General features: G+C 36.8%; 1 protein-coding gene across 1 annotated transcript; it reads left to right on the forward strand.

Annotated features, from left to right (window-relative positions):
- Positions 1–22,259: 22,259 nt before the first annotated feature.
- Slc38a4 (solute carrier family 38 member 4) lies at positions 22,260–51,311 on the forward strand. The gene is made up of 15 exons (XM_027949981.2): positions 22,260–22,381; positions 26,368–26,458; positions 26,964–27,079; positions 29,540–29,613; positions 30,054–30,146; positions 35,521–35,602; positions 35,693–35,775; positions 35,885–35,943; positions 37,117–37,392; positions 37,523–37,602; positions 38,823–38,923; positions 40,940–41,064; positions 46,508–46,652; positions 47,494–47,591; positions 51,210–51,311. Exons 1-15 carry the CDS (start codon positions 22,260–22,262, stop codon positions 51,309–51,311), a joined length of 1,647 nt encoding a protein of 548 aa, XP_027805782.2.
- Positions 51,312–72,089: the final 20,778 nt, after the last annotated feature.

The following is a 72,089-nucleotide window of genomic DNA, read 5'->3' on the forward strand; positions in this document are numbered from 1 at the left end:
GACCATGTCTGCATTTCTCTTATAAATATATAGATATATATTTTCAGAGCTTTCTAGACCTGGAATGTTAACTCCTTAACTGGTTAACAAGGCAACAAGTGCTAATGCCCAAGATGGTGACATTTTAAGGGGCCTACTAAATGGAGCCAGTTTGCCATAGATCTGTCAACATTACAAATATCAAAAGTTTGGGAACCATTCTTTTGCCAGAAGGCTTAGGAATTAAAGTTGCCATTTAGTTTTTGGCCAGGGAAATGGAATAAAATTTTTGAATTGGAATTTAGTAATTTCATATTTTATCACTATTCTGAATCAAAAATAATCTATTGCTAGTAAATGTCCATAAAAATATTAAGTACCTAGGTTCTTTTATGTGGTTTACTTATTTAAAAGTATGCAGCCAGAAATAACAAATACTTATTTACGTTTTATTTATATCCCAGGTGTGTAGCTTTTTGCCTGCATTATCTTATGTACCAGCTACTGACCCTCTGGCCACTTAGAATCCTTGAAAAGTCATTTTGTCCCCAAATCTACTTAACTGAGACATGTTATCTGATGTGTATTTTGTAGTTAATTATTCTCAAATAATATTAGTGATCATAACATAGAATAAATAAATGTGATTATGTGAGGTAATGAAAAGCCTTGAAAGAAAATCGTTTTTTAAACATGTTAGCTTTACTCTTGGTAAGCATTTTAGATTTAATTCATGTGGCACAAAGCCATAGTATCGTAGCTATTTCTGTACACTGAAATGAATGAAATCCTTCATTTCTGTATTTCAAAGGATGAGTCAAACTGGATCTAATAAAGGATGTGACACCATAATCTTCCAGACTTCAACTCAAATTCTAAGCAGTCTTATCCAGATTAACCTCATGTTAATGGAAAGTAGCATATATGTAAGACTTCCCTGTATCAAAGCTAAAAGATGCCCATCAATTATGTGCTTGGTCAAGAAGCTGCCTTAGAGAGAACCATTATTGATTCATGTAAGCTAACTTATCCATGCACCCATTCATATTGATTAAAAAGTTCTTACATTTGATTCAGCTGACTGTGAATGACACCAAACCAGTGTGGCCAGCCAATTTGGGAATGAGTACTGACATGTTCAGCAATTTCGAATCTTAGAGTATAAGCAAAATGTAGGTCACTTACTTTGGCATTTGGAAAATGTGCATTGGTACATCTTTGAGTCTTCTGATCTGTCAATCTCACCAAAAAGAACAATAACCCAAAGCAAGATCAAACCAACCCCCCTAAAATCTACCCACACATTTGCATGTTTAAACACTGACTAAAGGACAGATTTAGGGGTAAATTGTACCATGGTGCTGTTCAGCTTCACAGGTTGGTTAATATTAAGCAAACACATATTGCAAACTGTGTCTTATTACAAGGTTGTTTTCTGAGATTCCATGAGTCAGGGTCAAAAATCTGTCCTTTTCTAGCTGGCAGCAGTGCTAATCGATAAATTTAACAAGAGAAATAATGGTCTAATAAACAGTAATAATACACTTCCAAGCAAAAAGTGTTGAAACTAATTTAATTATCTAATCAATTTTGTGAATATCACATCACTCTTATAAAAAATATCAATACAAATTTATAATGCCTAATACCTAGTATCTCCTTTAATCCTCACAGTAACCTTGCATATGTTTTTTTATTAGATCCAGTTTTAAAAGAGAAAACTAGGTTCCAGAATATTCCCACTCTGATTTAATCTCCTTCTTCAACAGAGGTTTATGAAGTAGGCACCACATGAGACATTGACATTAGAGGCAATTCTTTAGATATAATCTTCTCTATGTTCCAGACACTCCGCTGAATGCTGTATAAATATTAACTTAGTTAATCCTCATAAGAGCAGTGTGAGGTAAGCATTATTATTATTTCCTTTCTGTAGATATGGAAACTGAGGCAAACAGAAAAGTCAAACAAGAAAAGGCAAACAACTCATCCCAAAGTCAGGAAGTTAATAAGTGACTGAAATCGGATTTAAGTCTAGGCAGACAAACTCCTGAATCTATACTGTTTGACTCATGTGTGGTAAATAAGACACAGTGTCTGCTTTTGAAGACTTGAAAGTCTAGAAGGACAGATATAAACAAATACATTTCAGTCTGGTCTGTAGGAGGCAGAAACAGGAAAAAGGAACAAAGGATTAACTCGACCTTTTTTAAACTCTCAGCAGATTGGCAGCAGAGTGGAGGTCAGATCTGAATCCTTGAATTTGGACTCCAGAGGCATGTGCTCTGCATTTCATTGGGTGCCCCATATTTGATAATGAGTTTGAAATGACAGTGAGAAAACAATAATGCATTTACAGGACCATCACATGGGAGCCAGAGGATAAAAACTGAGCTTCTTTGAACAGGGGAAAAAAAAAAAAAGTACTATACCTCCTAGTAGGTAAGAATAAAAACATAGATGTCTAGATCTCTCTTCATACATGGAACATAATTATATGTAAATATTGCCAGAATTCTTGTGTATGTCAGCTTGACTATAAAGCTCCCTAATTACTCTAAGGTTTATGGTCAGTTGGAATGAAATACAACCAGAAATCAGCAAGCAGAAAGCAAGCCTCAAGGCATGAAGACCCTGATAAGCCCTGTTAGGGAGCATCATAGATATATGCTGATTGAATAATTGGTTGATTAATGGCTGAAGACAGGAAAGGAAAATAAAAAAGGGCTAAAGGCTATTCATTCCACTCTTCATCTTTTAGTGAAAATTTTGATGAGGAGAATTAAATTGAAAAATTAAAATTGGAATTTCCTGTGAACATAGAATTTTTATGTCCAACAACTTTTCCTAGTGGATAACCCACTTTAAGATTTCTTTGGCCACTGTGTAAGTAGAGTTACCATTTATTTACATTGTTAAGTTTGTTTAGTCCAAACAGTGGAGAAGGAATTCCATGAGAAGAAAGAAATTTGATCCTTTGGAAGTGCTGTTTTATTTATAGTGTATTTTAGAGCTATAGATTTTTCTCTCTTTTTTTTTTTTTCATTAATAAAATAGGGCTTGGCACAAAGAAGGTCTGCCAAAAAATAAGTGTGCGACTTTCATTTCTACTTGCCAGGGTCCTATTGTCGCCCTAGGAATAATCTACAATTTTTATATGAGGAAATGAAGTTTACTGACTTCTTGATAGTACAGTTGGTAGTTGATGGAGTCAGAATTGACTCAGGTACCTTTTGAATTGAAGCCCCAATCCCATGCTAAGTACTGGCATTATAAAAGAATTTCTTCAGCTTTAGGGATCTTTACCATGTCCAAAGACTTCTCCTGCCAGTTGGGAGGGGGTAGGTACAGTTTCAAGACAAAGGCAGTGCAACTTCTCTGTCTTCTTCAGGAAAAGCTAATACTAAAAGCCTTAAGCAAACTCCAAAGGAAATACCATCAACTTTTGAAAACACTTTTGAGAGAAAAAAACACAAGTTAAATTGCTTGAGTCACTATGATTATTTTCTGTGCATCTAAAAATCAGACCACTCATCCTAAAAAAAACACAGATCCTTCGCCCACTTGTTACCCTGTCACACTAAACTGCACCTTATAAAGAAGATTTAGAAAATATAAATGCTTGCAAAGAAGGACATGTGTGTCACTGGAAAATCGTTCATATAATTTGTTTAAGCATCAACCTCAGGTGAATTTTAAAATTAGAAAAAATGTAAATATTTTTAAAAATTTAAATATGTTCTTACTTGAAAAATAATTTCCAAATATCTTGGAAGGAGTAGATAATGAAGATATCCATAGTTAAATATTTAATCCCTATAAGACCTGTGATTAGCTCCTTTTTAATATACAATATTTTGCTTTATGATTACTTCATGATGGTATGAAAGTGATATATATATATTCAGTAGAAACCATACCTGGATTTTTATCTTTTCCCAGGCTAGCAGTATGTGGTGTGATATTCTTAACAATGTCTAACTGTAGGCTAAACTGAGTGAGCACATTCCAAATAGGCAAGGCTAGCTTATAATGTTTGGTAGGTTAAGCATATTAAATGTATTTTCAGTTTATGGTGTGTTAATCAGGTCATGATTGTACCATAAGTCAGGGAGCATCTACCTCATGAACCTGAGTTTTTCTGTTCTTAGCTAATTTATAGTACAATAATCCTTGTGGTCCAAGCACAGAGCAGGGGACCAAGTTCACATAAGCCCTCTTTCCAAGGATGCACAGCAGGGAAAAATTCATGCATGCTATGTAGATGATGTTTACTTTTTACGATAACCTTGATTATCACAATTTCTAACAAAGAACGTGTTCTTGACGTGTCTGAAGTCTTGAGCTCCATGAGGCACTGGTGAGCTGGATTTTTTTGTTCTTATTATGAACTCATTTTAGTTGAACAACAACAATAAAAAAAGACATGGTACCCAAAGCCTCCTGTGACCCCCTAGTGACTGCTCCATTTGAGTCTCCTCATCCCAGGAACACCTGGCAACCAAGAGCCCATCTCACCTCCTTACCTTGCTGGTGCTGTCCTCTCTGCTTGCAGTCTGCTCTCCATCCCATTCCTCCTGAGAACTCCTGTCTACTCTTTCAGCTTGAGCCTAGTGTCACCTCTTCAAACAAGTCTTCCTGCCCCATCAAACTGAGTTGGGAGCCGACTTCTCCTACCCCTTAGATCCCAAGTGCATTTCACGCACCATCTTGTGTCATCATAGCCTAGTTAAGCAACAGATTCATTTGAGAGACAGCAGGAATGGTTCCCCCTCCCCACAGTGTCACTTGTGTTAGCTTCTAGCATAAAGTCAGGCATAGGTGTTCAATATTTTTTATTGAATGAATAAATGAAGCTGTCTGCTTATAATACCATAATAGAAATTGATTATTTCCCATCATTATGAAAAAAAATTGGTCTCCATTTTTCTCAACGGTATTTTGAGACCTCTCGCAGATTGGGAAGAAACAATCCATCTTTCTGGAACAAATTGGACACATATAATTTTTTTTTATCTAGATGCTTTTAGCTCATAAGTGCCCATTCAGAATCAGAGAATTTTTAATGGTTGATTGTTTGCTTGTTAAGTACCCCAGATATTCTCACTAAAAATAGAGGTTTAGCTGATGGCTGGGATTGATTAACAATTGTTGAAAAAACTGAGAGAAGCTTTTTATTTTTGTAGGTTTTGTTCTAATTATCTTTGTTATTTTCTGAAAAACAAAAATATTCTATATTTTTTAAAGATCAGTCAGCACATGTAGATGACAAAAAATAAATATTATCTACCTTTCCTCATTCTGGAAACAACCACTATTAATATTTTGATATATGTTATTTCAAGTATTTTTTCTTTGTATGTATTTTTATATATTATATACATCGTTTTTTAAATAATTTAGGGATCATGTTATTATGAGATTTTGACTCTTACATTTTACAAGTTATAATTTTCCTATGTTCTTATTTTCCTGTGAACCCGTGATTTTCAGTGATTCCTTACTATTCCAAGAAGGCAGCTCTCTCCAAAGGAACTAATAAATCCTTGCATATAAGCAGGAGCATTTGCTTTACCCTTTTACAATTGACCCTGAGCAGAAGGAGCTATTGCATTAATATGACAGGACTCATCAATTAGAATAATTAGAATGTCTTAGAATGTCTCTTGTTGCAACCTTGTAAATAAGTTCTTTTTTTAGAAAGGTGTTGGATGCACACACTTTGAATCAACGTCTTTAATAAAGACTTTCATTCATTCAATATTTATACAGTACCTAGTGTGAACCAGACAGTCTATTATTAATCAAGGTAAACAAAATAGGTTGTTTAAAAACTAATATAAATTGGCTGTCTAGACAAAGTTTGAATCTATCCTCAAATCTAAATATACCATCTGCCTGAATGTCTCCCTTCTGCTGTTGTCCCACTGAATAAGGTCAAGATATTTATTTTTTCTGAGTCAGCTTTGCTATATTTAAAGAAAGACTGGTGTTACCATTTTTATACCCAGCCCTCCAGGAATTTCTCTACTAAATTCTATACTAAAGCAACTGAATTATAATTCTCTACTAAAGCAACCCATAAAGAACAAAAAGCTGATTTAATGGTGCCAGAGCTGGCACTGCCCATTCTTATAGCAAAGAACAATCCCATTGCTCAGTGAGTGTGCTGTGTAGGGCTGCGTTGCACCATGACCCCCACCAGCAGTAGAAGTGAGCCCTGTACAGAAACCCATCTTCTCCTCTATTGAGGAGACATGCATGATTCAGGAAATCCCAAGTTCCCTGAAAAGGAAATTATTTTTTCTCTTTTCACTCAGATTCCTTTGAACAATGCGTTTTGGTGAGTGTGCATTTCTTATTTCAGCATTCTGAATAGGGTACTAAGAAGGCAAACTAGAGTAGGTCTTTGGTCAGTAGGGATGCTGATTCTTTTACAGCATAGTTTGGTGTTACCATCATTTGGGATGGGACCTTCCTTTCAAAAGCCCTACTGAGTGCTCCCAGCCCAGCTCCTCCCTAACAGCCTATTGGGTTACAGCTTCAGGAACTGTTGAGAGTTCAAATTCAAGTCAGATGACATCAGGATTACAAAGTCCAAGCTCTAATGAAGCTACAAAAATCAAAATTCTTTTGGTAAGAAATTTGGTTTTCAAAGGAATAGGATGGTGGGAATACAAAAGAGAGCAGAGGAATTAATATATTGTGACCCAAGAAGAATGCAATTTTTAAAACCACCAATTGTCCTTAATTAGAAAGGCAGTCAACTCAGCCCAGTATTGTATTAATATTGCAATCATTATAAAGAACTGAAATTGACAAGGTGATTTAGCTGTTTAGGAAGTGTCACTGTAATAATCTGTGTGATTATACATCTCTTAGACATGCTATTTTCTTTACTAGGCATTTTAAAGGCTGGGAATCATTCTTTAAAGCAAGCTTTTAAGAACTCTTAATTTAACAGAATATCAATGTATTATTTAAATTGTAATTACCCATAAGTTTCACAGACCTTGTAATCCTTCTTCACCATAATATATCTGTTTAAGCAGAAGTCTGGAATGAACTTGTAATACTTTTCTCTACATCATTTATATGTGGGATTAAGAACTGATGTGGACGAGGCGGGTCTCTTTCAAATAGGAAAGACAGAGACTGTCAATGTAATGGACTATCCCCTAACTCGCCTTTTTTTTTTTTTTTTTTTTAGTCAGCTGAAGTGAAATGCATTTTTCTGTTTAGGTCTATGGCAAAGTCAATACATTTGTCAACTTGCACCAAACTTGTTTGCTGATTTTGCAACACCATAGTTGACTATTCAAACATTTCCCAAATGCTGCATTGTATAACTGTAGAGGTAGTTCAGGTTGGATTGAATAGAGGGTGATGCCATAGACTGAGCAGTTCCTTAGAGTTCATGGGCCATTGAATTTCCCTTTGTTTGGGCTAAAGAAGCTCTTCCGGGCCTCATATTTGGAAGGGTCTCAAATTGTGACTTTTTGAAGGTATCATCAAATGTGGCTATTCATATAGTCATTTCAAATATATATGTGTGAAGATCTTGATGCAGTGATGCAGATGAAAGCATCTCAAGCCCATTCCTGGCTTCTGCCTAAGCAGATATGTTATGGAGAAAAAGGTTAATAAGCTTTATATGTGATTGAGACTTAAATAACGTGTGGAAATTCTAAATATTAAATAGAAACATTTAAAATGTGCTACATGAAATCCCAGCGGCTCAGGAGGCTGAGGCAGGAGGATCACGAGTTCAAAGCCAGACTCAGCAATAGAGAGGAACTAAGCAACTCATTGAGACTCTATCTCTAAATAAAATACAAAATACAGCTGGGGATGTGGCTCAGTGGCTGAGTGACCCTGTGTTCAGTCCCCGGTACAAGCACTACAGGTTAGGAACCCTATTTTAGAATCATTTAAATATATTTGGTGCTCAAAGGCCCAAACTTCTATGAACATTGAGAATTCCAGCTGAAGGGATATTAGAAAATTATTTAATCTCTGCTTGTGATTAATTGTATATGTGTATATTATCTTTGGAGGATAATATTCAACTTTATCTTCTTTAACTTATTTTTATTCTGTAGGTTGAGTTGAGTAGTTACGGAACCATGAAAAAGAAACTCATAATATAGTTCAGCTTTTACCCCCTGCAAGTAGGTAGAGAGGATAATATACCAGTACAGAGTGCTTGATTCATCTTTGTGATAATATGGAACTCTGCTGTTTGAATAATTTAGGAAGACTTCTGTAACATTTCTCTATGGATTTTTACTTTTATTTTTTTAATGAGAACCAACATTTAAAAAGAGATAAGGCAAAGAATTTGGAGTGCCAAAGCCCTGACATCAGAAAAGATCACAAATTCTCTTCAGTTCTCTAAGCTTGGAAATGAAAAGGCACAGGGTAAATCCTATGTTAAAGAGAAACCATAAAAGTGTTTTTAACTGCAGTTCTGTTAGTCTTCCATTTTTTTTAGGAAAGATTTAGTCCATCCGATAAACAGATACCTACAACACTATAAAAACCAGTTGGATTCACATAAGTGTGGTCTGTATTTGAGAGCTGCAGGATGGGGAGAGACGGGAGGTCTATGGACTTAATCTACTTTATTAGATTCTGAGTTCACAAACCTAAGGGCTGAAATGATAAAAAGACAACTCTTCTGGGGAGAACAAAGCATCATAAACACAGTGTAATAAAGAGAAGATAAAAAAAAAAAAACAGAAGCGAGAAAAAGGTAGATAACTTAAAGAACAGGTAAAGTGAGAGCAAAGAAATCAGTGGATACAGTTCAAAATCACTCAAAGTTAGGTCATTTGGTTTCTTAATCATTACTGGTTCTATACCTCTTCTTCCAGTTTGGCTGTAACCAGAGTCTATTTCCATGTATTATTTTGTCCCATGACTAAAATTAGCAATTTGGGTACAATCGAGATGAGAACAAGAGGTTATCTTTCTCTGTACCATTGCAAAATGCCAGGATGGTCTGACTAAGGTTTCTGTTTTGCTTTTAATTGTTGACTAATCTTGATCTAGCTGCAGGTCTCTCTCTGAGGACACTTTTGAAGGTAGAGATTTTAAACAGGATGACCAGAGATTTTAAATATGGGTGAGAAAAAATATAATTCAATGCAAAGGTATGAGCTAAATCAGCTTCTTCAGAGCCATCAGTTTTATACTCTCAATAGATAACATTATACTGGCATGTGCATTCTAGCACCTTCTCTGTATTATTTGAAGATGATAGGCAGAAATCCACGGAAGGGCTGCTAAAATGGTTGTATTAGCACCCATATTCTCTTTCTCTGTGTGAAGAAAAATGAAGATTTTATTGCAAGTTTTTTGTTTCTTATAAAATGATCATATAAAACTCATAGTATGTATTGAGAACTAGTGAAAATGACCAAAAGAAATAGTAATACAAGAAAAAGAGCCAAATTCTGTTAACCCCAATTTAAACTCTATCCATCTGCCTTTCCTTCAGCCATCGTTCTCAGATAGGCGAATGCCACCAAACCCAAACTGTCAGTCAACCTCCTGGTGGTCCTCCTCCACCCATCTTCTCCCCTGCTTCTTTGCCCTGCTAGTTTCATTATTTTCTTCAGAAATTTTTCAAAAGATCTCCATCACTAAAAATCGGATTTGCTGACATAATGCTTGTTTTAGTCGGGATCGTTCGATTCTATTCTTCCATTTTGCTTCAGAAAGTTCCCCTCTGTGGTCAGAATAACTTTCACTGTTGGTCAGAATTTGCTTTTAGAATTTCTGCCTTTTTCATGCACGAAGCTTTTCCTGTCTTCTCTGCTTTCTGGAATCTCACATGAACTTTCAAGGCCCTGTTCAAGGCCCAGGAGATCCCCGAAACCTTCTTGCATGGCCAACCCCAAGAAGGGACTTTTCATCTGCTGGAGTCCGGGAGCACACTGCAGTCATCCTGGCATTAATTATGTCAGAGTCTGGGAAGCCAAGCATCTCTTCATGTGAACACATCGTATTCCTCAGCCCCAGCCCTGGAGTGCAGGCCAAGTCTTGCACACCTGTTCATGGTGGCACTTACTTGAATTTCATTTATGAACAAGTGGTGTCTGTCACCTTGTTGCCCAGAATTGCTTCATTATGCCCTATCACCCTGCTTCTCATTTTGTTTATGTTTTTAAAAGGCTGTACATATTGTGATACTGGAACCACATCGGAGCTTGACTGAATATGTTGCCTTTGCCATGTTTTGAAAATTTTAAAAGAGCATAAATCTATTACCACATTATGTACAATCATATTACAGTATGATTTTGAGAAATATTCAGGGCTTTGGGCTCAGTGAGACAATGCTTGCCTACCATGCATGAGGCCCTAGGTTCCATTCTTAGCACCATTAAAAAAAAAAAAGAAAGGAAAAAAGAAAGAACTATTTAGGGCATTAAATTATGTTTAAGTTTGTACTTTCCTTACCAAAGAAAAGTTATTATGAGGTTTGTCAAGGCCAGACCAGACCAAACATTTCTTCATTAATTTTGGTCACATCTAAACATGTCAAATGATCTAGGGTAAAACAACAAATGAGGATCTTAGTTATTTAGTTCATTTAATTTCTGTGAAATTAGTTTTTCTGTACATAGATTTGATTTTTAAGAAGTATTAGAAAAAATTTTATGATAAGAATTTTGCTAGGTTCAAAAGGAATATAAGATCCTTTATAGAAATCTCTAAGTGTGCTTTTAATTTATAATCAAATATGCTATTTGCTACAATTATTTATTATATATAAAGGTCAGAATTACAAGCAAAATTTTAAGGGAGGAAAAGCTTTTGAAGATTTATGCATTTATTACTTCTTAAATATGAAGATATAAAATAAAATTCACTTATTGGAGTACATCCACTCTTGTTTAGTTGGCCCACTATTAAATGGGATTTTACCAGAATAGAAGTATTTAATTTTCTAAAAATTATTGCTGGTCTTTACTCCATCTCACATTCATAAAGTAATTTTGCAAACAGAGTGAAAACCTAAGTTGGAAAGATCACAACTGGATGATGGAAACAGTAATTTAAAATGGAGTATTATTTAGATTTTCCTGATATTATAATTAGGACTTCTTTTACTATTGCTTTATTCCTGAAACCATAATAATTCTCATCTGACTAAAGACAAAGCTACCAGATGCCTCTTAAAAAGGAGAACATGCTAAAAGACAAGTAAAACCAAGTGTAACATACTAAGTTAATAGATCAAATAGGCCACATTTGAAAGGAAAAAGAGAAATGGGTAACTAGGCATTTTGTTTAATGTTTAATGTATTGCATCAACTTAAGAATTTCTTAATCAGAGAACAATGTCTAGGTTTTTTTTAAATAGAAATAGGAATTGACACAACTGATGTAACCTAGCATTGCTTCTGATTGGTTATCAGATTGTACACTCACTTCCTAAATATTTAAAAGGCAACAAACCCTTAATTTTGGATTGATTTCTAATCTGTTTTTCTCAGCTTACTTTCAGAATAGAGTCTAGCTGACAAATTTTCATAACAGAATAAATTATTTGCTAATACATTTCAGCCCTTCGTTATGTATATGGAGAGCTCTGTGGGTTTTTTAAGTGGAGAAAAATGTACGTTTAGAACTCTTTCAAAACATCAAATAGCCTTTGCTTATTTTGAGGTTGGTAGCAGTGGCTGATAATGGCATATGCTTTCCAATCTCCCACACCTTGGATAGATAACTTGACATCATTTGGAAGTGTATGCCATTCTGTAAAATTTCCTCCAAACAGATCAACAATTCAAGAGAAAATAACTCCTCTACTAGGTAATGAATTTTTTTTTTTGCTTTTGTGATTATGTTATTTCATTAAATAATCGGACCCCATTACTGTGGTTACTGGTTTGACTTGTATTCATAAACCCCCCAAAATCAGCATTTCTAGATTTATCAGCCAACCAATCTATAGCATTTTGTTGAAGAATGACACCCAAGTAAAAATTTCAGAGTATTTTGCTGTATAAAAGCCAGAATTCTAAAAGCAAATAGAAATTGGTGTAACTGATGTTTAATCCAGTTGTACAACAGTAAACTGAGTTTGCTTCTTCTTTTTTTTTTTAAGCTGACGCAAGTTGGGCAGAGGGAGGTGTTGGAGAAAGGTGATGGTGTTGATTGGCCTGTCTCGTTCACTCCCACTGGTCTTTAAATCATTGTCTAGGTCTCCAAAGGTTCATCTCAGTCAACTCTGTTTCAGGGGTCTGCCATTCCAAACAATTCAGGAAAGACTGCACAGGACTGGATAAATAATTAAGGTACAGCTATTTTTACATATAAATGTTTGCAGTGTTAAATAGTGCTTTCTTATTATGTTGATTTTTTATTCATTACAAATTAAAATGTTTGAAAATACTACTTGGGTAACTTTTTTTTTTTCATTTAAAAAAGATCAATCAGTGTCAAACATTGAAATTATTTGCCCAGATCCTGAATGCAGTTTTCTTTTGTAGATAATTTTAGATTTGAGCATAAAATTAGAAATATGGATAAGAAGAAAATGAAACATTATAAAGACAATAGGTTTTGTTTTAGTTATTTATGTCTTCTGGTTGCTCACTGAATGTAATAAAGAGTTTGTCTTAGGATCAAACACAAAGTTGTAGAAGTACAGTTTAATGTTACACCATTAAGGATTTTCCTGTATTTTGAAAACAAAATAAAACAAAAGCAACCTAAAAACATTGAATCAAAAGAAGGAACATCACATGAGTACAGCAGATGTAAATGACTAAAGATTTGGGCTAAAACATAATCGAAGGAAAAAGAAAAAGAGTTATATTCTTACCTTATCTTCTCAATTGGACCATTTAAAAAAGAATTTTTAGAACAAAGTTACTAGAAGAAACTGGGGAATTGTATAGAATATAAACATAGCTTTAGTTTTTGAAGGACTAGAATTGATTACCTAAAAACAGGGCTTGTTTGCTTCAAATTTATTAATCAGAAAGGGAAAATTCCCAGTGGATTTAAGTTTAGTTGTGTCTTAAGCATCTTGCAGAGTATATGATGATGATCTGTATTAAAAGCCCAGACAGTAGCAAAATTGAAAAATATTTGAACTGAAGGAATATATCATACTCATGGACATTGATTGGGCTACACAGAGGTTGTAATATTTGGACAAACTGAAGAAATTTAGGTGTGTTTTCTATAAAAGATTGCTGTTTATTTTACAGTTCAAGAACCTCCTGTTCATATTTATATTTACATCATGTTCTGGGATTTTCTTGATAGAATTTATACGTAGATTCCTAAGAAATACATCGGCAATATTGGAAGTTCTGGAAAAAAATGTACTTTTGATCACTCTCTGGAGTTTTCTTTAACTATGTTATACAATATGTTTTAAAGGTTATGAATCATAATGGCGTAGGGGAGCATGTGAGGAATGGAGGAACTTCAGATAGGGCAAAGGAGAGGGGATGGGGGTAGGAAATATGGCGGAATGAAATGGACTTCATTCCTCTAGGTACATGTATGAAGACACAAATGGTGTGACTCTACTTTGAGTACAACCCGAGAAATGAAAAATTGTGCTCCATTTATGTACTAAGAATCGAAATGCATTCTGCTGTCATGTATAACAAATTAGAATAAATAAATTAATTAATTAATTAATTAAAGAAAAGGTTATGGAAGCAATTATTTTTAATATGAGTTACTTTAAATAAAGTAACAACAATTTTTTTCCAAAAGAAAAACAAGTACCTGTGGGGTGGCCTACTATCTATTATATAGAATATAAATATTTCAGAATTTACTGCATCCAGTTTATTAGCTGTTATGCATTTAAAATGTACAGCATGAAGAGTCACAGTGATAATAACATAGATGCTACATATCCTTGAATATTCTGCAAGCTAACTACTGTTTGGAAAAAATATGATCTCAAATTTATTTCAGAATTAAATGATTAAAAAAATCTATGTCTTCTAAGAACAGATCTGGAAAGCCTGTCTGGGAAAAAAAAGAACATTCAAATATAATGCTTTAATTCTTATATTAGCCAGAAGGTAGTGTTTTAGCTCAGGGAAGAGACCTCAGCATAGGGTTAGTTATTGTGCCTTTTCTAGATCTTTCCAGATGCTATTTCTAAGCTGCATCTCAGTAGGGGAAAGGAATGGAAATGCTAAAATATTAGCACCAGCAATAGGAAATAGTCAAGTAAAGAAGGCCCTATTGTTATTGGCAAGTTTCCTCTCTAAGACATTCCACCTCAGACTGAATGTCTCGTGGAAGCTAATTTCTGTGAGAAACTGTGCCGCAGACTAAAAGGCTACCTTACTGTTGAAGTGTGACTAGAATGCAATTGCTGGGATATTAAACGAACTTAACATAATGGCAATATTAGATAGGCTTAAAAGTTAAAGCCATAGTCATCTATCTGAGGTATAAGTTAGATGTCACTTTAAATTAGTCCCTTGGATGTAAGATACTTGACTTTCCGAAGTTGCATGACCAGCTATCCTCACTTGCTCAATGATAAATGCCATGTGAGGCTGTCTGCTACCTAAACTAGATGTCAGAGTAGACTTGTGAGTTCTGGGTTGGTTTGAGAGATCAGACCAATAGTGATGGTGGGAAGTCTATGCTGATGATGACAGCTCTCTTTCCACCTGGATTTACCAGCAAAATAAATGTTTGCAGTACCTACAAGAAGGTCATAACTTATGCTTCTTGACTCAAGAACAGTTTTGCTTACCTGATTTGGTATCTTTCTTTCAAGTTGAGCCACACATGTAAAATTTGAGAAATTTACTGTTTTGAGAATCTTCCATCCTCAGTGTGTTAGGTAACCACTCACACAACAGGACATTAAAATGTACTAGAATTTGAATGTAAGGAATCAGTTACTTAGGACATTTAGATATTTCCTTTTCTTTTGATATTGTTGTTGTTTTGATTTTTTAGGTAGTCCTAGGGATGGAACCCAGGGCTTCACACCTGCTCAGCAAGTACTGTACCACTGAGCCACATCCCCAGCTCCTAGATTACTCTTAATAAATGTGATAAAAATGGAAGTCTTCTAACCTGATAGTATTCTAAGTACTTTTGCTTCAAGCTTTGATTTTCTAGCTCCACGAATGGGTCAATTGAATCGGCAGTGCTGTTGACCTCTGTATTGGAATATCCAATCGTTTTCTATAAGACCTCTTTGTATCACAGGGAAACTTAATGGGCTGGAAGGCTGAACTACAAAAACTTCTGTCAAATCAAATTTGATCTTTCTTTTAGAAATACTTTGACTATCTTTGAGCAAAAAGCTGTTCTTTTTCCTGGTGAGCAGGAAAACAGTTCCATTTTATCTTGAACTATTAATCCCTACAACTGCCGCAGGAGTGCATGCCTGTATCTATAATGGAGATCACTTCAAAGCATGTTGGTCTTAGTAGAATATGACATCAGGCACCTAGACGCTGGGGGCAGGTAGAGTCTACAGTCCCAGCACTGTTCCACCTTTGTGAAGCTTCCTGCCTAGAGGGAAAGACAATTCTTTGTCAAATAATTACACACATAAAAATGTAGGTACAGAGAGTAATGAGTACTCTGAGGGAAAGGAGAACATGCTACAGTAGCATACGATGAGGATCTAGCTTCGTTATGGGAGTCAAGGAAGGATTCTCTGACCACATGGCCTTTAAAGATGTTTAGGTTGTCTTAGTGAACATCAGGAGACACCCCCATTAAGAATGTGTAGAAGTTCATTCCATGCAGGGAGCCCCGCTGGGTTGAAAGGTCCTGAGGTCGTAATGGGGAAATGAAAGAAGCCCATTGGATTCAGAGAAGGAGAGAAGCTGTGATTCCACCTGGGGCTAGATGGCTGTGCCTGGGTAAGAGAATGTAGAGCCTTACAGGATATTAGGACATTTGACTCAAAAATCCAAGAGAAAATCACCACGGGACTGTTAGGAAGTTATCTGGAATAACGGCAGCCATGGAGGTAGAAGTGGTGGATTTTAAACATATGTTGAAAGAAGGACTGATTGGACTTGGTGATAGGTTGGAAATGAGTAGAGAGGTGACAGACAGCGGATGAGAGGTGTCAATGATGATGGCTAGATTTCTCCAATGGGTGAATGGGCGAATAGAGGCGCCATGTACTCAGACGGGGGAGCAGTGGAAGAATTTAAGCCTATGGAAATTGTATCTTTGAGTCAGTGGTGGCGTTTGTCAACATCATGCTTTTCTACTCTGCTCCTGCAATGATTCACTGTGTAGTTCAATAAGAATTTATCCAGAGGAAAAATAGCAAAGATGTTCCTTATGTATATTATATAGTTTATTCCAAACTCTGTTTGCACTCATAGGCCGAGTTCCTCAGGTGCAGGAATTGTCTTATTCATTTTCTGTAACTTTCATAATTTCTGGCTCATGTTTCATTCTCAATATGGTTTGAACAAATGAATAAATAAATACCATCTGTGAAACACTCCAAAATTGAAATACAATAATGTGAGTAATCATGCAACTAAATTTTAGCATTCACAATGCAGGCTAAATACTTCAAGGTACACCCTTGGTGCTGCAGGCAAAGGATTCAGAATATTTCATTTCTCATAATGTTCTAATGATTTTTAAAAATGTGCTTTGGGCTGCTATTCCCTTAAAACAGGCTAGTAATAGAATGTTCAGAGGCAAAACTACGAGCTATGAAAATGTTTTCTAACTTTTGTGAGAGTTCCCATGACAAGGACCAAAATTAGGACTATGGGCTGAGATCTTAAGCTATATTTCATGGGATGTATCACCTTCAAAAGAGAACCAGAGGAATGTTTCATGTATGGTAAAAATAGCATTAAATTAGGTCTTAATTTTCTTATCTGTGAAGGAGGACCTATTTTGCTTGTGATGTTTATGAAAATTATGAGAACTATAAAGCCCTCTTTTAGAAGTGCCTGAGATAAATTAAGCATATGAAATGCGTTGTCTGTTTGTGTGCAGATGCAATCATCGATAGGATTCTGAGGGGAAAAGAATGTGAATGTATTGAGGGGCTAGTAGATGCCAAACTTTGACATACATTATCTCATTTAGATCCACACAGTGTTACTTTTGTGGGAAACAATAATACCCTCATTTTGCAGAAGATGAAAAGGTCAGAAGTTAAATAACATGGTCAGGATTTATACCCAGCTCTATGTGTCACTATGGCCAGAATTCCTGTTCCCAGTACAAACTTTAATTCTCTTTAGGAGAGATAGCAATACAGAGATGGCAGAGTCTGGCGTCCACTGAGCCTGTGTCTCCATGACTCATCTGGAATAAGAACAAAATTAGCCACTGTGAACAGCATGTGCAAATAGCCTGACATGTTAGAGAACACGGTCCAGTGCATTCCTGAAACTCAAAGAATAGTGTATCTAGAACACTGAGAAGGGAAGTGTATAGCTCAGAGAGGTGGGTGGACTATGTGGAACCTTGCTGGATGTTGTTTGGATGTGTGTCCCCCACAGATTCATATATTGAAGGCTTGGTCCCCAATGCAGCAATGTTCAGAGTTGGGACTTTTGGGAAGTTATTGGATCATGAGTTCTCTGACCTCATTAGTGGATTAATCAGTTGATCACTGAATAGACTATTGGGAGGTAGCAGAGGCTGAGGGAAGTGGGACTTAATAGAAAGAATGGATCCTTAGGAGGGGTCATGCCCTTGGGAATATCATCTTGTCCTTGGTCCCTTCTCTGTTCCTCTGTATCTCTTTCTCTGCATCTCTTCCTCCCTCCCCCCACTTCCTGGATGCCATTAGCTGAACAACATTCCTTTACCACACCTTTCCACCATGGTGTTCTCCCTTGCCTTAAGCCCAAAGCAAGGAAGCCATCCAACCATGGACTGAGACCTCTGTAACTATGAGCTAAAATAAATCTATCCTCCTTCTAAGTTGTGTATATCAGTTATTTTGTTACTGCAATGAAAAGCTAACACACTGGGCTTGTTGAGAGTTTGGGATTTTATTTAAAAATAAAGGAATGTGGGCTGGGGATGTGGCTCAAGCGGTAACGTGCTTACCTGGCATGTGCGGGGCGCTGGGTTTGATCCTCAGCACCACATAAAAAAATAAAATAAAGATGTTGTGTCCACCGAAAACTGAAAAATAAATATTAAAAAATTCTCTCTCTCTCTCTCTCTCTCTCTCTCTCTCTCTCTCTTTTAAAAAAATAAAGGGATGACATTAAAGGGTTTGAAGCAAAGAAATGTTATGAATTATGATGTTGCTGTTTGAAGATCACTTTGGCTTTTGTGTGGAGGATGAATAGGACAGTTAGAGAGGCATCCAGGAGCTCAGTTAGGAGGCTGTTAAAGTACACACTAAGAAATGATGGTAGCTTAGCAAGAGTGATGGTGGAAGAAATGGAAAGGAGACTAACTCGAGAAATACTTCCATTAGCTGTAAAGTGGATCAGACTTTCTTAAGGACTGGATGTTGGGGATAAGGAAGAAAAATTTCAAACAGAAGACTCTTGAACTCTGGCTTAAATAATTGAATAAATAGTGCAGCAGTTTTTGAATAGGAAACACTGAAAGAAGGGAACTATCATAAGGTAGATTTTAGGCACATTGAATTTAAACTGTCTTGAGATATGTAGGTGTCAACTATGCCACTGGACTCAGGGCAGGCGCTTACATCAATAACTCTGTGGTCCTCAAAGACTCCTCAAGTTCCGTCTTCAGCCCAGGCTTTTCCTAAGTCCCTGAATATGAAGCTCTAAGAATAGGAACTCCAATATCTAAGGGCAAAGGATGGATGTCCCAGGCCTAGGAGAGTCAATTTGTCCTTCTCTACCTTTTTATTCTGTTCAGGCCCTCAACCCCTTGGATGATGCCTGTCCACATTACTGCCGGCTGATATTCTTTACCAGGTCTACTGATTCAAAGGCCAATCTCTTCCATAAATACCCTCCCAGACACATTCAGAAATAATGTCTTACCAGCTTTCTGGCTGTCCTTTAGCTGAGCCAAGTTGACACATAAAATTAACCATCAGTGTGTGTTAAGTCTTAGAAGTAGATTGAAAGAAGAGGGCTTAGGATGTAGCCTTGAAGAAATCAAGCAATGAAACCTCAACCAAAATTATACTTCTTAAAAGAACAAGCCCACAAAAACTGTGAAAAATAATAGCAGTGTCATCAATAAACAGATTTTTTTTTAAAGAATTCCCAGAAGCTGGAAATGATTTAAGTTTGGATAGTTTGAGAAATAGGAAAGGAACGAGGATAAGTGTGGTTTTTTTCTGAAGGGAGCTCTGTAGCAGCTCCAAGTTAAGTCAACAAATTCAAAGAGGCATAGATTAGAGGAAAACAGTGATAGGACTCAGCAAGGAACCTCACTTTGGATGTGATGGTCTGTTAGGGCTGCTGGTTTTGCCCATAAAATAAATCTCTGATTGTGTTTATAAAGAAAAGCTGTAAAGAAAAGACTATAGAATTAGCATTAGGGCCTCCATAAAAGACAAAGAGGTCTAACAAGCAGATATAGATACTCCACTCCCTGGATAATATATTTCATCCCCAGAGTAATCTCTCCTAGAGTGGCAGCTGTGCCCAGGAGTGAAGTTCTCACACACACACAAGCCACAAAGGAGCCACTTACAGAGACCTGCAAGGAAGCAGTGAAATGAGCTGATAAAATGTCTGAGAAACCCCAAGCACTAGCTGTCTAAAGTAACCAGTCCACTCCTTCATTCATAACTATGAACAGACAACCAAGGATTATAAGAATTTTAGGTAAACCAGCAGCATGAAAGAGAAGAACAACAACAAGCAAACAGAGTAACTGCCCCAGAAGAAACAAGGAACTTCTGAAAGTTTCCCATCAATATCCTTATAAAAGATTTGGGAAGGGGCCAGGGATGTGGCTCAGTAGTAAAGGGCTTGTCTCACATGCATGAAGCCCTGAGTTTGAACCCTAGTAATACACACACACACACACACCACAAAAAAAAAAGAAGAAGAAGAAGAAAAGAAAAAAAATATTTGAGGAAATGTTGCATCCATAAAACTAAACAAAAGAACAAATTATGAATAAAAATTAAAAACATGATTAAGAAAAATAGTTGCTTGAATAGTTAAGTTGAAAAGTCACATGGATATGGTTGAAGATAAGTTTGTTATTTTGGATGTGACATGGAAGAATTATACTTGAATATAATCAAAACCCCTCTGACTCAGTTTATCAATCCCAGACTGGTAACTAAAAAAAGATAAGGACATTAGCATACTTCTTTCTACCCTCTTTCTACACTTCTAATTATTTTAGTTAATAAATATGTTTACAATGATTCATTTATTATGTAGTCAAATACTCCACTTAGTTCTTCGAGTGATTCTATTTATGCGATCATAATATAAATCTTGATTATTGGTTTTCTGTGTTTAGAAGCAACCTACTGACAAATTATAACAGATGAATTGCTTTACAGCAATCGTGTGTTGTAATTCTCAACATTGTCCTATGGTGAGTAGCAGAAAACCTGGGTCAGAGGGGTTTCAGTGAATTATTTAAATTTAGAACAGCTAACTTTAAATGAAGAAATAAGAACAGAAACAGTTTGGCTGCTGCTGAGAAGTGAGGCTGGTAATGTGTGATAGGTGAGGGAAACCTTCATACTCATTTGATATGAGTTTCTATTTTTTTTCTTTTAACATATGCATGTCTTCATTCTCTCTGGTAGCTTTTAAGCATCTTCTATTGACTTTTAATGTAATGAATTTAGACTGCCTGGTATTAGTGACGAATGATTCCTCCTCCTTGGAATACCTGTGCTGTTTTAAATTCTGAGAATTGCTTCCTCTGGATGATTCTTTACCATTTTATATTTGTTCCATCTCTTTTATTCTTTTCCCACAATATCTCTTAACATCTCCTTCAATATCTTTCTTTCTTTAGCTCCTGTGCTATAATTTGAGTAATTTCCAGAGGTCTATTACTAATGCTTTTTATTCTTAATAATTTAAAAGTCTTTTAAATCACTTTGCTAATTGTAGTTCCTCAAATGTGAATATTATTGTTTCTTGTGCCTGTTGACAATCATATGAGAGAGTTTCCCTGTGTGGACTTCTGTGGCTTGTAGTTTGGGGTTATGAACTCATCCCAAGTGTGAGCTGCCTTCCAGGTGCTCAGTCTGGCACTGCATTAAGGAGGCATTGCTATATGGTTGTTAAATGTTTGTGAGGGGATTTATGGATTTTTGTAAGTTCTAGAGCAACTTTTCTGTTAGTTTCTCTGCTTGGATTTCCTGATCAAACGTGAAATCACATTTCAGAACCACTCCTTTCAACAGTGATCATATTTCTCCCATATAATGGTTCAAGAATGATTGAATGAATTAAATAGTAAACATTTCAGAAGACATTGTATCAACAACATAAAATGGATACATGGCATTTTTTTTTTAAAACGCAAAGCCATTTTCACTTTGAGAAAATGAGGCCCCCAAAAAGTTAAATGACTTGTACTGAGATCCAATGAGCAGAACCTAAAAGCTGTCGTTTTCTGGTTGTTAAAATGCAGTTTAATTTGATATGGATGGTGACTGATGCTGATTCAAAGGTAAACCTGGCTTTCGTTTGTTACTATTCTTAATGTTGGCTTCAGGATACAGATGCCTAGAAAGTGGCTTCCTAACCTTGATCCTATCCTGGGTTGCATGTTAATCAATGTGTAGGTTGTTTTCATTCTTTCACACTCAGTTAAATTCAGGCAGTAATTTTCTTTCTAATTATTGCTAATTGTTGTTAGATCTAATTATTGTTAGATCTTCCTTTGTCAACAGGAAATCATGCAGTCTGCTTCCAAATACCCAAATCTTTGTGATGACTGTTGCCACATCTTACAATTTCTCTTTCTTCCTATGGTGACTAGCAAAGCACCTGTCATGTTCATTATGCATAGGCACTTGTTAAGTATCTACTGGCTTAGCAGCTTTTTGTAAGTTTTCTTCTTCTTCTTTTCTATATGAAGCCAAGGAAACTCTGGGGATATATTTATGTAAAGTTCTTAGGAGTTTACTTCCTTTCCATGTTTGACAGCAAGCACCTTCAAAGTAAGAGATTCATATTTATTATTCTAATTTAAAGAAAATGATAATGATTTATTTTGTGTTCTGTTTGCAGAACACAGCGTTCTGAACATCAACACAAAGTAGAAGAGCCTTAAACTGAAGGGTCAGTATATTATTTACACTGAAGGAGGCGTGCGTGGACAGGAAAGCGCTGACAGGTCAAATGGATCCCATGGAGCTGAGCAATGTCAACATCGAGCCTGATGATGAGAGCAGCAGCGGTGGAGAAAGTACTCAAGACAGCTACACAGGGATGGGCAGTTCAGAAAAGGCAGCAATAAGCAGGTATGGGGTTAAAAATCACCAGCTCCATGCAAAAGCAAGACTGACTTCTGGATGTGGAAAACAAGGGTGTCATTGGGAAGAACTGGATTTATTACAAATTGGAGATCACAATGGCCTGGATGTCAACATACCAATTTCCTGATATAGTAATAAAATGTCAACCCTTTGTGTGACTTCATGTCCTTTTCTCCACTAATAATGTTGCCTATAGTTTGATTATATTAGCCGAGCGTGAACTTCATTTTAGAACTATTGTTTCTCAGAGTCTTCTTCCCTTGCTTGCCCTTGAGTGTTGCTTCATCCCCAGGGTTCGATAGCGATCCTTTTCTAGGTGTCCTCTGAGCAAGCTCATTGTAACCATCATGGGGTCACCCACTCAGATGCCACATTCCCAGCCTGTTATTTCACAACCAAGTTTCAGATCATTATATTTAATGGCCTACTGATACACACTTCTACTGGATGACTAATGTGTCTGAAATACTTCATTCCTAAAGTCAGACTTGTTTAATATCAAATTCCTGTCATTCTCTTCAAAACCTGTTCCTCCTCAAGTTATCCCCATCCTGCTGAAAATCACCATCAACCTTGGAATCAATCAACTCAGGATCCATCGTAGATGCGTACCTTCTCCCAAACCACACATCCAATGGCCGTCTGTATACAGTCATTTTTACCTAACTAATATTTCAAATCACCTTCTTCTGTCTATCCATTCCATTGTCATCTTTAGGCTTTCATCCTCTCTCACTTGTCTGTCAGAGCAGCCCTGCTTTGTCTGTCCATCTGACATTCTGTTCTCTTCTGTCTAGCCCTTCTCACTTCCACAAGAGTAATCTTCTGTAATTGCATATTGGGTTATGTTCCGTCCTTGGATAAAGCTCTCCCATGAATCCACCTTAGCTATTAGATGCAACTGTACACTGCTTGGTATGTGAGGCCCTTCATGATCTGCCCCTGACCGACCTTACCTGTCCTGTTCTTGCCCTCCTCTTATGTACCCGCCTGTCTTCACTCATTCTGTTCCATCTGCTAGAATCCACCCACTTCCCTTTTCTTTCTTGTGATACCTCTCATTCTTCAAGAATCAGCTCAATGTCAGTTCTCCTGGGAAGCCTTCTCCAAATGCCTCTACTCCCCCAGTGATCATTCCTCCTTTGTGCAACCTTCCCTGCAATTAGATAATAATCATATCATTTTCACAGGTTAATGACCTCTGCACTATAGTTATTCAATAAGTAAGTTAATTTCCCACAAAGCATTATATAACACAAGTTGTACATAATTAAAGATGCTCAGAAGGGAATCTTTTGATCAAATCTAAGCCTAAAGTAAAAAATATTATCCTCAAGGTCTTCTTCATTCACATCATCCTAGAAGGGCTTTCAGGAGGAGGCATTCCTAGTAGGTCAATGCAAGGAATTTGAGGGTTGTTGAACTAGAGAGGCCATTGAGATATAAATCAGGGCAATTTGTAAATTGGGTGAGTCTTGTGGTAGATTCTGTGGGATAGGGACTTGACTTTAGAAAAGATCTATCTTCTTTGAGCTTCATTTAAAAGTATACACTAGAAAACCAACATCTACTTTTCTAAGGATTAAATGAGTTCCTGGAATACAAATGATATTCAATAAATGCTTGTGCATTTTCTTTCATGTCATGTCCCTTAGTAAATTGTTCAAAATCTGCAGGCTTTTTTTATTCTGAAAGGAATATACACAAATAAGAACTCAGCAGAGATTGCCTGAGCTGAAGGGGATATTGGAGCAATTCCATTTGGCCTTCAAAGCCCTAATGAAAAGAACCACAATGTTTTTGTTGTGTTTTATACAAGGACCACACACAATGACTTACCTTTAACTCCTGGCTCAAACACAGGTCATCATTTTGCAATTTTATGATCACTTTTAAAAGATAGGTTTTGTTTATGTTTGGTTTGGATTGAACCTTTAAATGTAAAGTTTTGAGAGATTCAACATATTGCATTTATTTGGGATCATTTTACTTATGTTTTCAATACATTATGGGTTTGGTACCAAAAACATTTGACACACTGGGGACATTTCTCATGTATTTTATATAATTTTGGCATGTTCTATGGCTATAACTCATCTCATGCCAAAATAGGAATATGCAAAATGCCTTAAAAGTGATCTGTTTTCTTTTAAATTTTAAATTTTAAAAATTACTCATGGACTAGAAATTCTAGTTTATTGATTAAAGCAAAAAATAGAACATTGAATATTCCTGAGTTTAAATTCCACTTTTAAGTGACACTTGTTTTTATAGTCCTTGGTCCTATTTTATCCTATTATCTCAGTTTCCGGCTAGGAGCCCCCTATAGCAGTTCCTCATAAAGCAAGTATATGAACTACAGACTATTAAAGTAAATCCCAAAAAGATGGTGGAGGGAGTGTGGAAATGGAAGAAGGCAACAGGTTTGAAGGCATTGTGTTTGCTGAGAGAAACATGGGGGAGGAGAACAGCAGGAAATATTCTCAGTCTGTACACTCAGAACTCTCTACCCTTGGAGGCTCCAGGAATAGCACATAACGCTTGGTGGGTTTTGTCTACTGTATCTCTGCACCTTGTCTTGCTCTGTATCCTCAGAGAATGACTCTGTCATTCTCATCCTCACCAGATGATTTTCAGGATTAACTCTTAATTATGAAAGATAATTCGTACTTCTCTCTAATAATAATTCTTTTCCACTTCATTTCTAAGGTTTATTTTAGTAAAGGGTGAAAGATTTATATATTCCGAAGAGAAAAATAGAGCATTATAAGTGTTATTTTCATAAAATACACTCCAATTATTCTATCTTACTCTGTAATGCAAGAAATTCCCCTAAGAATTGCAATCTTATTCATAAAGCATTTTTTTTTTAAGAATTGTGCATAGTTGAATATTTTATGTAAAACAACAAAAAATCCTGTGGTATTTTGGTGGGTAAAAATGCAACACTGGCAGCTGTTTCATTAGCCAAGCCTTTGGAAATGTGGCTGGCCCCCTGTCTATAGCCTCTAAGCTTCTGGCATGTAACTCCAAAAGCTTACCAGTACAGTAAGGAGGTGGCATTAGGAACAAAGTGTGCAGCTTCCAGGCTGTGCCCAAGTAGACCATAATTGCAATGTTCTGTGCCTAGCAACATTTTGGAGTCCCATTTCCCTCCCAACTCCTCTATCAAGTCATTGAACTTTTTTTTTAATTAACAATTTTCTTAGTTTAATCCTTTATCTAATGGTGACTCAGGTACATTTTCAGAGTAATCAGCACACACACACACAAACAACCAAATTAATACATCTAACATATGTATCTATAGATATAAATAAACAGAGCCAGCAAAGAGGAAATGCCAGCTCTAGGGCTCTGTCCAGGCTGTGTGATGTCATGGAAGGCTATGGACTTGAGTCTGGCAGTGGAGGCAGGGCTCCTTCACTTTTCTGAGCCACAGTTCTCTCATCTTTGGAGTAGGATCATGAAAGTTCCTCTCACAGGGATATTTTGGGCATCTAGGAGAAGAGGATTACAGTGCCTAGGCATTTAATGAATAGTTGTTAAAGTAATAAAATCATCTGATTATGGCATGGTGGTAGTTTAGAAAACTCAAAATCATGATCCTGTACCCTTTCTTTGGAAGGGAAATAAGTGGGTGCAAAATCAGTTCCAATTCGTCTCTTCCTTGCGTCGTTAATATGGGAAAGAAGAAATGTGGCAGAAGCAATTTTTCAACTAAAAATAATATTTCCTTCCTTCATGACATCTTCTCTCCCTCCCCAAATCACTTCATAAATGGAGCTCAGTTGCTAGCCTGGAAGAAACACTGGTGTGAAGGAGAAGAAAATAGGTTCTAGGTGTTTTGTCTCCTACATTGATTTTTGCTCTCCTATTTCAGTTACTTAGATCACCCAAAACATAAATATTACTTAGAGTGAGTATTTACATAGATTTTGTTACTTTCTTATTTTCCCTTTTGTGTTTAGTCAATTTGCTAATGAAGATGCTGAAAGCCAGAAGTTCCTGACAAATGGGTTTTTTGGGGAAAAGAAGCTGGCAGATTACGATGATGAACATGTAAGTTGAATCTATGCTTTCAGGAAATAAACAGGTCTGAGGGTGTCTGATGTACCTAGGTCTCTGTGGGAAAACAATGTGACTGAAATTTTCCGAGCCTTGGTCAGCACATTCTCTGTTTATTCAGGCCCTTACTGGAATAAGGACTTGTTTTTCCTGTTCGCCATATGGCTGCATAAATCATTTATGAAATTTATTTGTTTTTTGGAGAAATCATTCTAACCCAAATGTAATCTGCTGTCATACATGTTTTCTCTTTTATATTACACCACCTGTACTTTTTTTCCTTTTTTTTTTTTTTTTACTGAGTTCTATGTTAAAATCAAGCATCACATTCCATTTAAAAGTACATGCTTTTATTGAAGTTGAGTAATAAGATGATTTTATCTTAGTCTTTGTTTTGGTACTGTAATCACCAGGAGAGGTAATGTGAAAATAAGAATGACCCAGGAAAAGATGGGTCCTTTGGCCAACGTTTGCTTATGGTACATTCCTTTCCTTCAAGCATCCTGGAACGACTTCCTTTGGAATGTCCTCATTCAACCTGAGCAACGCCATCATGGGCAGTGGAATCTTGGGCTTGTCCTATGCCATGGCCAACACAGGGATCATACTTTTCATGTAAGTATCTGGATTTGGTGATGAGGTCTGTCCACACCTGCTGCTCTTTCAGTTAACACTCTGAAATGTGATCTTGGTGGGCAGGAAGAATCTTGCTTTTAGATAAAACAGCAGCCTGTGAAGTAACTAGAGCCATCTAATCATAGTACTTGCTCCCCCAACTATATGGTAGACACTAGCATTAGTGGAGACACCGCTGGTGGAGCAGCCCTACTAGTCCAGAGAAACCATTTTACAAGGATCTCAGTGTTTAATATATGCCTAAAGTAATTGTTTAGTAGTCAAAAAGATATTATCCAAAAGCAAACCTGATTTTTTTTCCACATTTTTAGAGAAAGTAGCCCATTCAATCAGGCTTAGGAGCCCTAAATGCCTTGGTGCTATCTCATGCCCTGTTCCCTGTGCCCTTGGGCAGCAGATACATGGAGCACACTTTCCTTCTCTCTGTCCCATGAAAGTGCAATGTGCCTTCTCACCACTGGGCCTCTGCACATGCTTTGGAACACTTTTCCTTTCTTCTTCATCAAGTTAACTTTTCATATGTCATCTCAACTTCACCTTAGTGCGGCCTTCCCTCACTTAACCTAATCCATTATATACGCACCACAGCTTTAGTATTTTAGTGTGTCTAATTCACTTGATTAATGTCCATTTCCCTTGCTAGACTATAAGTTCCAGAGAGTTGAGCCCACCTCCCTAAGACCTGGCTCAGTGCTTGGCTCAGAGAATCTTTGCTAAGTGACAGAGCTTATTCCTAAACCTGTGAGCTAAGGGTAGTAGCCTCACTTAGCTGACCTGTAGAATGGATAAAACATCATGACAGACAATCACAGGCATTTATGTGCAAAATGGACATTCTGGTATTTGTCAAGACACGGTTGACAGCAGTGGAATTCTTCACAAGAATAAAGTCTGAAGCATCAATGTGAACACAAATCCTGATCCCAAATGCAAGCTCGAGAGTTCACTGTCTAAGAATGCAACATTTATATTATAAATATATGCTATTTATGTTCTGAACATCACGTGTGATTAGATAATCATACAGCTATTTGAGGGCTGAGGATCAGGACTATAAATATTTATCTTGTGTTAGTTCTTTAAATTATTTTATACATAATATTCTTTAGCTGAATGAATTTTTATATCAACTTAATTTTTTAAGCCATGGTTGAAACAAAGTTGCTCTTTTGTTATCTGATTTCTTCCTGGAAATGTATTCTACATTTGTATGCTTTTGCAATGTGTACTACCTCTAAGACAAAAAGACTGCCTTCTCCTTATTAATTATACATGCCATTAAAATTAATTAGGAAGTTAACACAGATCATTGATGAATAGAAATAGGAAGCACTTCCCCCAATTCTAGAGCCATAGATCATTTTTACAGGAGGAGAATATTCTGGTTTTTGAAAGGGGCTCATTTTAAACCTATAAACATTTAGTAGATTAATTTAGCAAGAGTAAATAAATCACTAACACATAGGATCTGTTTTGTGTGTCCAGTTAGCTCAAAATAGATTTAGCTGTCTCTCTTTGTTCACAAGTGACACTGTTTCATTGGTTTTACTGGTAGTATTTTCTGCCAAAGTAAGTACATGTTTAAAATACAGGAGTGCTTATTTTTCCATTGAACAAAATTGTGTAATCTGGTTTACATAATTCTTTAGAAACAGGTTAAATTAATTAAGCATATGGGAAAATAAATGAATAAGTCATTGATTAGACAGTTCTGGAAAATAAGAGCACAATAAAGCTTGAGTACTTACAAAATGTTTAATTCATGTTCTAAATGTGCATTTGCAGCATTGATCTCATTGGGAATTACGAAAGGATTGAATCAATTGTTGGGAAAATGTTTAGTGTGTTCTCATCATGCAAAATAAACACTAAGATTTTTTTTTTAAATTCAGGTAAAGGTTTGTAATGTCCCTTAATTTATTATGTAGTTAATTCTTCTACACTCTTATTTTTATACTCTGTTCCAAGATTTAGAGAAATATTGATCAGCATATAAACTAAAAAAAGTAAAGAAACAATACACACATACTTTGGTTTCTGGATTCCTAGATTTTAGATTTCTTGTATAGCTCTTCAATTCTAAATGTTGTTGCAAATATGATAAACCTATTCCTGTATGCTGAGTAAGCAAATGTAGTATTTGCTAATTTTGCTATATGTTTAGTTTCTAAGTTATAATGCAGATTCTGTAATTGTATAACCCTAAAAAATTTTAGGAATTTCAGCATGTAGGTTTAGACTTGTAAAAATATAGACAATTCTAGATGTGTGACATATAAGGAAGAATGTGGCATTCTGAAAAGAATTTCTCAGTGTTCCCCAAGCACACATACTTTTGGAAAGCTATTGATTGAAAGTGATCAGTTATTTTAACATCTAACATTACAATATCTCATTTATTATATAAATTTCATTTTTTACTCTCTGTTCCCTTTACAGAATCATGCTGCTTGCTGTGGCAATATTGTCACTCTATTCAGTTCACCTTTTATTAAAAACATCCAAGGAAGGAGGTATGCACCCTTAAATTCGTATCTTAAGATAATAAAATATCTTCGTATTTTTTGATTCTCATAAAAGAGTATTTCAGTCTATGTGGCTCCATAGCCAGAGATGATTTAGTCAGTTTCACATTTCCTTCTCTTCTAGCCACAGTGACAAATCTCTCAAGGTTTTTAGTTATTTGGGCAAATTGCTCTGGTTCAAGCCCAATAGACAAAGAGAGACTTATCATGGATGACAGAAATAATTATTTTGACGGATACTTGCAGCTCAAGTGCCTGACGCCATCACTTCCTATCTGGGCAACATTTTACTATATTGTTTCTTGATTTTTGACATTGCTTCATTTGGGTTTATAACTTCTAGGTAATGTTTACTTACATGTTTGATACTCTGGTGCAGAAATACTTTAGTATTTCTTCTAACAAGGTTATTTTATCTTTCATTGTAGGGTCGTTAATTTATGAAAAATTAGGGGAAAAGGCATTTGGATGGCCAGGAAAAATTGGAGCTTTTATTTCCATTACAATGCAGAACATCGGAGGTAAGGGGGTATAGCTTTCAATAAACCACATAAACTTTCCATAGAATATTCAATGGATAAGAAAACTCTTATGGCAATGAACAAGCACCTTAAAGATTAAAAAAGAATAAATAGCTGTTTAGATGGTTCTTAAATCTTCGAACTAAACTTTCTGGAATAGATTTGCTATTCATTTATAATTAAAAATAGCAATATCTAGGAATTTAATGGTGTATAAATATCTACCAACTGAATTTTAAAAAAATTTTTTTTAGTTGTAGGTGGACACAGACCTTTATTTTATTTATGTGGTGCTGAGGATTGAAGCCAGCGTCCCGCACATAAGCTAGGCGAGCACTCTACCGTTAAGCCACAACTCCAGGCCACACCAATTGAATTTTTCAGTTTATATAGGATAAAACCTTTCTTGATCTCAAATGCTATTATGATGTTATGACTTTTTAAGTGAAAGCACTAATGCTTGTTACTGGCATTGGCAAAATAGTTAATATGCCATAATTATGGCTGAGTTCCTTTCATAGGGTAAGTGGGGGCGGGAATAGCCAAATGCTGTGGCCCTTGAGCACAGTTGGCATAGAGCCAGCCCATGGAAGAGGCTTTTTAGTTATCCTAAGGCCAACACCCATCTTCACATCAGAAGCTCTATAACAACAGATTGCTTGGTCTACAGATTCTTATAATCCCAGCTGAATTAGAATTCCCATAGTAGAGCCTAAAAATAAATATTTCCATCAGTGTTCTGAATGATACTCACCAGCTTCATATGAGTTCTGTGATGTCTTTGACCCCCAGAAGGCATCAAATAAGGTATCCTCTGGCGACATCTCTAATGTGGTCCGAACTATATCCCCACATAATAGCTCTTATTTCCTTGCCTCCTACTCAGTCCCCCCACCTGCTGTTCTATTCCTGGGTTCTTTCTTCTATAAACACCACCAGCAACCATCCAGTTTTTTAAGCCAGAAACCTTGTGTCAGCCTAAACTTTTCCATCTTTCCCTGACTCAGCATATGCCATCAAATATCACGTCCTGTCCACTTGATCTCTTACTTCTCAAGTCCCTCCTCTCCTTTTATCCTCATGACCATAGAGATCTGCAATATCAGCTCATACTATTGCAATAGTCTTCTGGTCTTCCAGCATTGAGTTTCTCCTCCTCCATGTCTGATTCATCCTCAAGATAAACTTTCTCAAAGTCAGATCGAGTCCTGTTTCTCCTATGCATAAAATTCCTCATTATTTTTAAGGTAAAATTAAACTCATTGGCCGGATATAAGGGTCTTCATTACATTCCTCTGCTGACCTTTTTATGTCCATATCTATCCCCCCATTATCAATCCCATACATTTGAGACAGGCATCAAACCATATCAAATTGTATTCAGTCTCTCAATAGTACTAGTATTAATTTACCATGTTAAAAATTCCTCTATGAGGGTTTCTTTACACTCACTGTTTCCTCTCCTTCAGTGTCTCTTGAAGACCTCCAACCCTGACAGATACACCCCGACTAGTCTTTTCTCCTCTCTCTCTTCCCCAGGTCCATAGCTGCTCTAGGCTGTTAGATTCCCCTAGGCTCTCTTGGTCCTGTTTGTATATATTTGTACAAATGTTACTTTTTTAAAAAGGTATTTTTAAAACATTTGAGGGAAAAAAATGTTTTTGGAGTCTATTGCACCTGCTTTTGAGACTTTTTCTATCATTTTCTGTGACCTTGAGAAAAATCACTTTATTCCTTTGAGTTTAATTTTTTCACCTATGAAAGTGAGTAATACTCTAACCTCATAAGGTCAATGTGAGGAGGAAATAAATAACATATGGCTAGTTCAGAACCTGTTTCCCTCCTCCCTCTTCTTCAATAGCCACATCTCTAGAGCCCCTCTGATCACTTTAAATGGTATTTTTATAATTATAAAATAAATTATGCTAATTGTAACTAAAACATTATATAAATATATAAAATACCCAGAAAAGTTTGTGTAAGTCACCCTCAGAAATAACTGCTCCAGGTTTTCTTCTACTCCAAATTTAACAAATGTATTGATATTGTTAATACTGGATCATCTTATAAATACTGATTTGTGACTTGCTGTTTTTATTTAACAGTGTGCCTTAGATGAATTTGTATGTTATTTTTCTCTGTGACTTTCAACTTTTGCATTATCAATATGTATCATATTTGGTTTACCAAATGCTTTTTGATGAATAGTTGAATCATTTCCAGTGTTTCACTATTACAAATAATGCTGCAATCAATAAATCTGCACAGAGACTTTGCAAGAAATCAACCCTTTTGATAAGTGAACTCAGTGGAGTTACCTAGGATTTCTGAAATGTAGCAATTCCTTTAATAACCTCTATCCAACTATACCTGCCCTTGAGAATGGACAACTGTAATCAGATAAATAAAATCTAACCATATCTTAATGTGTTTTCTTTCTTATCTTTTTTCTTTTGGTACTGGGGATTGAACCTAGGACCTTAAACATGCTAAAGATGCACTTTTAGCTTAGCTCCCAACCCCCAATTTGGTTTATTTCTCTTCATAGCTTTATACGTTATTATAGTCTTGGGTAGAATTTGGCAGTAACACCAAGATTGTCTCATTCATTTTACTGGATTTGGGCCATAAACATCTAAGTCCCTGAATCCCACCAAATAGACTGCTTTACATTTGGTTCACATATTTAGCCTTATCAAGATTTAAAGTATCAAGCATCTCATAGGATCACCTCATAGTTGATCTAATTTATTTGTTTTGACAACTAAAATAACCAGACATAAGCATATTTTGCCATGAACTCATCAAGCTGTGTGCTGGCAGCAGCAGTCATTCAAAGTGTAGCCACTGTTGTGCTTCTAAATATGGAATAAACTATGCAGTGGGCTGTGTCAAGCCACACACAAGAAGTGTGGCTTTAAGAGAGTGAGATGAAATTTCATAATACCACTGCAAAAAATGCTCTCACTTTTGTTACTTTATATGATTGGTGTATATTTGGCTTAAGTAAAACCACTTGTATTTTTTGATTAAGCAACTCCATGTTTGGAACACTTCATTTCTGCTATATTGAGTACCAAAAATTTAACATTCACCATAGATGTTTTAACACTTAGCAGAATAATGTTGACATTACCCAAACAGATCTGGATAATTCTGAATTTTCAAAGGCCAAACACATTAACAGTGGTGACATCACTGAAAGTCAGCAATTAATAGCTCTAAAATTGGATGGGACCTCACTGAGTCAGTTAATCAGAAATATCTCCTGTTTACGCTCCATAAGACTCAGCTTTAGCCAAGGTCTTTGTAAAGATTAACTAAATAGTGTGTACAGAAGATGCATCTGGTATTATAGAAATCATTTCACTTTGACAACAGAGCAGCACTGATCCAGAAGTCAAGAAACTTGTAGTTTAGATGTGTTCTCCCCTTTATAAGCTGTGTGATCTTGGATATGTCATTGAACTTCTCAAAATCTTTATCCTCAGCTGCAGAATAGGATAACAACATATACCTCATCATCTCACAGGACTTTTTGGATGATCAAATGAAGTAATTTGCAGAACTAAACAATGCCAGGAAATTTTTATCACCATTATTACTTTCATTAAAAGTTAAGGAAGTATTTTAAAACTGTAGTTCAATTTACAACTTAGATATCTGTTTTAAATAAATGTCTATTAGCAAAAATTCATGAAGAGGATGTAGCATACCTTCAAAGCTTCTATGTAAAATTTGTTAGTTTTATTTTAAATTTTGACTTTGTACCTTGTATCAAATAACAATTTAGTAATGTATTTCACTGAATGGATAGATCTGGTAAAGGGATGTTGCATAAATCTCTACAGTTTTCACAAACTATGTTATATATATGAGAAACATGTTTATTATATATATAACGTGTTATATATATACATAGATAGATATTATATGTTATATATATATATATATATATATATATATATATATATATATATATATATAAATTTTCCAAGATTTTCAAAACAATACATCATTATTCATATATTACTTACCAAGATTCTGATGAAGTTTTGCCACTTTGTGTGATTTCTTATTTGGACAAAGGGAGACTAGAATATGGAGTAGAAAAGGAAACTCCCAAAAAACTTACTTGGCAAATAAGGGGAGAAACTGTCATCTTTTATATTTTTTTTCTTGGTGCTAGTCATATATAATAGTGGGGTTCTAGTCATATATAATAGTGGGGTTCTAGTCATATATAATAGTGGGGTTCATTTTGGCATATTCATAAATGCATATTAGATGATTTGCTCCATTTCAATCCCTACTACTTCCCCTTCCTCCTCCAATCACCTTTCTCTATTCTGTTACTTACTTTTATCTATTTAGTGTTTTTAATTGGTACATTATAGTACCAAAAACTTAACATTCACCATAGATGTTTTAACACTTAGCAGAATAATCATAAAAGTGGGATTCATGTGTGAACATAGCATAATTTGTTCAGTTTCATTCCACAGTTCCCTTTCCTATCCCTCCTCCATACCCTTTGATCCTCTTCCTCTGTTCCACTGTTCTTCCTTCTCTTTTCATGAGGTCCCTCTTTTCTTTAATTTCCTTATTTCTCTTTAGCTTCTGCATATGAGAAAAAAAAACATTTGATCCTTGACTTTCTGAGCCTGGTTTATTCCACTTAGCATGATGTTCTCCAGTTCCATTCATTTACCAGCAAGTGTCAACAATTTCATTCTTCTTTATGGCTGAGTAAAATTCTGTCATGTATATATACCATTATTTTCTTTATCAGTTTGTCTGTTGATGGGCACATGGGCTGGTTCCATAACTTGGCTATTCTAATATTCTTTTATCAATCCAGGAAGACTCTATATCTAATCACCAGTGGTCTGAGACTGCTTGTCCCTCAGGGAGATCACAGAGGATCAGACAGGTCTTCACCTGGGGAAGGCCAGAGTGATGTAGAGTCTCTTCAGCTCTGCCCTACAATTCCGCCCTTAGTCTTTTGGCCCATGGCTTATGTTGTCAGACCCTGACACTAAACCTGGATCACTCAATACCATAATAATTTATAAGTAATGAGGGCAAAAGTTTGAAGTTGAAGCTTCCCTGAAAACTTGGAGCTGAATCTAACACAGAATTGACATTGACCCCCTGAGCAACGGTCCACATGTGAGAGCTACAGGGCCAAGAGTCTATTTTAAAAAAGAATTTGGAAGCACTGCAGAATCCACGGTGGCTTCTCTTTCTGTTTGGAGGATTAGATGATCATCTTGCCAAGAAGAATGGATGTTCCAAATGTCATGACTCCTTAAAACTTGCATGTGACTATAGTGCCATGCACACCACTAAGCTGTCACATTTTCCATTTTAGCAATGTCAAGCTACCTCTTTATCATTAAATACGAACTACCTGAAGTAATCAGAGCATTCATGGGACTTGAAGAAAATACTGGGTATGTCTTATGTTCTCTTTATAATATCAAATGACTCATTCTACTTCATCTTTTCTGATCCTAATATCCTCATCTCTTTTTCTGTCCCAGGGAATGGTACCTCAATGGCAACTACCTCGTCATACTTGTGTCTGTGGGAATTATTCTTCCACTTTCTCTCCTTAAAAATTTAGGTAAAGTCATTTTCTAATTGAAACTATTTTTACTTTTATTTCATATTCTAATAGGTAAGCTGTTTGCGGATGCCATATTCACCTTCAAAATATTTCTGCTAACTCCTAGGTTACCTTGGTTATACTAGTGGATTTTCTCTGACCTGCATGGTGTTTTTTCTCAGTGTGGTAAGTGACTTGTGATCCCAATCCTTGTAGCTTGGGAATCAAGAAATGGTGTGTGTGACTAAATTGATGTCCCCATTTTTTGTCAAGCACTTCACTAGTTAGAAATAGTTCCTGCATCATGAGCAATTTTATTGTATTTTAATTTGGAAAAGGAAAAGAGTAGTCACAAGTTTAAAAATAGTTGAGTTATAGTTAGAATGTCAAGGCCACTGCTAATGGTATGTTGTAGGCACACTGGATGAATATTTGGATAAGAGTACATGATATTAACCCAATATTTAGAAAAAGGGAGAAAAAAGTGAGGAGGCCCACAGGAGACATGAATAGATGATACCATATCTGCACAAACCAGATATTTCCTTTTCCACAATTCTTTTTTTTTTTGCATGTTCTTTTTTTTTTTTTTTTTTTAATTTTTTTTTTATTGGTTGTTAAAAACATTATAAAGCTCTTGACATATCATATTTCATACATTAGATTCAAGTTGGTTATGAACTCCCAATTTTACCCCAAATACAGATTGCAGAATCACATCAGTTACACACCCACGTTTTTACATATTGCCATACTAGTGACTGTTGCATTCTGCTACCTTTCCTATCCTCTACCATCCCCCCTCCCTCCCCTCCCATCTTCTCTCTCTACCCCATCCACTGTAATTCGTATCTCTCCTTGTTTATTTTCCCATTATCCAGTCATAGAGGGCAACAACAGCGGGATTAAAAATGAAGTTCTATCCCTATCTTAAAAGGAGAAATTTCTTGCGTTATCATGGATGCAAAATGTATAAAGCATTTCCCCAAAGAAACAAAGGAGGAAGGAATTGTTGACGACCCATGTTGTTATTAGTTTGAAGAAATAAAAGATATGAAACGTAGCAAGGAAATGATCATCTTTGTCATGAAAGGGCATGAAAAGTGTAGAATGGGCTCATGCAAAATAAGGTCCTGTGGACTCGAGGGGGCAGTGCTGCCAACCACAGTTCCTGCCCTTTCCTTAGGAGAGAGGCTAGAGGGAGTCCTCATCCGTAGTTCATTAATCTAAATGGAATCTACAGTTGAGTTCCCTCATCCCCGCCCAATGAGCCACACATAGGGATATTTATTTCACTGTTTTTCCTTAAAAGCTTGAATCTGTGTTTCTTTCTTTCTTTTTTTTAATAACTGGGTTTAGGTGATTTATAAGAAATTCCAAATACCTTGCCCACTGCCTGTTTTGGATCATAATATTGGAAATCTGACATTCAACAACACACTTCCGATGCATGTGATCATGTTACCCAATAACTCTGATGATACTGGCGTGAACTTCATGATGGATTACACCCATCGCAATCCTGCAGGGCTGGAGGAGAATCAGGCCAAGGGCTCTCTTCATGGCAGTGGAGTGGAATACAAAGCCCACGGTGATGACCAGTGTCAACCCAAATACTTTGTATTCAACTCCCGGGTAAGTGAGAGACCCAGGCTCTAATGAGCCCAGTAATGCAGATTCTGAGTTTTTATTTCATGAACTGAGATGGTCTGGAATTGCCATCTGTGTTGAAATGCTAAACAGGTGTGTTTTCTTTGTTTTACAGACGGCCTATGCAATTCCTATCCTAGCATTTGCTTTTGTATGCCACCCTGAGGTCCTTCCCATCTACAGCGAACTTAAAGAGTAAGGCAGCCATCATTTTAGCTCTTAATTTGCTATGAAAATGTGCTCATATGTTCAATGGTGCTTTACCAGGAATCATGGTTTGTAGCGCTCTCGTGGGAGTCAGTGCTATATCCATTTATAAGTAACATGCTTTAACCAGCAAGGTATGAGTCAGTCTATGCACTTCATTACCTTATCTGCTTCCTTGTCTCCTCTCCCTCAACCATAATGGTTCAGGGGAGGGGTTCAGGGCTGGTAGAAAAAGGAGCCAATGGGTTTAATGATTTTGGCAGGTGTAGGGTATTTAAATAGGAATTTTGGTGAGAAGTAGTGATGTAAACAGATTGGAAATGATAATATGCATGAAGACCAAAACTTATGATTATAGTAGCCTTAATAAGTCATTGATGTCACTTATAATCAGTTCTTAACCTTTGTCTAAAGAGATGAGCCATTATATGGCCTACATTGTCTTTTTCTGTCTTGAAAATCTTATTTCTTTCAGCCGATGGCCTATGATTCATTCATAGTCTTTTTCCTTTGAGGTTGTTGGCACCTACATGGGGACCAAGTGGGTATGAGTCCACTTTAGCAGCTTTCCTCTTTACCTTTAAGTTAGGGTATCACTCAGTGATTCTCAACATTTTTATCCCCAGACAATAGCGTTACTTTTCCCTATAATTCTGATTGACCTCATAACAAATTTTTGGAACACCTTCAATTATTTTGATATCTTTGATTTACTGTGAAAACCACATATAGCACATACTTCAGAAGCCTAGCAAGTGACTCTAGGTAGGTGCATCCCTCTGGTGTGGTCTCTAGAAGTGGTTCACATAACAGTATCAAGCTTTGTCATAGTCTGAACTCTTGGCAGTAGCAAGAGGTGGTTCTTTTCCTCATTAAACTCATCTCATCATGAAATACAAAAGCTTTCTACATTAAGAGCCAGTTTGATTCTTATGTTAATTACATTTTTAATTATTTAGTAGATAAGTTTACTTATTGATAGACCCTCTTCTAGGGAAATAGTTGTTTCTAAAACTAAAGAAACAATGTTTAAGAAAAAAGGAAACAAATCATCCTTAGCTCTATGACAAGTTTAAATCAGCTGTAACTTTATATACCAGAAATGTGGTTTCATAATGAGCAATAGACATAATTATTTTTATTTTTATTTTAAATAGTGATGTTTCATAAGTTTAAGAAATGAAATTCAATGTTCTTTTTATCTTTAGTCGGTCCCGGAGGAAAATGCAAACAGTGTCAAATATTTCCATCACAGGGATGCTGGTCATGTACCTGCTTGCTGCCCTCTTTGGCTACCTAACCTTTTATGGTAGGTCACTCTGTCAAAGTGATTTGTTTGTGCACATCCTGGTTAGACTGAAAATCCACCTGAGTAGGTGTAACGCTTTTAATTACCTCTATAAGCAGCCTGATGAATAGATGATGCACATTCAATTAACTCAATTTTACCTTTGTCATCTGATCTAAGGAAATGAGCCCTGGACCAATCTGGCTAACAGGTTATAACAATTTGTGAATTTTTGTGTTTTTTATTTTATTTTTTAAAGAGAGAGAGAGAGAGAAGAGGGAGAGACAGAGAGAATTTTTTTAATATTTATTTTTCAGTTTTTGGTGGACACAACATCTTTATTGTATTTTATGTGGTGTTGAGGATCGAACCCAGTGCCCCACACATGCCAGGCAAGCACGTTACCACTTGAGCCACATCCACAGCCTGTGTTTTTTATTTTTAATATCCACATATTAAATCATTTTCCTTCAGATATAAATTATATTTCTTTGCTAGACTTCCTGGTCCATCTCAGGCTAGAAGCAATGAGAAAGAATCCATTGCATGTGACAAGGCTCTTTTGATGGAATACCTACCTAACTGCCAGGCAAATGGCATAAAAATTATAAATTCTTAAGTTTGAACCTGCTTCTTATTTATTCACTACATCAAATCTGGGAGATTGTAATACTAAGAATTATTTCTGGTTTATATAATTCTCTTCTATTATAGTGAGGGGTTTCCTAAGAAAGAAAGGATATAGCAGAATTTTCTTCAATATGGGAATGTTCTTAAAAAATAGCATTATGCATTATACATTTTCTCTTTAGCATCTTAATAATATACAAAAGGAGTAGAATTTTTATATTCCTTCGATGAAGCCCAATAGAAAAATTACATGGAAGCAAATAGACCTAGAGCTATATTCACACTAGTCATGCTGGTCAATATCATCTTGGGTCTAACTTTCCTGACTGAGTTGGTAAATTAAATTCATTGCATGACAAGTTGGGGAGGAGATGACTCAGGAGTAGGCCACTATTTGCTTAGCTTTGTTTTCTATTTGACTATTAATCAAGCACTCACTTTAGATTGGGCATTAACTTATTGTTGCTTATGGGTTAATGAAAGTCAAGGCCAAGGGCTGAGGCTGTAGTAGCTCAGTGGTAAAGTGCTTGCCTCGCATGTATGAAGCTCTGGGTTCAATCCTGAGCACCACATAAAAAACAAATAAAAACAGATACTGTGCGTTCATCTACAACTAAATAAATGTTTAAAAAAAAAAGAAAAGAAAGAAAGTCAGGGCCAATACCATTGAAATCATTTTTATCCCTTTGTATCTGATTTTGAGAGGGGTAATGGGAAAATCAAACTATATTTGCTTCCATAAATATCTCCATTTGTGTCTGGGATGCTGAGTGAATATATTTTCAAGATGAGCATCATCTTAATCTTAGAGCAATATTCATGGGAAACCCTATAAAAATCATACTAATTCTTTCTTACATGTTGCTCTAATGAGTTTCTTAAGACAAATACAAACTTTAAAAAGTCCAAGAGTATATATGCCAGTGTCATGATGGAGTTGTAACTGTTGAAACTGAAAAAGTGTTAGAAGTCAGTAGTCCCAGAATTTCCAGAATGTACTTGGAGAAGCTGTGTCAGGGGTGGCTGGACAGAAGGGATGTGTGGATAATATGGGATGGACAGTTTGGTGAGGTCTGGACCTTTTATCTCTTTCAACAAGAGTACCTCAGCATGGTTTGTGATGCTTCTCTATTGCAGACATTGATTTATTATGATGCAAAACAAGTTAAGAAGCACCTGATCATTTTTCTTTTAGCTTCTGCAACTTTTTTAAGCTTCAAGACTCCTTTGTTCATTTGACCAAAAAGCCTCATGGCTTTATAAGGTTAAAGATAAGATACAAATGTGGACATCTGGATTCCCAGACCTGAGTCTTTTTTCCCTGTCCCAGGTTCCCTGCATAAAATGTGTCCTTGAGTAACCAGTGGCAACTTGGTAACACTAGGCAAACTCATTCTCTTCTTGTAGGAGAAGTTGAAGATGAATTACTTCATGCCTACAGCAAAGTGTATACATTTGACACCCCTCTTCTCATGGTACGCCTAGCAGTCCTGGTGGCAGTAACACTAACTGTGCCCATTGTCCTGTTTCCAGTAAGTACATAAAGCTCCAATGAAAGAATCCTGTTTAATCCATAGATCAGTACTATGTTCTGACTTGATGAAGATTTAATTATCATGTGAGTTTGCAATTGCAATGCCCGAGGACATTGTGCTTTTTACAGCATTTTGGAGTCACTAACTAAGTCACTAAGTTGGAGTCACTAAGTTGATCATTTAAGATGTATACACAGCCAACATTTTTAAGCAGTGTTTTTTAGGTCTGGGAAAAAGAATCATGAAATTTACTTTTAAATTCAAAAAGCAGAACTTAAGCTGCTGTCTTGTGGATTAGTAAAACTGAGGAGGAGTTCCGATGACTTCTGAAACTTGAAAGCAAAGACCACTTTAAGTGTCAGATCACATTGCATTTTCACAACAGTTTTAAAGGCATTTCATTTTTTTCTAGTTTCTTGTGCTGCAATAACATCCAAAAATTGTTTTATTTAATCCAGTGATTTGAAGGCCAATGAGAAGGGGATTCATGTTAAGTAAATTAATTACTAGAACAGAAATTCTTAAAAAATAGTTCTGTTACCCATCATGTATCTTTTCCCCCACCTCCCCCACCAAGACTGACACATGCCTCTGGCAGATTTGGCCTGGGGGCATCCCTCCTGAGCATTTGCCATTGCCATCAGTCTGTTGTGAGATGACGGAGGAGAGCTGACCGGGGCTGGGTGAGTTAAAACCACCACATATGGATAAACACAGGTCTTCACCCGCCTGCCAGCTCTTCTCCTTTCATAAACACTGAATTTGCCCATTCATTTTAGGGGCAAAAACATAAGTGACACAGTATCTGGGATTATTATGTACAGAATGTTCCATAGAGGGCCTGGTGTAGGAGGACTACTTATATAATGACACTGTGGTCACTTTAAATGCAGCTTGTGTGCTGAAATATATTTTGGCACATTCCTTTTTCATGAGCACATGAAATCAGATCCTTATTACTATGGTGGCTAATAATTTACTCTTAAATAATGTCTTGCCTGTAATGCATCTGAAAGTAATTCAAATGACACACACATAGAGCTTTAGCCTAAAATCAGCTCCAGCTTGCATACAAAGCAAAAGACAGCTGTAAACCAGAAGGTGTGCTACAGGATAAAATTTCCAAGCAAGCAGTTTCAATGAGAAAAGAATATTTGGATTTCTTCTTTTTTGTGGGTCAAGATACCACTGAATTTCAGAGGAGGCACTCACAGCCTTGTTGAATCAAAGCATTTGATGAAGGAACTCTGTTGTATGCTTCTGTGTTTCTTTATTCATAAGCCTTAAACAGTGTTTTCATGCTGGGTCGTCAAGAGATTGATGGATGTGGCCATGATCATGTAGCTAGGATGTGGAGCTTATTGCATAATACCACCAATGGCTGTTACTATTGGAATGGGAAGTCAAGTCAGCCTATTTATGTATTGATTGATATCTGGGATTAAACACAGGGGCATTTAACTACTGATCCACATCCCCAACCCCTTTTTATATTTTATTTTGAGACAGGGTCTTACTAAGTTACTTAGGGCTTTGCCAAGTTGCTGAGGTTGGTTTTGAACTTGTAATCCTTCTGCTTCAGTCTCCCCATCTGCTGGGATTACAGCATGTGCCAGTGTGCCTGGCTAGCCTTTCATTTATTAGTGAGCATTTCACCTCACCATCAAAAAGCCTCATCTCCCCATGTGAGAGAGAAAGCACTGGAATACATCTGATCATGAGGGACAGTAATAGTTTGTAAACATTAAAAGCCATTGAAACCAAAATTGGTCTTGAGAACCAAAATTGAGAAGAGTAACTAATCACTATCTTTCATTATGCACTTTCCCTTAACATTAGCATTTCGGCACCATTTTGCACAGTGTTATGGTGGAATGATCTGCGTAAGTACCCTCTTCCCCACTGGCTTACAAGTCCCTGGAGACTGGGTATGTGAATGGTGACTGGCACAAAGGATGGGCCCTGTAACATTTGCTAAGGAACAATGGCTTTTAAAATTTACCTTGCATTTTCTTGAAATGTATAAACTGCTTTTTCTAGTAAAAGCATAGGCTATTTTCCTTGCTGATGTACCATGAATTCAATTTGGGTGAGGATCTGAGTTAAGTGAATCAAAATCCCTGTGAATGTGATGGATTCATCCACATCTGTGATGGTGACAGATAAGTGGGTGCAACCTCTTTGTCCCAATCAAATCCTACAAGACTAAGTTCAGAGACTTTTTCGCTGTGATAGAAGTTGTTAAGTGTTGCCTTTGGTTATTTGCTTTCTTATAATTTAGGAACAAGATTTTCAGTGTGTCAAATGCTGAGCCACAGCATAGTTCTCCTGCCAGGATTCTTTGCATTAAGAAATCCTTGACCACTAAGAATTTTACTTGCTTTGATGTTCCCATGTTAAGACAATAAAACAAATAAACCTAGTCTGGATTAAAATGTATCAGTGTTAGGTATTATTTTGTGTTCCCCTTCTTTCAACAAATGATTACTGTGGGCTCTCTTTCTTGGGAGCTCAAGAAGATAGAATAGGGTTTGTTCACTTGTTTTCCTTTTAGTACACTATTATCTTCTTTTCCCCAATTGGATTAGTATTTTTCCTTATTTGTATAAGGCACATAGTTATTTCATGTCAAATGCATACATGCATAAATGAAGTGAATTAGGTCAGCTTTTTCCCTAGCAGCCCCACATTTATTTCCTGAGTAGTGGGGAGGGGGCCTATTACAGGCCTGTTTTCAGCTTGTGCTTCCCTTTATGTAGTTAAGTTCACGTATCACCATAGTTTATCATAAACACACAGACTCGAATTCCACCTGCTGTACTTTATTTTAAAGAAGTGATCACATCTCAAATTCTTTAGCTACTTCTATTTCATCTTCTTATAGTAAAATCATTCTTCTTCTAACTTGTGTTGCCTTCAAATCCCCTGTTTTGAAACCTGCACAGATACGGGCATAGAAATATGGCACATGTTGCCATGAACGACAGTAGTATAGGTATTTCTTGCCCTAAGCAATCCTGCAAAGTGAAACAGTCTAAACCATGGAAGAATTTAATTGATTGATTGATTAGAGTTCTCTTTCTACTCTGCCTCTGGGTTTCTGACCTTCACTTTAGATCCACTCCTCAGAACACAGCACCTCCTAACTGGCTGTACATGGCTCTCTCTCTCTCTCTCTCTCTCTCTCTCTCTCTCTCTCTCTCTCAATAACTGTTTTTTTCTAAAGCTGCACAGAACCTTTCTGGAATCACGCTTGGGTCAGAGGCCCTGGGTGTTGCTGGGGACTTTCTCCACCTGCAACATCTGACCCACATTTCCAGATTCTTATCAGTTTATGTCAAAAGAGAAAAGGGCACATGGATACATAGAAGAGCAGACAAGCCTTTGTGGGTAATAAGAGTTATCTCTGTCTCAACACTAGTGAACAGAGGCGCTGAGGACCTTTGGTCCCAGACTCAACAAGCACAGCATGTTAACATAGGATGAATGTTCCCTTCCTGTTCCCTTCCACCACCATCCCAGCCTCCCTCACTCTTCACTCTGTTGCCCTCTTCAGGAATCTGTTGGCAACTCCATATTCCTTTGGTTTTGTTCAGGATTTTCTTAATCCTTACTCAGTAAGACAAAGCTTTCACCCTTTACTCCAATCATCCTACCTATTATTCCTGTAAATTTTCTGTCCTTTATCATCTGTTATTTTCTCTAAAACTGCACACAACCTATCATCATGAAACAAAACCTAAATCTTTCTGGAAGCCACTAGACTTTAGGACACTGCATTTATACTCAGAGGCCCTATATCTATATAGGATTGCCTCTAACTCCCTTACTGAATCGAATGCACCATTGTAACAAAGACTACAAAGCACTTAAGTGTGACATCTGCCCGAAAACGAAACCTGTCTTTGATTTGTTTATAAGTTTAGCACTGTCAGTCGAGTCCTTAAGCACGCTGTATGTATCACAGAAAACTTATTTTAAGCCTGCTAATTAGATCACTCTGGACAATACTGAAGAAACACTAATTGTAAGACATAATGTAGAACTTACAGCCTGCTGGCGGAAATGACATCAACCATTTTCCTTTCCTTAGTGTGCTTTTCAAAATGAATTTCATAATTTTCACTGATCCAATTTTTAAAAAATTCTTTGCAAAGTCATTCCTAAACCATTTTCAGGGATTATCTGGTTTGCCATTCTAGAAATGAAATTCCCTTTTCAACCTAAACAGATGGCTTCAATTTTTTGATGGAGAGGTATGAATGGAATGTCGCGTGAGAATCTGTGAGCAATGCATTTTTTGGTTGTTCATGCATGTTGCAAAATGTATCTCACATTTTTTCTTTTAAATGAGTTCCCATCTCAACACCCTAAAAAGACTTCAGAACTAAAATTATTTAATGAAAACCAGTTCAGGCATTTCTAAAAAAGTGGAGTCTTAGCTTAACTGAAGTACTCATGTATTAAAACTCCAGTAGAGTAATTCCATTAAGTCAAAGAAGTGTCTTCTAACAGATTCCAAAGATAAGCAGGCTTCAGCTTTGCTAAGCTGTACAAACATAATGCACTCCCTCCCTCTGCCCACAGGGATCTCTCTATCCACTCACACCACAGTAACTTGAGCGGCTGCTGCCAACGGAGCCTCTCTTGACTCTCTGCCCACTTGTTTCAGCTGCTAAAATAAAGCTTAAATCTGTCAAGGACTCTGAAGGGAGAAAAGAGACTCCTACTGTCAATTTATTTCAGCATTTACTGTGTGCCTGCTACATGCCAGACACTAAACGAGAAACTCTGAGGAATGTTGAAATTATTAAATTCTTTCTATTCCTTGCCTTTTGTGGGCTTATCCTATACTAGTGGGGGAGGTAAGAGGAGATAAAGAGAAAGGAGCAAGCACAAAAAGTACATTGTTTTAAATATCAGAAGGAAAGCAATGCTAAATAGAAAGGAAAATTAAGAAAAGCCCAGGTTTATAGAAATTCCTTTTACACTCAGGTGTAAATCAATTCAGTGCATGCCATTAGTGTTTAACCAGTCTGATGAGATGCCCATCCACAAGGCTTTTACTGTCTCTGAATTGTACATCTTATCTGTTCTTTTATCTAAAATAATTTTTAACCACAATTCTGAAAACTAAGAAAGAGAGCACACAACTGCAGAAAAATAACATTATCCTCAGACATCAAAAATCAGCGTGAAATGGGCACAACATGAGTGTACTTAGTGCCACTGAACTGTATACTAAAAAATGACTGAGATGGTAAATTTTATGTTATGCATATTTTAACACAATTAAAATCTGGGGGAAAAAAACATCAGGATATTTTCTGGGAAACAAGGGAAAAATAAATAAAATGTTTTAGACTGATGAGAATGCTGAAAATAATAGAAAAGGTCAAAAACAAAGAAATGATCTTGCCATTGAACATTGTGCTTGCAGATTCGTACATCAGTGACCACATTGTTATTTCCCAAAAGACCCTTCAGCTGGATAAGACACTTCCTGATTGCAGCCATGATTATTATACTTAATAATGTTCTGGTCATCCTTGTGCCGACTATAAAATACATCTTTGGATTCATAGGTAAGTTTCAGTAAGACTTTTAGTCAGCCCAAATTTATACCTTCTTACATGGTAATCAGGAAGCCAGTGCTGGGTGGTCAAAATCCCTAGTCCATCTCAGGCTCCCAGCAGCCCTACTAGATTCCAGTGGCTGTGCCAGTCACCTAACCTCCCTAGTGACACTGGGAGCTACTTTTAGAGGTCACTTAGCCCAGCTGCCTTTTCTAAGGAAACTAAACCTCAAAGAAAGCAAGTCATACACCTTGGGATGGACCCAGGATTTGGAGGTGGCTCCTATCTCTGTCATCCAGAAAAGAGGAAGACAGATTTTATCAACAGAAACTCTCTCAAACCTATAAGTATCAGCCAAGCATTAAGGAGCTCTTTGGAGGAGTAGGAGGTTGATTTTTTTACAGCATACTATTTCTATTACCTACATGGTCTATTAGTATAGTTAATTTTTTGTCTGATGATTAAGGATTTGCTCAAATTTTAAATATTAAACTTTATAAAGAATCAGGTATAGGCAACTTGAAAAGTAAGAGGTGGTTAGAAAGGGAATGTGATGAGCTGTCTCCTTAGTATGTACTTACATTACTAAGCCTTTGTAAATTCATATTATTTTGGCCTTTTATTGCTTATGATACATTACGTGTACTTGTGCAGTTATGCTGTTAGGTACATTTTAATTTTCTTTATAGACATACCTTCCATGAATAAGCAACCAAGATGAACTTATGTGATTTAAGCACGTGCTATTAGAAGAACAGGAATAGTTTTATATTTGGTTTATTTATATTAGTGCTTTTCAGGGAAGATCTGCCTTGTGAGACCTTAACCTGCCCTGCATTTCCCTCCTCAGGGTCTTCTGCTGCCACTATGTTGATTTTCATCCTTCCAGCTGCGTTTTATCTTAGACTTGTCAAGAAAGAATCCCTTAGGTCACCCCAAAAGGTCGGGGTAAGTAAGGGCTTGCAATTCATCCCATTATAAGTCTTAACTACATAGAGTAAACCAGAGAATCTGATTGGTATGGGAAAATGAAACAATGAACAAGAACCCAAAACCAAAGATGGGCTGGAACTTTCTGGTAGGAGGAAACAGGAATGATTTCTGGCACTTGAATGATCTAGGCTCTCTCTCTTCAAATAGCAAATATTTTGTGTTGAGTCCTCTCACATCAAATGCTCATGGAATTTTCCCTACAGGAACATGTGCTCTATGTGCACACCAGTTTCCAGTGCCAAGCTGCAGCTGCACTGTCCACATGAAATTGTCAGGAAGGAAGTTGGCGATCTACCAGTGTTATGGAGCAGTGTAAATGTTTCCAACATGTTAGTTAGGTTTGCAAGGGCCGAGAGTTGCCTTGATTTTTTTTTTTCCTCCTTCTATAGTTCCCTGCTGCTGAAGGCCGGCTGGCTGCAAAATAACCAGGGGGGTGACGAACAACTTGTGTTGATTGATACAGCAGGAGTAGGAGCCGTTTATTGCAGGACAGGAGCAGTATTTATACATTCCACAGAGCTTATCTAGTTAGCATAAACTAGATACATCAGTCAACCAATAAGGAATCTCCATACTTAATGGCTCGCTTTTGTTACTTCTCAAACCACTCCCTCTGGCATTTTGCCAGGCACCATCCAGACTTGTTTATGAACTCTAACATTCCCCTGGCAAAATGCCAGGTGTTATTTTGACTTGTTTACAGACTCTAACAATTCCCCCTTTTGTTTAATTTAAATAAAGACCATAGCTCCAAATTCTGGCAAGTGTGTGACGTCCATCTGCCAAATATGGTTAGGTATCAGTCTTCTAGGATTGACTCCAAGATTAACTTGTGGTAAAAAGGTCACACAATTTTGACATTGTTTTATTATTTGTCTAGCTTGTTCCTTAGTTATTTTAAAACGATTTTGTAAAGTATTAGCATTGACATGGAACCTTTTATGAAAATGTGTAGCTTCTCAGAAAAATATTAACCTAGGTCTGTATGAGCTCAAAAATAAAATAGAACTTTATGATGTGGGAAAAGGCAAATAATAAAATAAATATTGAAAAAAGCATCCTGGTTAATCACTGTCGCAGATGTAAGAATAGCCAAACTGGAGTTCTGGATATCAGCTGTTATGGATTTGAGTCAAATCATCTTCCTTTTGGTCTGTAGAAATTGTTTTAGTTAATCTCTCTGGAATCCAAATCGGCTGCTGTTCTCCCTGTGGAAAAACACAAACAGAACCCCGACTCCAGACAATCACTGGGTCAGGACCTTTCCATTGTCCTGTTAGAATATCCTTCCAAAGTACCTTAGGCTTATGTACATTTTTTGGACACATATGCCTTTCCGCAGCACTAAGCCCTGATGAATCCAAATTTTAAAAGTTTAGAGTAAAAAGGGTTATTTTAAGTTTATCTTTAGGTGATATATACCCCTTTCCAATTCCCTCTTTTTGCTTTAATAAGTACATTTTAATAGTTTGATGAGCTCTTTCAACTATGCCTTGTCCCTGAGGATTGTATGGGATTCCTGTTATATGAGTAATGCCAAATGATGAGCAAAATTGTTTAAAAGAGGTAGAAGTATAACCAGGACCATTATCTGTTTTTAACTGTTTTGGAACGCCCACAGTGGCAAAATTTTGTAAGCAATGAGCTATAACATCTTTAGTTTTTTTCTCCGGAATGAAGGGAGCCCATCAAAAATCCGGAAGAAGTATCAACTGTAACATGCAAATATTTTAATTTTCCAAATTCGGGCCACCATCTGCCGAAGGCCGGCTGGCTGCAAAATAACCGGGGGGTGACGAACGACTTGTGCTGATTGATACAGCAGGAGTAGGAGCAGTTTATTGCAGGACAGGAGCAGTATTTATACATTCCACAGAGCTTATCTAATTAGCATAAACTAGATACATCAGTCAACCAATAAGGAATCTCCATACTTAATGGCTCGCTTTTGTTACTTCTCAAACCACTCCCTCTGGCATTTTGCCAGGCACCATCCAGACTTGTTTATGAACTCTAACATTCCCCTGGCAAAATGCCAGGTGTTATTTTAACTTGTTTACAGACTCTAACACCCTGCTGTTCCCTGGTTTGAACTGAGATCCCAAACAGAACTCTTTGTTTTTCAGTTAACTTATTTACATACAAAATATGATCTTATTAAACTAGGAAGTGCGTATTTCTTTTCCATAATAGTACTACAGAAACATACTAGAAATATTTTTTTCCCAACAATTAAACATGCTCAGTGACTGCTTAAGAAAGTCTTCTATTAAGGTTTGAAAAGAATGGTTCCTACTGAATTACTCTGAAGTTTTGCCTTGAATTTTTTCACCTCTTGGGATTGTTCAAGGAGTTCAGCAGAGTTTGATATCATAAGCTCTTTCCACCATCTTACCCATGGATTTTCTCTATGTAATCCATCTTGCCTAGACTTTGATAGCAATATTATCTGGGCAAGTGATTTGCCCTAATGATGACCCATGTTTAGTTTAATTAGATGTAAAATTAATACCTAGACCCTTTCTAGTTTAAAAAAAAAAAAGCTTCTGTTTTCCCATACATAGAATTATATTGATCTAAGGCTTCTTCTAATGTTAACATTTGAAACAGTGTATATACATATGTGTGTGTGTAAATACAAAGATATATACACACTAACATATGTTAGTCTGTCATTTTTATTTGCATGCTTTATAAAATTAGAATTGTATCATACGTACTATTTCTTTATGACCAGCTCTTTTTCACCTAAAAGATTCTGTAGATCCTTAAATTTTTTGTCACTTTAAAAAAAAAATTATTAGAGCTTTATAGTTATATATAGTAGTTAGGTTCATTCCTAAAAACTCATACATGCATGGAATTCAATTTCAGTTCATAATGCCCCTCTTTTCCCTTTCTCCCTTCCCCCATTCCCCTTCTTCTACTGTAGTGTACTCTTTACACTTGTCTATTTATTTATATTTGGTTGATTCTTTTTATTTATGCATAAAGGTGAAATTCCCTATGGCATATTTGCATAGGCACATAACATGATTTTTTAAGAATTCATTCTTCATTGCCTCCCTTTAACCATCCCTTCACTCTGCCTCTTGATCTACTTTTTCTACATTATTGGTTTTCCCTTTATCTTTATTATATCCTATCCTTCCCTCCCCCTTTCCTTTTTTTTTTGAACTCTGGCTTCTGCATTTAAGAGAAAACATTCAATATTTAAGTTTCTGAGTTTGGTTTATTTCACTTAGCAGGATATTCTCCATATCCATCCATTTACAGGCAAATGCCATAATTACATTCTTTTTAATTTTTTACTGATCATAAAGTATTCCATCCTTTAGACATACCAAATCAATTAGCCATTACTCTGTTGTTGAAATTTTAGGTTATATCACTGCACTGTATTCCCCTTCTTTTCCCAACTAGGGTTCAAAATAGATTTGTTGGACATCTAATTTATTAAGAATAATACAATTTAATATGCAAATAGGATTGCCACCTTATATTAATAACTTATAAAAACAAACAGCTAAAAATGGTTTTCCTGTTCCCTAACAAATTCTGTCTGAATTACAGGCTTTAATTTTTCTTGTGATTGGAATTATCTTCATGATTGGAAGCATGGCACTCATTATACTTGATTGGATCTACGATCCTCCAAATTCCAAGCATCACTAACCTAGGAGAAAATGTTCTTTTTCTGTTGGAAGTGGTTGCAAGTTATGCCCAAATCAAGACATTTGAGTTATCTTGATTGGAATGTTACTCATAGGAAATAACAGGAAGATTCCCAAGACATTTGCTATTATATCACCAGACACCTACGAGAAAGAAAATTATGGTTTCTGTTGAGAATGGTTGTTAATGTATTTAAAATCCATGGTGCACATTGCTACCCAGGTTTGACTAGAGCATTGTGAGATGATGAAGGTGTGTTTTTGCTGCTATACAAGCAGAATAAGTGTGGCTGCATTTAATGGTCATCAGATAACACCTTTTCCTTTGAGCTGGCTCCCCACCCTCCACCTTCCCAAAGTAACAGATAGTTGTATTCTCAGAGCATTAAATTTAAAATGCCCTGGTGGCAAACTATCAACACTTAATGCCTTTCCACATCTTGCACCAAATTCTTTGGGGCTTTTGGCTAACAGAGAGAAGCAAAAGACACCTCTTGCGAGCTTGTCCCTGTGAGGTAGATGAACTGTCAGACTCTAGCCAACAGCACTTGGTGTCCACACTAAAGGGATAGTTTGCCCATCCCATTTGTGACATTGAATTAGTGACTTCTTCATTCAATGGATTGTTAGGTAAACATTAAAGCATTTTATTAAACATAGAGAGGGGCTTTATTTAAATTTAAGCAACAACAAAAATAATGCTTACAGCTCAGCTGCTTGCTGTGGAAGCATCTGCTTTGAAGTTGTTCTTAGTCGTCTTGTCATACTTTTGTCCTTGAACAATGCTCTCCCTCTCGTCTTCCATTCTCATTTAGAATGTTTAGAATACCACAGGTCACGTGGAGATACACTACCCAGTATTGTCTGATACATTTTTATTTGATAAACATTCAGTGCAGGAAACTGTAATTTGCTATATGTTTATGTATATAATCTTATTCTATAGTCATCAGAATGTTAATGTATGGTACATTTGATTCTGATTTTTTACATGTGTAGTTTTCTTTCTTCACAGTCAAAACATTTATATTATTGGGGTGGGAGCAGGGAATTAAGTTGGTGGGCTCAGAAATCCATTTGTATGCATCTGTCTATTGGAGATATTCTAAATTTGAAACCTAAGTTATACATAGTTCAGTAATGCTCTTCTTTGATGTTTACAATAATAATCATCTATGAGAAAACGGGCTCCTTATTTGTGAGTAATTATCAATGCTAAGGTTGTTCTTTTAATTTAGCACATCTAAATAGGATTTGGTTCATTTTAGCTTGTGGAGGTGTTTGCTGACATTCATGTGTCATTTAATACAATGTTGAGTGATTGTCCGTAGAAATAAAAGTGCTAACACTACAGAGAAATGCAAACTATCCTTCTTGCTCATTTCCAAAACATACTTGTGTAGAATGGATTTAAAAGTTACTACTCACTGCCTAGAACTTCTAGAGTTCACTTCTTTGTCAAATCAGTAGCAAGAACATTTGTTGTATATTTTATATGTTATTAAAGCCAAGTATGAAATATAAGTATCATACAAGTATGACATAATAGATAATATCTCAATAGTGTTTTGGGAGTGTACCAAAGAAAAGAAATATTTGTTTTATGTATTATTTTCTAGAGACATAATACTGTAAAATGGTGCACTTTGCTATGAAAATTGAGTATTACTAGAAACTATCATAACTTTTAAGTCACTGTTACTTGGAAAAAATTTGCCAAATAGCATCTTTAAGATATATTTCCATCTTCATTTCTCTAAAGAATATATCAAAACAAAGTTGAAAATGTGTCTTCTGAATGTTAAAAACTGTTTAATCTAAATTTATTTAAATGTAAATATTAAAGATTAATCCAAAAATATTGAAAAACTGTAAAATCTGTATATATTTTGAATCCTTTTCATTTAAAATACTAACTTGAGAATATCAATTGTATACTTATATAAATATTCAAGAGCAGTCCTACAGTGCCAAATAATAAAGCACCATTTTTTTCCTCGGGCCATTTTCAGGATTAGAATTCACATATTCTGCAGGGCAGACATACAGATGGTACCTTGTGCTGGTTAATTTAACCCCATTTGTAAACAGATGAAATTTTTATTTTCTTATTTCATTTATAAGATGGTTCAATGTATTGGGAGGCTTTTTTATTACAGGAAGTGTATATTGGTATATAATAAATGAACTTTGCAAATGACCATGTTGTGATTTCTTTCTCTTTTTAAAAAAGGTCATGAGTTGCATATACATGAAACAAAATTTAAAATCTAATTATTGCCCCTCTTCTATTAGTATAGGATGCATTTTCATTGTGCACCATCACAAAAGCATGATTTCTCTATTCCCTGTACACACAAACTCCCAGATTGATTTACCTCACACAAACACACACATCCTGTATTATAAAATATTTGTATAAAAGAATACAAATAATTTATTTTCTTACAGTTCTGGAGGTCAGAAATTCCAAAACCAAGGTGTTGGTGGAACGGCCTTCCTTCTGGGATCTCAAAGAGAAAATCTAATTCCTTGCCTTTTCCAGCTTCAGGGAGTCACTTAAATTCCTTGGCTCTTAGCATCTTCCTCCGTCTTCAAAGTTAACAGTACAGCATCTTCAAGTTCAAATCTCTGTCTCACTCTCTTTTATCACATTTCCTTCTCTGTCTGGCCTCCCTCCTTCTCTTTTAAGGGTTCTTGTCATTACATGGGGCTCACTCAGATAATATATAGTAGTATTCCCTTGTAAAGATCCTTACTCGCATCTCTAAAGCCCCCTCACTATCTAATGTTACATACTTGTAGGGTCCAAAGATTAAAACATGAACATCCTTGGGAGACCATCATTCTGTCTGCCACGTGCCCACATACACCCCACACATCACAAGCACACCCTGTATGCCCTCTACCACTCACACAGGTGTACAGTCACATGTACACATACCACTTGCACATGTATATTATCCCAGAGGCAGTGGAACAAAGGATGTTAAGGAGAAGATGTGTTGTAGAAAGACTATCCTAACTGCTGACTTGGAAATGGAATGGGAAGGTGCTAAGATAGAAAAGAAAGACCACTGAAAACAGGAGGGCTTTAGTCAGTCATCGCGCACATTAAGAGCAAATATTCTCCTTGATCCCTTCATTCTGTGTTAAACTGAAGATGTGGGTTTTGTTCAGGAGTTTTCCAGAGACAGAGATTTCTCTAGAACGTTTTATATTTGATGCATCTTTCTTTAAAATTTAGAGAGGAGGGAAGGGAAAGAAGAAGTACTAGAGACTGAATAGAGTAAATTATATTCCATGAATATGATAGGTCAAAATGAACCCACTATTAGTACAACTATAATGCATTATTATATTATTAAAAATGATTAAACTGAGGGAAGGGGTATAAACCTGTATAATAATGCATGGGATTCCAAACGGTATTTTTGACATTGTAGAAATACAGAGGCATCTTACAATGAGTTTTGACAAGTGGCACTTTTGACATAGTTGTCATTAATTGTCTCCAGTTGTGTATCAGACTTGTAGAATGGACATCAGTAGTTTGGAAGAATATCCCAGTGATAATAATGGTGCTTTTATTAAGCACTTCTGCATTCCCAAGAGTCTGTAACAGAAAGGATATATATTCTGTGGAAAATTACAAAAATCTTAATTTGTTTATGTTTTTTACATATGCACAAAAGTTCAATTTGATTAAAATCTATATCTAAAGTTATAAAAGGTCTCCTTCAGTAAAATAAAACTTCTGAACATAAAAAGCACTGTGAGGGACTGGGGATATAGCTCAGTTGGTAGAGTGCTTGCTCGCAAGCACAAGGCCCTGGGTTCAGTTCCCAGCCCCCCTGCCCCCCCCCCAAAAAAAAAGCATTGTGAGCCAGATGCAGTGGCACACACCTGTAATCCCAGCAGCTTGGGAGGCTGAGGCAGGAGGATTGCAAGTTCAAAGCCAGCCTCAGCAACTTGGCATGACCCTGTCTTTAAATAAAATATAAAAAAGGGCTGGGGATGGGACTCAGTGGTGAACACCCCTGCATTCAATCCCCAGTACCAGAGAAACAAACAAATAAATAAATAGCACTGTGGGCTGTGTGGGAGGCATTCAGAGAAGCCCCTGCAGGCTTGAGGCTCCTCCAATGGGAAGAAACTAAAAGGATTTGCTGCCGACCTCCTCTGAAAGATTTGCTAAAGGAATTTCTTTAAACAGAAAGTAAATGATAAAGAACAAACATTGGAGGGTCTGGAAAGAAGGAGAAACAGAGGAAAGACTGGAAAGACGAGTGACTGTAATAGACTATGCTATTCTCCATGGACTTTATAAATACCTTTTTTACTTAAAAAAATTATAACATCACCTGACACTCAAGAAAAGTTGTTTGTTTTTTTTAATGGAGAAGTTAAAAGACCTAATTAGAATTCATGTGTTCACATTGCACTCAAAGTGGTTAATAATGTAATATTCAGAATAACCACTATAACAACTCTACAAAAGAGATATATTCAACAGTCCTATAATAAATTAAGAGGAATTCACCAAAAAATATGTTTAAGTAATCCAATGGAATCTAATAAAAGAAAAATGGAGAAACAAGAACCAAAGAAAATAATTAATAAAACAGCAGACTCATACATGAGCATATCAAGAGTTACTTTATTGGCAAGTATGATTTATTTTTTTAAATCTGCAAAAAACCGTCTCTTTTTTTTTAAGAGAGAGAGAGAGAATTTTTAATATTTATTTTTTAGTTTTCAGCGGACACAACATCTTTGTTTGTATGTGGTGCTGAGGATCCAACCCGGGCCGCACGCATGCCAGGCGAGCACGCTACCGGTTGAGCCACATCCCCAGCCCTGCAAGTATGATTTAAATATACCAATCAAAAGAGATTGGAAAAGTGAGTAAAAACCATGATCTAACTGTGTGCTCTTATAAGAATCTCACTACAAATTAAATGGCATAGGAAGGTAGAAAGCAAAAGAATAGAAAAAATATACATATAAAATCTAATAATAGAAAATTGACTATAGTAATATCTGACAAAGCAGACTTCAGAGAATGGAAAGTTACTGGAGCCAAGAGGTGTCCATTTTTCCACATCATGTTTGTAATGACAAAATTGCCAGGCACAGTGGCACATGCCTGTAATCCCTGTGTCTCGAGAGGCTGAGGCAGGAGGGTTACAAGTTTGAGGCCAGCCTCAGCAACTTAGCAGAGTTCTGTGTTAAACACATACACACACACACACACGCACACACACACACACAACTGGATATGTAGCTCAATGGTAAAGTACCACTGGGTTCAATCCCCAATACCAAGGAAACAAACAAACAAACAAAAAACAACAAACAACACAATGACAAAAACATCAATCCAATAAGAAGACATAACAATCCTAAGTGTGCATGCACCAAATAATAAAGCTTTGAACTACAATCAACCAACAGTTTCTAATTGATATATATATATAGAACAGTCCATTGTCAACAGCAGGAAATACTGGATTTTGAAGCTCACATGAAACATTTACCAAAACAGACCATATTCTGGGGTAGTGAGGGGGGACCTCAACAAATTTAAAAGAGTTGAAATCATACAGAATGTGTTTTCTGAACATAATGGAACTAATTAGAAATCAATAATAAAAAGGCAATAGGAAGATTTCTAAACGTGAAGATTAAACATCATAGTCCCATGTAATTCAAAGGAGTATCAAGGGAAATTTTAAAATACATAGAGCTGAATGAAAATGTTAAAACATGTTAAATATGTGAGATGGACCTAATGCAGGGCTGAGAGGGAAGTTTAGAGGCCAAATGCTACATTAGGAATAAAGTCAGAGTGAATAATCTAGGTCCTGTATCAAAAAACTAGAAAAGAAGAGCAAAATAAACCCAAAGTAAGCAGAAGAAAGAAAACTCATAAGACATCTATGTGACTGAAAATAGGAAAACGATAGAGAAAAATCAATGAAATGAAAGCTAGTTCTTCAAAACAATCAACAATATTGGTAACCCTCTAAGAGGAAAGACAAAAAGAAAATGGAAATCATAGTGTCTCTTTTTAATGGCAGCAACTTTCTCTTTTTGTAGTATATTAAATAATGATGCATCTTAAAATTTAAAAATCTTTAATAAAATATGATTCTTAATTTTCAAAAATTTTATTAACATTCTGTGGTTAAAAGTGTACGGGTCCCACTTCTTCCAGAGGTCTTTTAATGTGTGCGTGTGAATGGTCATGCACATGGTACAGTCACCATCACAAGGGTAGTAGTGTGTGCGTGTGGTGGAGATGATGTGATAGAGGAGACCAGGCCAGACAAAAGAAAAGTTTACGGAGGGTGACCAAATAAAACATGAACTCATTTAAATCTGGATTTTTTTCCCCAAAGCATTCTAATTTTGGTCTAATTGATTGGCTTAATAGACTCATATGAGCTTAGGAGAGCAATATATTACATTAATTCGACTAAAGGGAAATGGAAACCCTAGGAATAAAGGAGAAGTAGAAAACTGGTCTCACATAGCAACTAGCATTCCTGGTTTCTGTAAGTTCAAAGTCGAGCTCAGACAGCGTGTAGCTCTAGAAATAAGGCTCCTAGACAACTCTCTTAACTCTAGTTTGACATTAAGTATAAGTGTCACCATGTTGGAGGTTTTCCACCAGCCCTGGGAGTGCAGAGAGAAAGACAGAAACCCGATACTCCCCTGTTGGGTGTGACTCAGACACCCTGGCACAGGGTCATAAAGCATTGTATCAGGGTCATTTGTGAAGAAACTACTTGAGATTGATTATTTTATGGTTAGATTCCTGATATTGCCATCTCTAAGGAAAACTTGACTGTTCTCCATGAAGCAATAGGCATGTTTCCTCTACTTTTGCCAGCATTTTCATTTAAAATTTTGGAAAATCTCCAAGTTTTACTGACTGAGTAAGAGGTTGTCTAACCCTGGTCTGCAGCCCAAACTCGTTCCCAAATGGATAATCAGCATTTCTTTTAGCCTTGCTAACTCAGCAATTTAAAGGACAAAAAAAAAAAGAATTGCCGTTTTCCATTTCTCTCTCTTCCTAGAGTTCCAAATCTTGGTTAACCATTGATAGACTGCTGGAAGGTATAGATGCTGATAAGATGATGTACTTCTTCATCTTTCTGTGCAGAAAAATGAAAAAAAAAAGAAATTGGATTGTTTCATGAAATAATTATTTACCTGTGAAAAGTGCTCATCACATGGACTATTTTCTACTTAGTGATGTCATGAAATGAAGCACTATTTAGTAAAACTTCAGATTAGTATTTCAGTTGCTTGTTTGGAATCAGGGATTGACTAAATCATTTTACTTCTGACTCTAGTTCTACTTACAGGAAAGTAGAAAAGTCCTGCCCTGAGGCTTTGGGGGCCTGAGTGCCATCACCACTCACTGCTGGGTGATGCTGGGCTCAAAGCCCTGCCCTTTGCTGCTGCTGATCATGATTTCCCCTCCCCACATACACAGGTACAGATATTTCTCTATTTGCATCATACAGTGCACACATCTTTAGTTTAATAGAAATTGCCAAATTGTTCTCCAAAATAACAGCATCAATTGGTTCTTTCACTAGCTGTATATAACTTATTTAGTCTTTTTTTCAAATATTTATTTTTTTAGTTATACGGAGACACAATGTCTTTATTTTACTTTATTTGGTGCTGAGGATTGAACCCAGTGCTTCACGCATGCTAGGTGAGCACTCTACCTGTGAGCCACAATCCCAGCCCTTATTTACTCTTTAATATCATCATTATTTAATATTTGCCTTGATGACAGGTAAATACCGTATCTCATTGTCTTAATTTTAATAAACCTGATTGCATATTTAGCAATACATTTATAACCACTATTAGGCATTGGAAAGTTGTTTATTATATTCTTTGACAATTTTTTCAGTTAAGAATTTTTTTTGGTCTTTTTTCACATTAATCTGCATTATCAGTCTATTATAGATGCTGCTAATGTGTCTTTTTAATAAACTGAATGAAGTCTTCTAATCTCAGATCTCTCAGGATAAACAGAGTTTAGTCAGGGAATAATCAGGGGTATATTTATTAACAAAGCAAACATTCAAAGTGATGAAAAACAGGACAGAAAAGCATGTAAGCAAGACCCTTCTGACATAAAATGTGTTGCTTTTGAACAGATCATCCTAAGGGTCTTTTTTTTTTTAGTTAACTGTATTTAAGGAAACTTCACTTGCACAAATGAAGTTAAAGAAAAATTGAATCAAATGTTCTATTTTTGTTTTTATGATCTTCCATCAAAAGACAACATGTGTATTTCCTAACTTCTATATTTAGTCCATTTGGAATGTTGATATTTTATAACTGCTTAATGCAGAGCCTGGTGTGACACCAAGACAAGGGGAACCTACACCTGGAACAGCAATGCTGTGTCCCCCAAAGGCCTTGTGCTTAAGGCTCAGTCACCAGCTTCCAGCACCACTGAGGAGTAGGTGGACCTTCAGGAGGCAGAACCTACTGGGGAGAAGTTAGGTGACTAGGATGTGCCCTTGAGCAAGATATGGGGACCCCTTGCTCTCTCTAGCAGCTTCCCCTTCCCTGCACTCCCATCACACACCCAAAAGCAATTGAGCCAACTGACCATGGATTGAAATCCCCCAAAACTGGGAGCTCGAATACATCTTTCCTTTTTTAAAGTTGATTATCTCAGATATTTTACAGTAATGGAAAAAGGACTAACAAAGAAGAATGAAGATTTATTTATCTGACAACATTTAGGTCTTTAAAATTTTGTTTTGGCAATCATGCAATTCATTTGGAAAAAATAAGAGGCCCAGAATAGCCAAAGCAATCCTTAGCAAGAAAAGTAAAGCAGGAAGCATCATAATACCAGACACTACATTATACTACAGAGCCATAGTAGCAAAAAAGTCATGGTATTGGCACCAAAACAAATGTGTAGCCCAATGGTACAGAAGGAAGACACAGAAACAAACCCACCTAAATACAGTTCTCTCATCCTAGACAAAGGCACCAAAACCATACCTTGGAGAAAGACAGCTTCTTCAACAAATGGTGCTGGGAAAACTGGAAATCCATATGTACCAAATTAAATTAAACACCCATCTCTCACCATGCCTGAAAATTAACTCAAAATGGATCAAAGATAGGCACTAGAACAGAGACCTTGTGCCTAATGAAAAAAAAAAAAAGTAGTCCCAAATCTTCACTATGACAGCTGAGGACCTGACTTCCTTAATAAGACTCCTAAAGTGCAAGAAGTAAAATCAAGAATCAATACATGGGATGGATTCAAATTAAAAAGCTTCTTCTTGTCATAGAAAAAAATCAATAATGTGAAAAGAGAGCCTACAGCATGGAAGAAAATGTTTACAACCTGCACCTCAGATAGAGCATTTATCTCCAGGAAATACAAAAAACTCGAAAAATATAACAATAACAACAACAAAACCAAATAACAAATCAACAAATGGGCAAAGGAACTAAACAGACATTTCACAGAAGAAGAAATACAATCAATCCACAAATATATGAAAAAAATGTTCAATTTCTCCATCAATTAGAGAAATGCAAATCAAAACTACTCTAAGATTATATTCCACTCCAGAATGCCAATTATCAAGAATACAAGCAACAATAAGTGTTGGCAAGGAAGTGGATAAAAATATACATTCACACATTGCAAGTAAGACTGCAAATTGATGCAACCATTCTGGAAAGCAGTATGAGGATTCCCCAGGAAACTCAGAATGGAACCACCATTTGATCTAGTTATCACCCTCTTCAGTTTATACCCAAAGGATGGAGATATATATATATATATATATATATATATATATATATATATATATATATATGTCGGCAATCTACAATGATGCAGCCACATCAATGTTTATAGCAGCTCAATTCACAATAACAAAACTATGAAACCAACCCAGGTGTCCTTCAACAGATGCATGGATAAGGAAAATGTGGTATAGGTACAAAATGGAATATTACTCAGCCTTGAAGAATGAAATTATGGCATTGGCAGGTAAATGGGTGGAGCTGAAGAATATCATGGTAAGCAAAATAAGCCAATCCCAAAGAAACAAAGTCCCCAATTTTTTTTTTATATGGGGATGCAAATTCACAATGGCAGGTGGGTCTAGGAAAGAATAGAGGGGAATGAAGGGAGGAGAAGGGGTATAGGGTAGGAATTACAGTAGAATGAATTGAACATTTTTACCCTATATGCATATATGATTGTACAACCTGTGTAATCCTAATCCTACATCAAGTACAACCAGAAGAATGAGAAGTTATATTCCATTTATGTACCATGTGTAAAAATACTTTCTACTATCATGCATAACTAATTAAAACAAATTTTTTAAAAATGACTGAGATGAGTCTTTGATTTTCTATCCCCCACTCCTCCTTCCACACTTCTGGCTCTAATGTGGTTCTTCTGTTGCCACGGTAGCCAACATTCTCAGAACACAGACTTCTAACAGTTGTACCTCTTAGTTACTAAGCTCAGGATCTGAAGGACTTCAGTTATCCTGTGTATGCCTCAGGAATTGGAAGCATCTCCTTCCACAAGAATCGCAAGAGACAAACATGACAGAGTCTCCAAAGTGTATGTGTGTGGGGTGGGGAGAGTGGGGGGGAGACAGAGAGACAGACAGAAAGCCATTTGGTGTTTATTCTCTCCCCCCAAGCACTTGCTAGAGTATCATGGGAAATGTTGGACTAAAGATGCCAACAGATGAGGGGAGGATGGGCATTTAAATAGCTGTATTCTTTCTAGAAAGTAATTTAGTATCAATTATAACTTTAATATATTTCTAATCCTAATCTAGTAATTCAACCTATAGGACTATGAGAAGAAAGGCAGAAATTTGTGGATAAGGGAGTTTACTATCATTAATAAGACCACTGTTAGTGGTCTTAATAATCTAAGCGTCATTGATCACCTAAATTCATGGTCATTAAGAGGTGATCCTCAAAAAGAGTTCATGAGAGAGTGGTTAAGAATTACAGAGAGCCATATATGTGTCTCCTGCAGGCTGTGCCATACAATTGAGTAATTTCACATTCTTTGATGTGACATGCACATATATAAGGATGAGTGCATACAAGTTCAAATGTACATATATGTATGTATATGTAAAGAAGGAGAAGATTCTAAAGAAATCCACAAAACTCTTTTCCTGCTGTTATCACCCAAGATGGTGGGATGGGGTATTTAACTTTCATCTTCCTACTTTCCTGTATTTTTCAAGTTTTATTTTTATACAACTATCTTTTATGATTGGCACTTTTTCCAACTGCAGAAAGAGGACAAAGCAGGAGAGGTATCAAGTGGAGGTGCTCAGTGCAGAGGGTTATTATACAATAGAAAAAGTTTTTAAAGAGAAAGAACTGCCTCTTCTGCTCTTGACTAGAGAGTGCAAGCATAGGATGCTCTTCTGCCCGAGTGGGATAGTTCTGAATGGGAAATTGATTAGATTTATATGCTGAAGTACATGACCTTTTCCCAATTTCACTGACTAATGTTTTTCTTTTGAAGTTTCCAGAGTTGAGGGAAACTGGGCATTTGAGCCTTTGGACTCCATGGAAGACTCACCCTTGGGCAGCAGCCCTGACGTGGAGCAGTGTGATTTGGAATCCTCATCCAACCAGAGCCTCTCTGTGGGCTATTTCCCCCATGAGGACAGCATTGACTGTGAGGATATCATACCCTGTGAAGAGCTGACTTCTGAGGGTCCTTCCTGCCACGTGCTGCCTCCTGTCCAAGGGGTATGGGGAACCAAAAGTGTAAATAAACCTGTGGAGAGACAAAATCCAATTCAGGAGAACCCAGAGAAGCCTGGCGAAGAAGCCATCCTCGAGGTCTTGGACGCCTATCTGGGCTGGCACCAGGAAGACTCAGGAGCTAATGGGACTCCCAAGGAAGACTCCCAGAGGATGGACGAGTGCCCACAGGAGAGCATAAACCAGACCCTCTGGGACCTGGATGAGCTCATGAAAGATCTGGAGGCATGTATGGAAAATCAGAAAGATGACCAAGACCATGCCTCCGTGCTGACCGATTCTCCTCAGGAGGAGGATCTCCAGCCGTGCAGCAGTGCCTCTCCCCATATGGATCAGGTCAGCTATCAAGAATCTGAAGCTTGTGAGGACTTGCCCAAGTGTGACCCACCAGAAGACAGAGACATGGACCAGTTCCCAGAAATGCCTCCTGAGCTTGAGGACGATGAAATTGTTGAGGTGAGCACAGAGCAGCCTCAGTGCAGAGCAAGGGGTGGGTCAGGGAGCGGGTGCCAGGTTGGACAGCTCAGGGTCATTCTACCTGCTGTGAAGCAGGTAGACCTGAGTCTCTCAGCAGATGAGCAATGGGGGAAGGAGAACAGCAAGGAAAGGAGCCAGGGAAGAGGTGTAGGGAAAGTGCCAAGGAGCACGGAGAGAAAGAGAGGGGAGGAACAAAGAGAAGGACTAACGATAATACAAACGTGTGTGTGCGCGCGTGTGTGCCTGTGTGTGTGTGTGTGTGTGTGTGCTTAATGATTTATGTGTACAGAAACTTTGCATTTACACTTGGCTATTTCTGTTAAAACAATAAATTAGTATCCATAAAGCAGTAAATATTGACTCCACTGCTCCTGACGTGGCTTGTCCATCCCTCACCCTCTCTGTCTTGGCAGATGGAAAGCCAGGAGATCTGCACTGCAGAGACCTCCTCAGTCTCCTCAGAGCCCTCCAAGGAGGAGGACGTGCCTTCAGAGGAAGAAAACACGTCCTGTCTGAACTTGAGCTTAGGCTTCAGGTGGCTCAGGAAGCGAGTGGTCTCCGCCCTAACAAGGAGAAATCGCCCTGGGAGGGCCAACAACAGCTCCATTCTGCTGTCAATAAAGAGAAGACATTTATTTGGAGGCAATAAAGTCCAACCTCAAGAATCCCTCTAGTTAGGACCCCCTGTCTACCCAGAATTCTAATAATTTTCATAGCTCCTTCTGTACAGTTACCATGGTTTTATGTTTCCCAATAAACACAACAAATGTTCTTGTTATCCATCCATGTCTTTCTCTTCTTCCATCATAACATCTGGGCCCAGGTTGAAAGTACGTATGTTGTCTGGAAGACTGAAATTCATTCTCAGGACATTTTAAATAGTATTATGCTTCCTAAATACAAAGCATGGTTTTCTCTCTCTCCCTGTACCCCTTCTACTCTTTTTCCTCTCACTTGATCTATGATTTTTATCATTAACTCATACCTGTACTGTCAGAGGCAGCAAGACACCTGGGACCTCCACATGGCAGGATGGTACTGGTGGAACTTCTGGTCTTGAGCAAGTGGCAGTGGGCAGTGAGCGAATGGGAAGTTCACTTCAGTCAGTAGTGTTCAGACTCTCAGAAAGCAGTTCTGATGACCCTGGGGAATCAGACTGGTTCTAGCATGTTATTCTAAAATGTTCTGACATGTTGGTTGGTTCTAGTAAGCTGGTTGGCACAAGAGGCCCGTGGAGGAGGATGCTAAGGGCTGGGGATGCTGCTGAACCTCCCTACACCTGGCTTTCTTCATTCATGAGATATAGAGAATTATACTACAGACCTCAGAGGGTTTTGGGGAGAATGAATGTGATAAAGCAAGCACTGGGTAAATACTGTGGCTGGTGCTGGTGGTGGTCATGTTCCTGAGCATCTCCCAGGAAGACTTGGATTCAAGATGCATCCAAGAGGGAGATTTGGAATCAACTCTCACAGAGCTATTTCCTACACTGAAGTCATGTGACCACAACTTCAGGTTTTCAGCAGAACTTGATTGAATAAGTCTTCTCTCAACCCACTGCACTGGGCTATCTGAAATTCCTTTCTAAATATCATTAAAATTGTCCCTATAGGCCAACTTCTTCGAGGAAGCCTGGACTCATCCTTCTTGCTGACTCTTCCTGTGTTGTCAATTCATCTCCCATGGCCACCATCATCTTCCTCACTCATCCACAGGTTCCTGCAAAGGTCTTCCTCCTCTGACTTGTACACATACCCTGTGTGACCTTCAGTGTTCATATTGTGAAAAATCTCTGAGTATTTACTGTGAAAGGCCTTCCTTTCCTCAATTCCACCCTCCTTAACTCCCTCCTCCCTTCCACAATCATTGAGCACATAGAAACCTCACTAGCTGAAAATACCAGAAAAGATATCTAGATTTTGGGGGCTCATAGGGCTCCTTATTCAAGAGTTCAAGCCATGTAAATATATGACCATAATGAGTTGTGGCTGAAAGCAGTCTCTAGCATGTATATGAAGAAGTGCCTAGGAGGGATGATTTTGAAAATCTTCACCTAAAGTATCATATAAGTCCATTTACACTGGTATTTTCCCCTATATACATATAAAGTTTACCATTTTAACTATTTTTATGAGTACAATTCAGATGTATTGAGTATGTTCCTACCTCCATATGCTTTAACCATGAAGTAAAGCAATATATTAATAAGAGAGTGTGAAAGCATGCTCCGAGTAAACGTGGAGTGAGAAAAGTGCTCATGAAGGATGGGGACACAAAGGCAACAGCAAAGAGGGGAACACCCTAAGTTTTATTTATAATATACGTTTTTTATTTTGTAATATAATTTTTAAAAAATGAATCATATATGACAAAATGTTAATGCCTGTCACTAAGTTATAATACATGAGTGTTATATTATTTTCCATACTTTAATGTTTTTTTTATTTTACCTTTCATCTTACCCTCAGCTTACACTTCCAGAGAAAGCAAGCATGCTGGCTGGCATGCATATATTCCTTAGCCCACTGCTCCAATGTTGACATCTTATACAACTAGCACAATGAGCACACCAGGATGTTAACTTTGGTGCAATACCCTTAACTAAGTCAAACGAAGTACTGGAATTGCCCCTGTTATTGCACTAATATCTGTTTCCTACTTTCTGATCTCATTAGGAACACAAGTTGCACTTAACTGTACTGTCCCCTTAGTTACCTGCAGTGTGTGACAGGACCTCTTGTCTTCTCTTACCTTTTATAATCTGACAATGATCAGATTTTTGTCACATGTCCCATACTTGTAGTTGTCTGTCATTTTACCATAATTAAAATAAGATGATACCCATTAGGGGCTTTTCTAGATGGCAAAGAATAGAAGAGATTGCTTTCCTGGTAGCTTCATGGCATGAAACCAAGAAAACAGACAAGTAGCTTCTCCACCAGGTGGGTGAACAAAAAAAAAAAATGAGATGTGACTTTGCTGGAATTTAAAAGTAGACATTCAGTGCAGACCAGGGCCACAGGTGGGTGGATATAATACAATAAGGAAAAAATCTATAGCAGCATAGCTGATCTGCAGCTGGGCCAGATGTAGGACCATTGTAACTCTCGATCATGTACAATCAGAAAAATGAGAAGTTACACTCCATCTATGTTGATGTGTCAAAATCCATTCTACTGTCATATAGAACTAATTAAGCACAAATAATAAAATTTTTAAAAAATTTTGCTTTTGGCATGTTAGGTGACTACAGATTTTTTTGATAGCAGGGCAAACCAACTTCTTGCTACTAATTTCATCATGATGAGTACCTATGTTTTTAGCTTTTCACGGCACATTCATATATACAACATAAATCTTCAAAAAAGTTCATCACTTTATTAAATATACATAGGATGGCACTAAAATTTTTCCAATCATGCTTGGATTCCTTGAAAAATCTTGTTTTCACATGCTCTGCCAATCAAACTTATATTGGTGAATGCCTCCTCCCACATGCCTCTGTACCATCACAGACCACCGTGGACCTTTCACCTAGATGTGCATTCATCTAACCTTTGGGCATCATGTTGCACCCACCGGCCCCCTCAGAAGCTCTGAAGTTTCACCTTCTCAGTAATCCATCCTGCTATGAAGACCTCCCAGCAGAATAAGTTTAGGAGCTGACTGGTTAGATTCTAAATTCTGCTATGGCTGAATTCAAATCAATTGTTTCCCTCTTCCTGGCATAATTTACATACAAAGCTTCCCACTGAGATTTAAAGCTCTAGGTTTTTAAAATTTTGGGTTACATAAAACACATTTATCTTAAACTTTTCTAACTGCACAGCTGGTAGTGTTAAGTATATTCATATTGTTGTGCAACACAGCTCCACAGCTTATTCATCTTGCAAAACTAAAACTCTATACACAATGAGCCATAACTCATCCTTTCCCCCGATCTCTACCCCCCACCCAGTGACCATCATTCTATTTTTTGATTCTGTGGATTTGATTACTTTAGTTACTTTATCCAAGAGGAATTTGTCTTTGTGACTGGATTTATTTCACTTGGCATATTATCCTCAAGGTTCATCCACATTGTAGCATGTGACAGGATTTCTTTGTTTTGCAAGGCTAAATAATATTCCATGTATATGTACCATATTTTCTTTATCCATTCATCCATCAATGACATTTAGCTTGCTTCCACCTTTTGGTGGAATTAGCATGGGCATTAAAATATCTTTTTGAGACCCTGTTTTCAATACTTCAGAATATATAACTAGAATTGGGATTACTGGATCCATCCAGTAATTCTATTTTTAGTTTATTTGCATTATCTCCATTCTATTTTTCCATATTGGTATACCATTTTACATCCCCACCAACTAGAATGTTTCTTACCTATTCATATTTTTACATATCCTAGATAATAATTGTTTCTCTGTTATATATTACAAATATTTTCTTCAAATTTGCCCCTTGTTTTTTAGCTTCCTTGATAATGTCTTTTTTCATATAATAGCTTTGTGTTTTGACATAGCCTAATATACCATTTTTCTATTTTAATTTTTCTTCTAATTTAAAATTATTGGGCTTAAATTTTGATACAGATCTGAAAATATTTAGGTATTTTCATCTATTTATTTTTTAGTATGGCAAGAGGAAACTTTTTGTCCTTATTGGTAATTGGTTGTCTTCTCTGGATTGGAAATTCCATTTCTGTCATACAAAATCTCACATAAAATAGACACTTCCACTGCAGTGGTCTTGGTTTCTGCCTTCTGAGTCTGAGCAGAAATAAAAAGTTGTTTTTTTTTTCATTCATTGATATTGGTCTCACATGATGATCAGGAATACAGTGCCCTTTTACTAGTATGCTAGCTATTCTAGTTCATTAGTTTACTAAACTTATCAATCTATTCATTTTGACACTTTTCTTATTTGTTATCACCTCTGATGGACTGAATATATTAAGTGGGAAAAGTCCATCATGGTCTCAATTACATCCCAGAAGGGATTTTAAAAATAAGTGGAAACACAGAGCCTTGCTTGGAAGACATTACTATGTACCTGAAAAATACAAAGCACACAGGTGGTAATAAAGAACACCAGTGTAATACCAATGGTAATAAAGAATACCAAGGACAACAACATGTGGTATACACAAGCACAGAAGTGCTGTGGCATCCTAGTAAAAGGGCACTGTATTCCTGATCATCCTGTGAGACCAATGTCAAATAATGAAATTAAAACAGCAATTAAAGGCTGGGGTTGTGGCTCAGCGGTAGAGCGCTTGCCTAGCATGTGTGAGGCCCTGGGTTCAATCCTCAGCACCACATAAAAATAAATAAATAAAATAAAGGTATTGAGTCCAACTACAACTAAAAAAATAAATTAAAAAAAAAAAACACAGCAATTAAAAGCCTATCAACAAAGAAAAGCCCAGGACCAGTCTGATTCTCAAATAAGTTCTATTAGACCTTTAAAGAAGAATTAACATTAATCTTTCTCAAATTATTTTATTGAAATGGAAAGGAAAGGAACACTGCCAAAAAAAAAAAAGTAGTCCCAAATCTTCACTATGACAGCTGAGGACCTGACTTCCTTAATAAGACTCCTAAAGTGCAAGAAGTAAAATCAAGAATCAATACATGGGATGGATTCAAATTAAAAAGCTTCTTCTTGTCATAGAAAAAAATCAATAATGTGAAAAGAGAGCCTACAGCATGGAAGAAAATGTTTACAACCTGCACCTCAGATAGAGCATTTATCTCCAGGAAATACAAAAAACTCGAAAAATATAACAATAACAACAACAAAACCAAATAACAAATCAACAAATGGGCGAAGGAACTAAACAGACATTTCACAGAAGAAGAAATACAATCAATCCACAAATATATGAAAAAAATGTTCAATTTCTCCATCAATTAGAGAAATGCAAATCAAAACTACTCTAAGATTATATTCCACTCCAGAATGCCAATTATCAAGAATACAAGCAACAATAAGTGTTGGCAAGGAAGTGGATAAAAATATACATTCACACATTGCAAGTAAGACTGCAAATTGATGCAACCATTCTGGAAAGCAGTATGAGGATTCCCCAGGAAACTCAGAATGGAACCACCATTTGATCTAGTTATCACCCTCTTCAGTTTATACCCAAAGGATGGAGATAGATAGATAGATATATATATATATATATATATATATATATATATATATATATATATGTCGGCAATCTACAATGATGCAGCCACATCAATGTTTATAGCAGCTCAATTCACAATAACAAAACTATGAAACCAACCCAGGTGTCCTTCAACAGATGCATGGATAAGGAAAATGTGGTATAGGTACAAAATGGAATATTACTCAGCCTTGAAGAATGAAATTATGGCATTGGCAGGTAAATGGGTGGAGCTGAAGAATATCATGGTAAGCAAAATAAGCCAATCCCAAAGAAACAAAGTCCCCAATTTTTTTTTTATATGGGGATGCAAATTCACAATGGCAGGTGGGTCTAGGAAAGAATAGAGGGGAATGAAGGGAGGAGAAGGGGTATAGGGTAGGAATTACAGTAGAATGAATTGAACATTTTTACCCTATATGCATATATGATTGTACAACCTGTGTAATCCTAATCCTACATCAAGTACAACCAGAAGAATGAGAAGTTATATTCCATTTATGTACCATGTGTAAAAATACTTTCTACTATCATGCATAACTAATTAAAACAAATTTTTTAAAAATGACTGAGATGAGTCTTTGATTTTCTATCCCCCACTCCTCCTTCCACACTTCTGGCTCTAATGTGGTTCTTCTGTTGCCACGGTAGCCAACATTCTCAGAACACAGACTTCTAACAGTTGTACCTCTTAGTTACTAAGCTCAGGATCTGAAGGACTTCAGTTATCCTGTGTATGCCTCAGGAATTGGAAGCATCTCCTTCCACAAGAATCGCAAGAGACAAACATGACAGAGTCTCCAAAGTGTATGTGTGTGGGGTGGGGAGAGTGGGGGGGAGACAGAGAGACAGACAGAAAGCCATTTGGTGTTTATTCTCTCCCCCCAAGCACTTGCTAGAGTATCATGGGAAATGTTGGACTAAAGATGCCAACAGATGAGGGGAGGATGGGCATTTAAATAGCTGTATTCTTTCTAGAAAGTAATTTAGTATCAATTATAACTTTAATATATTTCTAATCCTAATCTAGTAATTCAACCTATAGGACTATGAGAAGAAAGGCAGAAATTTGTGGATAAGGGAGTTTACTATCATTAATAAGACCACTGTTAGTGGTCTTAATAATCTAAGCGTCATTGATCACCTAAATTCATGGTCATTAAGAGGTGATCCTCAAAAAGAGTTCATGAGAGAGTGGTTAAGAATTACAGAGAGCCATATATGTGTCTCCTGCAGGCTGTGCCATACAATTGAGTAATTTCACATTCTTTGATGTGACATGCACATATATAAGGATGAGTGCATACAAGTTCAAATGTACATATATGTATGTATATGTAAAGAAGGAGAAGATTCTAAAGAAATCCACAAAACTCTTTTCCTGCTGTTATCACCCAAGATGGTGGGATGGGGTATTTAACTTTCATCTTCCTACTTTCCTGTATTTTTCAAGTTTTATTTTTATACAACTATCTTTTATGATTGGCACTTTTTCCAACTGCAGAAAGAGGACAAAGCAGGAGAGGTATCAAGTGGAGGTGCTCAGTGCAGAGGGTTATTATACAATAGAAAAAGTTTTTAAAGAGAAAGAACTGCCTCTTCTGCTCTTGACTAGAGAGTGCAAGCATAGGATGCTCTTCTGCCCGAGTGGGATAGTTCTGAATGGGAAATTGATTAGATTTATATGCTGAAGTACATGACATTTTCCCAATTTCACTGACTAATGTTTTTCTTTTGAAGTTTCCAGAGTTGAGGGAAACTGGGCATTTGAGCCTTTGGACTCCATGGAAGACTCACCCTTGGGCAGCAGCCCTGACGTGGAGCAGTGTGATTTGGAATCCTCATCCAACCAGAGCCTCTCTGTGGGCTATTTCCCCCATGAGGACAGCATTGACTGTGAGGATATCATACCCTGTGAAGAGCTGACTTCTGAGGGTCCTTCCTGCCACGTGCTGCCTCCTGTCCAAGGGGTATGGGGAACCAAAAGTGTAAATAAACCTGTGGAGAGACAAAATCCAATTCAGGAGAACCCAGAGAAGCCTGGCGAAGAAGCCATCCTCGAGGTCTTGGACGCCTATCTGGGCTGGCACCAGGAAGACTCAGGAGCTAATGGGACTCCCAAGGAAGACTCCCAGAGGATGGACGAGTGCCCACAGGAGAGCATAAACCAGACCCTCTGGGACCTGGATGAGCTCATGAAAGATCTGGAGGCATGTATGGAAAATCAGAAAGATGACCAAGACCATGCCTCCGTGCTGACCGATTCTCCTCAGGAGGAGGATCTCCAGCCGTGCA

This window comes from Marmota flaviventris, chromosome 3 (genome assembly GCF_047511675.1).
Source record: "Marmota flaviventris isolate mMarFla1 chromosome 3, mMarFla1.hap1, whole genome shotgun sequence".
Taxonomy (NCBI): Eukaryota; Metazoa; Chordata; class Mammalia; order Rodentia; family Sciuridae; genus Marmota; species Marmota flaviventris.

What these genes read in the sequence shown, in the direction of transcription:
- Slc38a4 (XM_027949981.2), top strand. Translation starts at nt 22,260, where the DNA reads ATGGATCCCATGGAGCTGAGCAATGTCAACATCGAGCCTGATGATGAG. An exon ending in TGGTGTTTTTTCTCAGTGTG is followed by an intron (nt 35,944 to 37,116) that starts GTAAGTGACTTG and finishes AACTGGGTTTAG; the next exon opens with GTGATTTATAAGAAATTCCA. An exon ending in ACTTTGTATTCAACTCCCGG is followed by an intron (nt 37,393 to 37,522) that starts GTAAGTGAGAGA and finishes TTTGTTTTACAG; the next exon opens with ACGGCCTATGCAATTCCTAT.